Here is a 72089-nt window from a genome sequence, read left to right as displayed (position 1 = left end):
TTCAATAATGTTGTTAGAGGTGCTGCTGATCTCCCATAATTCTTAAAAACTTGCGATAATACCCTGTCAACCAAAGAAATCCTCGCAGATGCTTTATGGATGTGGGGATTTTCCATTCCTTAATGGCTTTAATTTTGCTAGGGTCTACCTTAACTCCTTCATGAGATACAATATGACCCAAATATTCCACCTCCTGGAGTCCAAAGAAACATTTGAATCTTTTTGCATATAATTGTTTCTCCTCCAATAGTTGTAGCACCCTGTCAACATGTTCAACATGATCCTTCCAAGACTTGCTGTAGATTAGTATATCATCAAAAAATACTAACACAAATTTTCTAAGGAATGGTTTGAAAATTGAATTCATCAAACCTTGAAATGTTGGAGGTGCATTAGTAAGGCCAAAAGGCATGACCAAAAATTCATAATGACCCTCATGAGTTCTAAATGCCGTTTTCAGAATGTCTTCAATCTTCATTCTAATTTGATGATATCCCGAACGAAGATCCAACTTGGTGAAGTAAATTGATCCATGCAATTCATCTAGTAATTCATCAATGATAGGAATGGGGAACTTATCTTTAATAGTGAGCTTGTTTAGCTCCCTATAGTCCGGACACATGCGCCATGATCCATCCTTCTTGTGCACCAATACTACTGGAGTAGAGAAAGAACTTTGACTTGGTTGAATTATACTAGCCTCTAGCATTTCTGCAGCCATACGTCCAAGTTCACTTTTTTGGACATAGGGATATCTGTACGGTCTGATGTTTGGAGGAACACTTCCTGGAATCAGATGAATAGCATGATCATGATCACGCATAGGTGGGAGACCTTTGGGAGTCTCAAATACCTTGGAATGATTGTCCAGGACTTTTTTAAGATCTGGAGAAATAGATGATTCCGATGTGGAAAGATCTAGCGAACATAATTGTGCAATTACACCTCTTTGCTCCTTTTTTAGAAGCTTTGTCATACCATTGGAGCTGATTATCTTTCCTGGTTTCCCTGCAATACCCCTTAATTCAACTTCCTTTCCTTCCGTAGAAAATTTGATGAAAAGTTCTTGAAAATTAAAAGCTATTTTACCCAATGATTGTAGCCATTGGACTCCTAGTACAACATCAGCACCTCCCATTGGAATGGAAAGCATTGGGCTAGTCATTACATATTCTCCCATCGATAGCTCGATATTATGGCACTTTCTAGAGCAATTTATTGTTCCTCCATTTGCAATCATCGCTTGACACTCTGGTGCCGGATATAGGAAGAAATTCAATTCTTTTGCTACCCTACAATGAATAAAATTGTGGGTGCTTCCTTAATCAATCAACACTACTACCTTTTTCTTCTTGATTTGTCCTTCTATCTTTATGGTTTGAGGAGTGGTAATTCTCGCCAATGCATTGCATGATATGGTAGGATTTATTTGTTCTTCATCTAGGCTTTGTTCCTGGAGTATATCTTCTTCTTTTGACCTTTCTTGCTCATTTTCTTCTTCCTCTTCACAATTTATGTAGAATAATTTCTTCTCAGCACACTTATGACCTTTAGTGTATTTGCTATCACAACTATAAAAAAGCCCTTTTTCTCTTTTTTCTTCCAATTGTTGTGGTTTCAACCTTATAGGTTGTGGAAGACTAGGGGCAACAACACTTCCGTCTTTATAGTTGTGAGTGGTATGCTTCCTGGTTGCCATAATTTTGCTTTCCATTTTTCTTGCTAACCTGAATGCCTTCTATAATGAATCAGGTTCCCAAAGGCGAACATCATGTTGGATATTATCCTTTAAAGACCCTATGAACACATCAATCATATGCTCCTCTGGAATATCTTTTACCCTTATGTTCAATTTTTGGAACTCCTCAATGTGCACCATTACTGAACCCTTTTGTTTGAGACTTATCAATTGGCTAGAAAAAGTGTTGCTTTTTGTATCTTCCTAATGTGCTATCAATTCTTCCGTAAAAATTGCCCAAGTGATAAATTATTTACGAGAGCAAAGCCATTGATACCATACAAACTGATTTGGTTCCAAATATACAGTTGCCATACGTACCTTTTGTGTCTTTTGCACATTATTGAGATCGAAGAACTGCTCCATCTGTAATATCCATGTGGTGGGATCCTTGCCATCAAACTTCCTCATATCGATTTTTGAAATATGGTGGGTCTTCGATCCAGCATTAGAGTCTATGGAATCATGATTAACATTACTTTTGTTCACATCATGAGTTTCATTTACAACCTTTTCACCATTAGTAAGTATTTCTTGTAGAAAATTTGTCAAATCTGTCTTCAAATCTGCCATGTCTCTCTTCAAATCTGTCTTCAAATCTGCCATGTCTCTCTTCAAATATGTCTTCGAATCATCCATCTTAGCTTCCATGCCCTTTCTCTTAGATTCCACACCATTTATCTTAGATTCCATGCCATTTATCTTAGCTTCTGTTAGCTTTTGTGAGCGTGACATTTGTTGCACTTGTTCTTGTAATTTGTTATATCATGTAGCATTTCTTCCTCTTCTTTATGAGTCATGCTAGAGCTTTCACGTTCCTTAGTAGGTGTTTTCATTTTCTTTCCTCGGGGCATCAGTTACCGATAATAATGCTTTACAATGCCCTTTGAATTCCATTAAACCAAGCTTACACAAAAATTTAAAAAAACCACACATCCTTTTTCACTTTATAGAAGCCTGATATTGAATCTGATGTATCTCTGTAATTTCAGATCATCCAGTTCTAAAATTGCGAGCTATAGTAGCCTTCTGCGTCCTCTTTCCAATGCCACAATTCTGACCCAAATTGGATTCTCCAAGGAAGAGTTATGTGAAATGTCCCATAGTGACTTGCTTTTAGACTAGTTCAGTAGAGCGAACTTGTACGACGTGCCACGAGTCAATATTTCAACCTTTGGATCTAAAACACACATAAAAGAAACTATAGTCTATCCTCTTTTTGTACCTTCTTATGAAATTTCAATCCAATCCCCAGAGAGAAAGTTATGACGATTTTCCCCAGGTCACCTGTTTTGAATGTAATTCAGGAGTCTGCAAAAAGACCAACTTCCTCAGATCATATCTCCGCAAATATCGTGCGAAAAGCTCTGAAATTTGGACCCAAGGTTTAGCGCGATTTCTTCTGAAATGGGTTTTTGCTGCGACTTCTGAAACGTCACAGAAAAGAAATTATATCTAAAATGTCATGATGACCTATTTGGAGCAGCGAAACCCTAGAATCCAAAGCTCTGATACCAAATGTTATGAAACGAGCTCAAGAAAAGATAGAAAAGATAGATCAATGCCTTAGAATTCGGCCTCTTCATAGGGGAAACCTCCTTTACATTACACAAATGAACAATTCTTGGATGATACAAATGAAAAAACCTCCTTTCTATATATAGGAGTCTAAGGAATCACAATATAATCCAGCCGACCTAACAATAATAATATAAAGCCACAAAAATAACAATAGAGGGATTCTATGGGGCACAGAAATAACAACATGGGGGTAATAGGGGCACCATAATATAAATAACGGGTATAACTACAATAGTAATGGGGTAATCACTAGTATTATAGGGACCCAACAAGGAGCCTCTAGGGTATAAAGCTAGAAAAATATCAAAGAAGTAGAGGAATTAGGCTTCAATGCACAAGTCATGGTAGGACTAAAGAGGACTCTTGAGCCTAAGAAAAAAAATTCAGCATGGGTGCCAAGTGACAATGAGGTACTAACTAGGGTGCCCATGATATGGTAGGCTCTACCACACAAGTCATGATACTTCTAAGCAATGAGAAGGTTCTGCACCATAACTTGGTGGGGTCAATCCTAAGGCCAAAATGGGAAAGGAAACTGATAAGTGCATAATGCATGTGAAAAACCTAACCTGTATGCCAGTTTCGAGAACCAATACCTGTCAGAATGGATCAACCATAAAAATGTCCAAAGGAGAAATCTTCCAAGTTCTGTAGACATAAATAGGAACACTAGACAAGAAGTTAATACATCCCACATATAAAATTCATATAAAATATTGTGTTATAGAATACAAAACTTGAAAATGCATACATTATATGTACAATATGGCATAGGGAACCACATAGCCTTGCGGCTTATGCATAATAGTTCTTTGGAGCAAGCCCCTTATGAGGCTTAGGCCAAGGACTCTTTTTGTAGTACAAACTCATGGCTTCAGAGAGTTCCTCCTGTGAAGGCAAATCAAATTCCAAAAAATCATGAGAACTATGAGGATCAAAAGAGGGAATTAAGGGGTCCCATGTCCATATAGGAAGAATCTCTCAGTCAACTACTGGGACCAAGTCCCAAGAAGGAGAATAATAGGTCAAAGGATCATTCTCAAAAGAAAATGAACATTGAAGATTCAATGCCACATAAGTCACCCGTGGTGGGGTACAATCTACTTGAACACTTGGATCAAACCAAGGGGTATTCTGCAGTAAATTCAAATTAGGGTGGTGATTATCAAATGCAAGCTGATCGATAGTGACAATATTCCCTTTATGAGGAAAACACATCACTCAGAAGAGTGAAGACACCACAAAGTTCATCACATAGACATAATCACACCAAAGTAGCATATTAAACTCTAAAGGGTGATAAACCACCATCATATCGATTAAGATAATATTCCCACCTAAAGTAATAGGCAAGTGAGTAAGAACACCCATAGATTCACCAGGTCTTCTATCATAGGCTAACAATTGACTATCAGTTGATAACAACATTGGAGAACCCAAAGATTTCCAAGTTAAGGAGGATATAATACTTTCGTAGGATCCTTCACCCACTGTAGATCGATAGACGTTTATGGAATTAACTCTAAAATTTATTTGGAAAGGTGCAACACAAGGAATATGAGGCTCAAAAAGGCTATCCAAATCAAAGGAGACACTCCTAGAACTTGGAGGGGGAACATTTGAAGAAACCGGAATGCCTATATACCAGAAGACTGTGTACTAGAAATCAAATAGGCTATATTGTTAAGCACTTCACCCCCTAAAAGAGGAATGTAATGATCCAGAGATTGCATTGGCTTAATAACATTATCAACTGACACTTGATGGGATTGTTGAGAAACCGTATCAGATCCACGAGTAGAAGAACCTTCAGACTCGGGCCATATCCTTTGTACCTCTGGAATACTTGGGCATAAATGAGTAAGATGGTCTCCCCTATATATCTTACAAGGAGACTTAGGTTTAAAACTTCCACACCCATGTTTCTTATCAACATTCATTCCACCAACATCACTAGCAGTGGCTTGTGGAGACTCCCCAACATTACTTGCAGACGTCAGTGACTCTTTCCCAAGAGAGACGGGACTTTTACCCCCAGCCCTACTCATAGAAGCAAGTGAGTCAACAGGAATATGACTCATAGAGGTAGATGATGATTCATTGCTAGTATGACTTGTAGTGACTAGACTTGTGCCCCTAGCATGAATTGCAACGGCTAAAGGCTCATCTACAACATGACTAGAAGAGGTTGATGATGAATGGATAGAACTATTCTTCTTCTTTGTCTTCTTGTTTCTCCTCTTTTTAGATCTCTTACTACTAGAGGGAGGAGAAAAAGGAATACTAGATTTCTCTTTTAAAGAAGGTGAACAATTAACCCACATTTAATGCCCTTGAAATAAAGAATTTGTTTGAGAATCTTCAAGAACATCTGGAATATTCGGAGTGGACCACAACCAAACTAGCAGTCCAACATTCAATCCAAGAACATTAAAAGTGGCCATCAAGGGGGTACCAACATTTCAAAAGAAAGGAAAAGAAAAAGGATCCCCTTTGAGAAGGGTACCTTGGCTGGTTTCCAAAAGAATATGGGCCATATCTAAATTATTTTCAGTTCCTTCCCTTACAGGAATGTACATATGCCTTTCCAAGCAAGATAGATGCACAATCAAAACATTTTCCCTTGAGGAGGAAACTCCACAACTTTCAAAAGAAATATCAGAAGCCTTTCAAGATCGGTGGAGTGGTAGGTATGTCACTCAGAATCTAAAGTCCAAAAATGACAAGAAAAAATTAGCTAAAGCCAACTATATACAAAGAGAAAAGAGCACTCGACTATAAAATCCATAAAGATACAACCAATCAAGAAACTTCCAAGTATTTCCACTCCGAGTGATGAAGATCAGACACCAAAATACAAGAAAGTGAAGTAAGGGACCTTCCAAAGATAGTCTGGGATAATGACGGCCCAATCCTACTAGTAAAGGTATTAGAAGTAGGTACGTTGACCTCCAAAAAACAACCTTTGCAAGTGAAAGCGCCCAAGCTTTGCAAGGGTACCCTCCAGAATTATTGTTGAACATGATACAACGTTAGCCTTAGGTGCCATGAGATTCCCCTCTGCAACCACCTATGCGATCCGTAGGAAAAGCCACTATGGATACCAAATCGTATCAAAAGTCAGGCGAAAAAATCGTGAGGTGGGATCTAACAAGTAGAAGAGGGGTTATCTCTCTTCCTTTTCTTCACTCTTCCTTGTGCTTCACTCCTAGTCACGGATCTTTCCTGATCTTTCTAACGATATTGGGTTTCACTCTTTATTCAACTTCTATGTTTTGTAATTTGAGCGGCCTGGGAGAGTTAACTCTCCACTCACCTAATCCAAGGCCCTAATGAACCTAAACTTGTTTGTGTTTGTTTAATTACAACAATAAAAGTTCTAGTTCATTTTATTAATCGCTTGATTTTACATAGTTGTTCTTTAATTGAGGGGGAATTATGAAAGTGAAACTGATGATGTTTTGATGCAACAGAAATCAATATAAACTTAGCTACATGCAAATGCAGTTATTTTATTCAATGAAAAGGGATTTCTATAGAGTTCTATGAATAAACTTGTACAAGAAACTTTTTCCTTTTCCAGAAAACACACTCCACACACCCAAAAGCTAACAAAAACACTAAAATGTTTGTAATGTAAACTATCTTAATCCAAACTATAATGACAGTTCATGGATGCTCATACAAGAAGCAAAATGTGTTTTATAGAGACAATAAGCCAACTTGAAAATGAAGAGGGAAAAGATTTGAACACAAATCTCTCTTCAAAGTAAGCAGAACAAAGTGAAAAATATCTCAATTCACTTCTCAACAACAAAACAAAAGAAACCATAAACCAAAAGCTTGGAAAAATGAAAACTACAACTTGTACAAACTAACCCAAATAGAAACAAAATATTTCAACAAACTGACCAGAAGGCCAAGAAAGAAATACTTTCAAACTTGTCAAAAAGTCTCTCAAAAAGGAAGAAAAGCGATAAGGCCACCAAACAAGGGAAAGCAAAGCAAGAGGACTTGAAATCTAGGTTGATAAGGAAATTGAAAATAATTTCTTGTTCTGGAATACTAGAACAACCAAGAACTTCAAAATGAAGCCTTGAGTACATAGATGCAAACTAAAAACTTACTTAAGAAGTAAACCTAGGCCAAATCGTTTTAGTGAGAAGGAGATTTTGAGAAAGAAAGTTTGCAGGAAAAATAGATTCTCTAGACAATAGATGGCCATACAAGAACAAAAATCACCAGGCTACAAACCTAACTCAGCAAAAATATTTGAAAAAAATCATCCAAAAAATTGCATATGTGACTGTGTAAAAACACAAAAGTGTGCATACACATTTCTAATACAGGGAACTCGCCTACATGCGAGTCTGATTTATAGAAATCTCCATGTATACGCTACTATAAAAAAAGTAAAAATCATATACAAATATTTATAAGGAAAAACAAAAATCAAGGTCTGATCAAGAAGACCAAACTTGATGCCTGGAACACTAATGGACCAACAATACTATAAAAGAAAGAAATCAAGAAAGTGAATGCTTATTGAGAACAAACAATCCAAACGAGGAATAACAAGATTGTTATCCCTAGTGGAGTCACCAATTCTATTATGGGTGAAACCACCCTAGGGATTTCAGTTGAGAACCTTGACAGATTAGAGGGCAAACCTCAACAAGAAATTCTCAAACAATCATAAAAAATCCTTATTCTACTAAATCATGTAGGAGTGTCCTTACTTGGATGTCCTTCATTTGGGTAGATCCCGTAGGGTGCAAACCCTCAGCTTCTCTCGATGTTCTTAAAACCTAAAAATTATTCAATTGGAACATACACAATAGTAGAAACATAAAGGATATACATGATATTAACTTTAAATCGTATAAATGAGTGACTAATTATACATGAATATAAGATTCGTAAATGAATTATAACATGACTTTGATGCATAAACACATTTCATATCGAAAACAAAACAAAATTCCTTTTTATTGAAGTAAGCTATAAATAAGATGGACAAATATGACCTGAGTCCTTCTCTGGCTCCAGGTGGAATCGTACTCTGGATCCATACTTTCCCAGCCTTTAGAAATCTTCCTCCATCACCAACATAAGCATATCTCAAGAAAGATGAGGGATATCTATAATTAAGGAAACAAGGGTTTCCTGAAGCTTTGTGGAGTGCAGGAGGCACGGGGATTCTTCATACTTGATTAGGGATAATCTCACTTTATTATAAACATCTCATCCTTTCTCCCTCAAGGCCTTCCCATGGAGGTTTACTTATACCTCTCCAAATTAGTTTTTTTTTTCAGTTGGGAAATAGTTGGGCCATAGGCAATAGGAGGTGAGTAACATGTAAAACCTGTGGACTCTGCCTGGAATTAAGGAAATTTAATTTTTTTTAAGTGTTTTAACCTGTGTACGTGGGTTGGATAAATGCTGACCCACATGTACACGCTTTTATCACAGGGAAAAGTAGTGTATAGCGAATAAAACACAGTTTTTTAGATTTTGGACCAAGTCTGGAAGGAAAGGTTCCCCTAGGCCATAATTAGAGCATCAGATCTACCAAGAGTGGTAAATGATGCTATAACATTTTACCTTTACAAATTTCACCCAATTAAATATGCATAAAAAACCAATGTGCATAACAAAATAAAGTACTCCAAGCACTCAAATATATTTATGGAAGTTCAGAAATTTACATATTTATATAGTTAGTATATCACAAAGAAATAAACTAGAGGATCTTCTTTCACATTAACCAAATAAATACACATATACATAAGAAAATCAAGGAACCTATGACCTCTATCACATGGTGTGATTCCAGCGTGGTAGTTGAAGAAGGGATGTGACTAACAATACATCATAAACTTCAACAAGGAAATATTATATGTGTTCTTACCTCATGATACTACGATTTCAGTGGTCCATAGTTAAAATATTTGTAATACAGTAGATGAGAAGATCATGGCCCTTCCTTTGAGGCTAATATGACATATAAATTTCCCCCACAAAGGGTTGAGGTACACCCAGAATTCTTAACACTACTTCAATACTCTCTCTCCAACTCCAAATGACCCAAAATTTATAAATCCATGACAATAGTGCCTATATAATTCTCGAAATTGTGGGTGTCCCTAAACATAGTTACAATAGAGAGGAATGCTACCTTTATGCCCAAAATGTGTCCATTTGCAAGAGAAAATTACCAAAACCTTGGTATTTCCAAGACATTTAGCTCGATCACCCTCATAAATCATCCAATAAGTAATAATAACCCATGGCTTGTATCAAAGCAGGGAATGGGCCTCCTTCATTCATAATCTTTGCCTCTAGAACTCAGAGAAGTCGGCCCACAAATTTGAATGACTTCTATATTGGGAAATAGTTAAATGCATGCTTCTTTGAGGAAGGAATATTAGACCCACAAAATCAGATTATGATGCCAAAATTCTCATTAGATCTTCAGAAATAAGAAAAAAAATAAAATCCCACTAGGATGGCAAGAATTTCCACCGAGGAAGGGAAAAATAGCTACAGTAGGAACTAAATGTACCAAAGTTGGGTTAAGGATCTCCCTTGAGACATTCTAGTTGAACTCTCTTGATCTCATCTTTAGCTTAAAGTAGAATGGTAAGTTAGAATGATCCCCAAATGAGCTCCTTCCCCTCTTTATAATTTCTTTTTGAGAAACCTCTAGAATTTAGTTGAAATATTATTTATTAGTGAGGGCCACTTTCCACTAAATATTTTTTTCCACCTTTTTCATAAAATATTCATTTTCTACCATTCTCCAATCAAAATAATCATTTTACACCAATCTCCAAAAAACCAATGTTTCCCCCTTTGTGAAAATAACCAAAAATGCAAAAAATGTACAAAATATACTTGTTGTTCAAATGATGGGGGCATTGCAGTCCTCCCTGGCTAAGATTTCTTTCCCCAAGAAATCAGCTTGTATATCTAGGACCCATACTTTAATAAAAGTCTTGGATACAAGAGCCATAATGCTTTCATCACCGTGACTATTAAAAATAATGATGTTTATGCCATTGTTAAGACCAAAAGTTATTTTGATCATCTTGCATATACATGTAACATTTCCCAGTTGTTTTGAACCTGCAACTTTATATTGTTCTAGTACCATGGAGTTCATAGTAGAATGGTTTTCCAAATCCCAATGAGCACAAAGCCATTTCACCAAGGCTTCATAAGTAGCTATTGCATTAACACCATTAGGCCCAAAATCCCCTAGCATGGCATCTATATTCAAGGTTTCACAAGTTTCCTCTAGTAGGTATGCAACAAATATTCCATGTATAGTTGCAAACTTAAACTAAATTCCCATTAAGGCAGAACAATATGTGTCCATCAATAATGAATTGCAAATGTTAACATTGCAATCTGGCTAGATTCCTAAATACCCTCCAAACTAAGACAACCATATTCAATGAAATATGACACAAATTAACATGATTTCCTTCACCAATTAAATTTTTATGTTCCGTGTGTTTTATTTTTGCTCCTAGCTTCCTTCCTTCGAAGAATCATCACTAGAAGAAGAATTTTCACCTTCTAGAATGTGCGGCCAAGAATTGGGTACAATAGTGAACTTGAAATATTCCTAAAGTGTAGGTATCTCTAAGGGTTTCTTGCAGTCTTCCCATTCCTCTAAAATAACATTTGGAATAGGATGACAACACGAATCATTGACTTCTTTCGTAATATCATCACGATCATTCTCATAAGAAACATTAAAATTATGAACATTAAATTTTGTCTCATTGTATGGAAGTATTTTTTGAAAGGACCAAGTTGCATGATATGTTGTTTTTGTACACAAAGCTCTCGAGCAGAGAAGCTTTATCATTGTATCAAAACTCTGGCACATTGGAATGCTCTCGTTAGATCCTAGTGCCTTACTAGGGTCACCTTGGGAGTGCTTATGTTGCACTCCTTGAGGAATAATACCCAGTACATCCAACAATGAATTATCCAGCTCTTCACTCTGAAATTGGAAAACCAACAAACTTGGATATGGCAACACAAATTTGTTGTTCCCACAAAAAAAAAGGATAGCAATCCACTTGAACTTATCTTTTCATTTGTATCCAAAAGTGTAATGTTCATAAATTGTGTTTCCAAAAGTCCAACAACATTTCCCTAACTTTGCTACTCTTCAGTTTGAATACTAGTGTTCACCATAGAAATTACACATCTTGCAACTACCTTTGTGCTCTCATTTAGCTAGTCTCCAACAAATAAATGACCATTGCACTCAAGGTTAAAGGACGTAGTGGCCATTGTTTGTGGGCATAGAAAAGTAGTAGAAATACTATTCACCAACTCTTTGTTACTGACCATTTGTAAAAGATAAGGTGTGATATACAATAACGTAAGTGTGCTCATCTTGGGAAGGGATAAATTAAGAGATGGTAGAAAATCTTGCAAAACTGATAAATGAAGAAAATAATGTGGCATCACACTACTCAAATTAAAAATATTGGCACAAATTATGGAACTGTAGTAATAAAGGTCATCTATGATTTATTCAACTATAGATAATAACGTTGATGTAATCTCATAAAAATCATCAAATTATATTGCACGAACAACAAGAAAATATAATTTTAAGCTTTTCTCCTTGAAGAATCTCAACAAATATGAGTATGATAAAATTGTGTGGCTTGTGAAAAACTTGTGGACACTTTGATCAGCTCTATATAGATCAAGTCTCAAACCATGTACAACTATGTGGATCATGGTGTCTCTATGATAAGTGAATTCAACAACATCACTATAAAATGGGAACATAAATAAAGCATTCTGAGATTCCATATTGAAATAGAAATGCCTTTTCATTATAAGTTCCAATTGATTGAGTATTGTATTAGCCTTACTTATATTTTTCACCCTTGAGGCTTCCACCAACAAATGCAAATTTGGAGGTCCTTCAATATCATTCCATAGCCTTTTGATAACATTGTAAATTTGATCAAATTTCTTGTTCCTCATCACAGGTACTAGACGATTATTTGATGAGCCTCAAAATCCTTTAACATCAATTTCCGAACAAGCCAACAATTCTTCTATAGAATTAATTTCTCCAGTACTTCTCAAAGGGTGGAAAGCCTAATGCCTAAAGGGGCATTCTACAAATATGGCCTTGTAGATTTTGTAGGGAGAAATAACTCTATAGTAAGAAATATCATCATCTAGATTCATTGTATGAAAAATTGGAACTAAATGTCCAAGGGTATAGATTGTAAGTTCTTCTTGAATAACTCCATCAAGTGGGGAAGATCTTAAAGAGATTAAATTCCACCTATCCGCAAAGGTTGATACATATCGATTATGTAACAAGAATTTAGCTTTGCTAGAATTTTATTCTTTGACCTTTCTAACAGCACCAATAATCTCCTTCAATGTAAATTTCCTATGAAATATTAGTGCACATTTGGGAAGGAAATATAAAATAAATGCACCTGGTTGTAATACTGAAGTTATCACACATAATTCCCTAAGGGTCTTTTGAGGTCATTTCAAAATCTACAAAGCTTGAGAAGGAGATGGACTACTAGTTGACTCTTAATCATATTCATTTAAGAAGGGACAAAAGGTACTAGGCACACCTTCCTTTAACGATGTTTCCATATTTAAAGTCTTAATACCCTCTGGCCCATAAATTTCCTTAACAAAGAGTTGAGGATATGGTTCTGTATCTTCCTCATTGAAAGTATGTGAGTGGCCCATTTTGTCAATTAGGCCATTCCTGAAGGAAGTGCACCATTTCTGGTGTATTCTGCCCTTACCTCGATAAAAAACTATAATTATGTTGTTGGGAAACTGAGTGGAGGTCTTTTTGTTACTATCTCGATGATGATACATATCCCCTAATTCAATAACTTCCATTTTACAAGAGTTGAAAAGAGTCTCCTTCAAAATTTTATCCTTGCTTGAACTTTGGGAAAATTTGATGTTTCTTCCTTGTAAAGTAATCAAACATGGAAATAAAACCAAGGTCCTTCTACTCTACATTGGATCAGTAATATTTTCTTTAAGACTACTAAGGATAGGTGGATTATCCATCTCAAATATCTTCCTTTGAGTTCCAATGTGTTCTAACAAGACTCCAAGTCATCTGATGGACAACTAAACTTGCTTTTCCTTGATAGTGGTAGAATAATTCTTATTGATACTGCCACCAAAATTATTTATAAAATGTCTAGTGTCACCATAATCTTCCTGGCTATGTTTGGACTTCTATGGTTCTCCATTACCTATCAAATAAGCATTTTCATTGATGCCCTGAGGATGCTTTCTAAAAAAGTGATCTACATATCCTTCTCCATATCCTTTGCTTGATTCATCACATTTCCTCTACCTCCCTTCAAATGTAATTCCCAAAGCTCCTTGATCTTTGTTAGTCTTCAAGTCTTCATCTATGTCTGCCTTGGTATACACCGCTAAGTATTTCGTTATGCTTATATCATAATCATCAAACCTATATTTAATATCAATTTTACCTTGCCATCTTGATGATACCCATCCCTCCATGATCTCTGTCACCCTGAAGAAATCTGCAGATAATTTCTCAAAAAATTCATGTGTTGTCATTTGTTGCCTTGGTATTACTTTAGAAAAAAATACCAACCCCTACTTCTCTCCCACGGTACCTTTAATTATAACTCTAGTTCACTTGTCTTTAGGCCCATAGCTACCTAAGACCAAGGCTCTGATACCATAGTAATGTTCCTTTCTAGAAAAGCCTTAAATTTTCAATAGGTTTCTGAGTGTGTGTGAGGTTTAGTGATGTGTTATAGCAACAAATTAACCATGTGTAGCTATAGGCTCATGTTTAAAAATTTCACCCAATTAAATATGCATAAAGAACCAACGTGCATACCAAAATAAAGTACTCCAAGTGCTCAAATCAATTTATGAAATTTCAGCAATTTACATATGTATATCGCTGGTACATCACAAAGAAAAAAAGCTAGAGAAACTTCTTTCACATTAACTAAGTAAATACACAAAGACATAAGAAAATAAAAGAACATGTGACCTCTATCTCAAAGTGTGCTTCCAAAGTGGTAGTTGAAGAAGGGATGTGACCAAAAATATATCATAAACATTAGCAAGGAATTATTTGATGTGTTCTTCCCTCAGGGTAGTATGATTTCAGTGGTCCACAATCAACATATTTAGTCCAGCAAATGGGAAACTCGTGGCCCTTCCTTTGAGGCTGATATGACATATAAATTTCACCCACAATTTGTCTAGGTGCACACAGAATATCCAAAATTCTTAACACTTCTTTAGTACATAGTAACATATAAGAGGTTGGTGTCCTGCATTTGGACCCATCTTTCATCTCTCCATGCATGCATTTGACACCTCGAAGTTGGTTGGATCCACATCATTGTTCTTTTTTGTAATTAATATTTATCCCAGAGCCAAATTAGTAACTAGAGCAATGTCATCCTTAGAGCTAGTTGACATTTTTCTTGATGTCTAGGAAGCCCACCTGGGATTTCAATTTCATTTCATCTTTGTTACTACCACAGAAATCCCAAGGACAATGCAGAGATAAATGTATTATGTGCAATAGTGTATGGATGAATTCTGTACATAGTAGGAATATATTTATTGATTGGAAGAGAAAGTGTTATTTTATTTTCGATCTCCAGCTTGTTTTCTTTTCTATTGAGAAATGACTGATGCCCACAACCTGTGTGAGCAGAGCTTGATTGGACATATAGACTTGTGGAACAGAATTATGTACACTAGATTATTACCCAATGGTGGATCCCATCCAAACCTTTAAAAAGAACCACCATTAGAGTATATTAGTGAAAATGTTGTGAGAGGGGGTGAGGGACTTGGTGGTGCTCATGAACTTGATGCATGAATTTTGAAACACTACATACATATGGGTGAGTTGGATACCAATTATTTATGAGGTCCTCAAACATGGACATTGTGTTCAACTGGGAGGATTTAATTACAAGCATCCTTGCTGGAAATATACGGAAAGACAAGGTGCCTGGGAAGGGTGAAACAACCTGTTTCTATAGGACATCATATATCATGTTTTGCATGTGTGTTGAGATGGGTGCCACGGGGTCAATTTTTGTTAGCTAAGTCAATTTTTGTAATAGTTTATGTTAAATAATGTAAAGTCTCCATGAAATGTGGAAGCGAAGCATGAAGCTAAGTAAGAGTCAAAGAGAAATTAGTCCCTTGTATGGGTAGGTGATAGGATGGTTTTGAGACTCGCCCATGGTCCACGGGACATGGTATTATAATGAAAAGTCTATATATAGTTGACTCATAGCAAGTCTAAGAAAATAAATTTAAGTGAAGAATAATTGTAAGGGAAAGTTGCTAAGGTGGGAAGATTTTGTTTCATGTATTTAGGTGAAAGGGGAAAGCTCCTACAGTTGAGTGCTCAAAGACCTTGGTAAGTCTACAGTTGAGTGCTTAGGCCCCTACAGCTAGGTGCGTAGGGATAAAAAGTCTGTATCTGAATGAATATACTTAATAAAGGCTGTTTTGAGTTGAATCTGTGCATCCATGCGTTATTTATTGTTTCAGTTAAGTTTTTATATCTCCTTGATCTATTATTCCTCCTGAGAATATCAACATAACCAGAATCTGTGAGTTCTTTTTCAAGAAAAACACCGAAGAAGATGAATACAAAACTAAAAGAATCATAACCATAACCGAAGTTGTGAAGTTCAAAAGCCTGTGAAAAACATGAGCATGAAACGAGAAGAGTGGTAAACTTGAATAATAGAAAATTCGATACCTGATCCGGTGATGGAAGGCAGAGACATCCTGCTGTGTACCAGACCGCTCGGAGGTAAGGAGTTCTAAGTAAGGCAGAGCGCCATGAACCTGTGAGCAATAGGAGGTCGCTCGACAATGAAAAAAACAAGCTAAAGGAGTTAACCACACATTAAAATCTTTAAAGCACCCACCGCCTCATGGCTCGACGACAGCGCTTGATTTGGGCGGGCTCGTCTCCATCGTTGGATCACCCGTAGTTGAACCGGGAAACGTCTGTTAAATGGTAAGTTCGAGAAATGTCAGACCATATGGTTCCTGGAGCACCGAGCACATGGAGGGCACATGGTATTTGGTGGCCGGCCGTTCATCGAGCCAAATGGACGATGTAGAGCAGGCCAGCTGGGTGAGTATCAGTGCCGGACAGGACTCGCGGCTTCAGCTAATCTCGATGACATAAACCAGCACGTATATATATAGAAATTTCCATAAAACCATTTATGATTGAAGTACCGCTCATATCACTTTTTGTACATACCTTTGAATGTCAACCGCTTGATTAACCTGAAACATATCATGAGCCATCTATTGTATATTCGTTAATGAATCATGGGCATGGATAATTGTTGGTATAGTAAATCATTTATCGACTTTTGTATGAGTGGATAAGAGTATAAGACATATGAATGTTTTAATATTAAGTGTTCCTTGTTATATTGTTCGGGAATAATAATGTATATAACTTGTTTGCGATGCGAAGATCCAATGAACATGTATGCATGTTTATACTGTGGTAAAAAAATAAAATTAGATCTGTAATGGTGTGTGACAAGTGGTATCAGAGCCCAGGTTACAACTCTGTGACCTCGGGTTAATTTTAATAGAGACAGCAATGCATAAGTAGCATCCTAACAAGCAAGCAAGGAGTATATTGAAATATAAAAATTACATCTGTTGAAATGAGCTAATTTTGTTCAGGTGACAGCAGAATGAGGAGAACAAGTAGCGCTCCTCATGGAAATTTGAATCGACCAGATAACGTTGCTCACCCTCAGGGGAATCCTGAGATATGGGTACAACTGGGAGAGGAAGGCCGCAACACTGATTTGACTATATTGAGGACAGTCCAGGAGCTGAAGGACGAAATGGCCCGTTTGCGTGAGGACAACGCAAGACTAAACATGGAACAAGAGAGGATTCTGAAAAGTTTATCTGATAAACAACATCAACAGCAGTCTCATCCTAGGCCTGAGCAGACACGGGTATCAGATGAACAAAGCTATCACACTGAACAGGAGGAAGCAGAGGAAAGGGCGGAGGCGCGAGGAGAGAAGTCTGTTAACGCTTCTGAATATCAAACTCCAAAGAGACCGCGGATAGAACTGCAAGGGGAGTTTCGGAAGATTAAACCACCCCATTTCGATGGGGAATCAGAAGAAGCTGCAGAGGCTTGGCTAATCAACATGAACAAGTATTTCCAAGTGTACGAGTATGATCACCATCTTAAGGCACGGCTGGCCATCTTCCAGCTGCAGGCCAAGGCTACATTATGGTGGGAAGAAGTCAAGATGGTGTGGGGGGTGAGTGAGCAAGATGTGACTTAGGAGACTTTTCAAAGATATTTCAAGGAAAAGTACTTGACAGAACGCTTCTATGATGAAAAAGCACGAGAATTTCATGATCTGCGGCTTGGACAGCAGACCATAGATGAGTTCATAACTAAATTTACATCTTTGCTTCGCTATGTACTGTACATTTGGGAGGAAAAGGCTAAGGTGCAGCGGTTTGTTAGCAGCCTACCCCAGGCAATGCGGGAAAGAATCGAATTTGATAATCCGAAAACGATGGACGAAGCAATTCAGAAGGCTAGAATATGTTATCAGCAGAACAAACAAAAAGGAGAAAATTCTGGAAAGCGCTGGGCGGATAAAAAGGGCAGCAGAATGACTGTAGGAGTTAAGGGAACTCGCAGCAATTTTCACAAGGGATTCTCGAAAGGGGCCAGCAATAGAAACCCATCAAGGAATCAGATCAGATTTAAGCCACCTGCTGAATCTAAATACAGTGAACAGTCGGTTAGAGTTGATAATGAGGGCTCAGTTAGGCCATCGGTTCAGTGCTGGGGTTGTGGCGGACCCCATTATATTAAAAATTGCCCTCACCGGAAGGAAAGCGATCAGGTGTCCCAGATTTACGAAGCCTCCACAGTGGGAGACGTGGCTCGGTCCATACCCAGAATAAATGCCGCACTCGAGGATCGACAAGCTGATTACCAGCCAACAATGATAGAATTTGAAGGTAAGATCCTTGATCGAACTGTTTCCATTTTAGTAGACCCAGGAGCTACTTTAAGCTACGTAAGTCCCAAAGTTGTGGAAAACTGTAGTTTGCAAACTATTAAGTTTAAGAATCCCTGGTTAGTACAGCTTGCCACCGGGGCCAAAAGACGAGTGCTGGCTAAGGTCAGCAACTGTCCACTAAGGTTAGCCGGTCAGACAGTAATAACAGAATTGAATGTACTCCCTCTTGGTTCATATGATGTGCTGATAGGGATGGATTGGTTGGAAAAGCGGTGGTCTGTAATAAACTGCAAGACAAAAACAATCTCTTATCGAGATGAGTTGGGAAAAGAAAAGGAAATTCAAGGTATCCAAAAACCGGTACAGATTCGGCCAATTACAGCCTCACAGCTAGCTAAAAGTGTCTGGAAGAAATGTCAAATATATGTAGTACAAGTAGGGTATGCTAGATCTGAAGATAAAATTGCGACTGTGGAGAGTCTACCTGTAGTGCGAGATTTTATAGATGTATTTCCTGAAGAAATACAAGGGTTGTCGCCCAAAAGAGATTTGGATTTCACCATAGTATTGTTACCTGGTGCAGCCCCAGTATCCCGAGCACCGTACTGGATGAGTGTGCTAGAATTAACTGAGTTAAAGATGCAGCTGCAAGAGTTGTTGGACAAGAAGTATATTCGTCCCAGCGTATCCCCTTGGGGAGCCCCTGTGTTGTTTGTTAGGAAAAAGGATGGAACTCTCCGTATGTGCATAGATTATAGACAGCTGAATAAATTGACAGTTAAAAACAAATATCCACTACCCCGCATTGATGAACTGTTTGATCAGGTGAAGGGGGCGACAATCTTTTCAAAGATCGACTTGAGGTCGGGCTATCATCAAATTAGAATTAAGGATGAGGACATAGCCAAAACAGCTTTTCGAACTCGTTATGGGCACTACGAGTTTGTGGTATAACCTTTTGGGTTGACCAATGCACCTGCGACATTTATGTGCTTGATGAACAATGTATTTCATCAGTACCTAGACAAATTCGTGTTAATCTTTATTGATGATATACTTATATACTCCCGGAATATTAAAGAGCATGAGGAGCATCTCAGAGTAGTGTTACAGACACTACGGGAGCATCAGCTATATGGTAAATTTAGCAAATGTGATTTTTATAAAGAACAGATCCAGTATTTGGGACATATCATTACAAAAGAAGGTATAGCTGTGGACCCCGAAAAGATCAAAACTATAATGGAATGGCCAATACCCAAGGACGTGGCAGATATCAGATCTTTCATGGGGCTGGCTGGATATTACCGGCGGTTTGTGGAAGGCTTCTCCAGGGTTGCATATCCTATCACCTCTTTGCAAAAGAAGGGAAAGATATTCAAGTGGACAGCAGATTGTCAACGGAGCTTTGAACAGCTCAAAAACCTGCTCACCACTGCACCTGTGCTGAGTGTTGCAGACCCAGAAAAGGAGTATGTAGTTTGCACAGATGCAAGCAAAGAGGGTGTAGGAGGGGTGCTAATGCAGGAAGGGAAAGTGATCACGTACGAATCCAGAAAATTGAAGGAGCATGAGCAGAAGTATTCTGCCTATGATCTGGAATTAACTGCGGTAGTTCATGCACTGAAAATGTGGCGCCATTATTTGGTGGGAAGAAAATTCTTGCTAATGACCGATCACCATAGTTTAACTAGCTACTTTAGTCAACCAACTTTAAACGCTAGGCAAGCTAGGTGGGTGGACTTTTTGGGGAATTTGGGTTTTGAAATTAAGCACCTGAAAGGAAAAGAGAACAGTGTGGCTGATGCACTAAGTCGAAAGGTGCATTGCATTTATGAAATTGGTATTAGTGAAGGAAAATCCACCCTTGGCAAAGAAATTGAAGAGGCCGCTGCACAAGATCGAATTTACCTACAAAAGAAGCAGCTGGTGCAGAATTTAAATACCCACATAATACAACAAGGGTACGATTTGAATGCAGCCGGAATTCTGTGTTACCAGAAAAGAATTTATGTACCCAATCAGAGCGGTATTAAATAAAAGATTCCGGATGAATATCATAAAAGCCCTTATGCGGGACATCCGGGCTATAAAAAATTAATCACCTCGCTTCGGAAGGAGTATCATTGGCCAGGCATGAAAAGGGATGTTGTAGAATATCTGGCGCGATGCTTAGAATGTTAACAGGTTAAGGCTGAACACCAACACCCTGCGGGCCTAGTACAGCCATTACCCATACCAGAATGGAAGTGGAAGACTATCACCATGGACTTTATTACGGGGTTGCCAAAGTCCAAAAAGAACAATGACTCTATAATGGTTGTAGTAGATAAGCTCAGTAAGTCAGCTCACTTCATACCGGTTCAATCTACATATCGTGCGGCTCAAATCGCAAATGTTTTCATGCAGAACATATTTAAACTCCATGGGCTGCCAAAAACTATAATATCCGATTGCGATGTCAAATTCACATTAGCCTTTTGGAAGACCTTGTTTGAAGGTCTGGGGACTCAATTGAATTTTAGCACCGCTTATCATCCGCAAACTGACGGGTAGAATGAGCGGGTGAATCAGGTGGTGGAGGACATGCTGAGGTCATATGTGGTGCAACAACCTACTCGATGGGAGGAGTACTTACACCTTGTAGAGTTTGCTTATAACAATGGATATCATGCATCCTTGCGGATGAGTCCATTCGAAGTACTTTACGGCCGAAAATGCCGTACGCCATCCAGTTGGGGTGGACCGAAAGACAAACTCATGCTGGGTCCTGAAATGTTGGAAGAGATGGAAGCCATGGTCAAGAGAGTCCAGGATAATTTAAAAATAGCTCAGGACAGACAAAAAAAATTTGCAGATTGGAAAAGGACCTTTAAAGAATATCAGGTGGGTGAACATGTATATGTCAGAATCCGAGCAAGGAGAAGTACTCTACAATGGAATTCTTGTGCCAAATTGGCACCTCGCTTTTGTGGGCCCTTCCAGATTTTAGCACGAGTGGGACCAGTAGCTTATCAGCTAGCCCTACCTAGCCATATCTGGGTCCATAATGTTTTCCATGTATCCGTTTAAATAAATATGTTTATGACCCTAGACACATAATAAGTTGGCAGGACATTCACGTAAGAAGATGATGTAAGATAAACATAAATCAAAATGAAATGTTAGAAAACAGCTAATCTGAATATTATGTGTTGCAGGTGGAACCGGAAGGAGAGTTCCTGGTCGAGCAAGTGAACATACTAGATCGTAGAACATTCGAGCTGCGGAAAAGGGTCATCAACCAGGTTAAAGTGCAATGGCAGCACTTTGGGCCAGATGAGGCCACCTGGGAGGATGAGCAGAGTATGAAAGAAGCTTATCCCGGATTGTTTCTGGGTGAACAGCAACATCGGGACGATGTTGAACTTCAGGAGGGGGAGATGTAATGCTCCTAGTAAAGCGATAATGTTAAGTAAGACAGTAAATTTAACTGTGAACTAAAACTCTGTTTGGTAAATTATAATAACTCTGTTGCTACTGCTGTTAATTATTATGATAATTAATTGTGCTACCACTGTTTAATTAAGTATGTGATTAATTGTTGTTAGTAGCTGTTGAGGTAGTTGAAACAAGAGAAAAACCTAACTACCTTCATGTGACGGTTGAGACCCCAGGGGAAAAGGGGGAATGCCAAGTCTGGTAAGGATCAGATGGCAGAAGAGTGGTGATATGCTATGTCTGGTAGTGACCAGATGGCATGTGCTTGGAAGTGAGAGGCTTCCTGAACCGCTACGTCTGGTTAGGATCAGATAGCGTGACTCTGGCATAACCAGAGGGTTTGCAGACAGTGAAGATCTGCAGAAGTGCTTGGGGGTGGAAGATCGAGGAGGATCTTCCTACGGTCGGGAGGTTGACAAGCGCTACGAAAAGGTTTGCTACTGCTCAGGTACGGCTTGCTAAAGCATTTAAGAATTCGTTTAAACCTGTGGAATTCATTTAAGGTCTGCCTAAAGGTCTTTGATGGGCAGGTAATAGTATTGGGAAAAAGAGATTTAACCATTTTTAGGATCTAGCCTCTGCGCAACTGGCAGAGATGGAACTAGATGTTTCAATCAAAGAACAATAGCGAAACCATGTCGAATTAAAATCCCTGTAGCATAAGCGATAGAAAGAATGTAAAACAGGAAAAGACTATTGTGTAAGCCATCCTCTGTAACCCAGATGGGAACTGAACAAGAGAATTCAACACTGTGCATAAACATTGGGTTTACATTTCGAACCGAGAACAACAGTAAATACCCGGAATTACCCAGACCTTCTACCAAAGAAAATGCAAGCCATTCGAATCGTCTGCGGAACAAAGCATATGTTTTTTGAAATAACAATCCATTATCAAATATACAGCTTCAACATTTAACAGAATATTTAAGCATGCAGAAAGAAAACAAACTGACGGAAATACCCCTGTTTCCGAGGAACGGAGGAAGGGCCGTGACCACCATGCATGCGTAATAAACATTAACAGATGCCCCGGCTCTGAAGAGAATCGCCGAAGCTATGCTTAAATATATATAGCCAGCAGGGGCTTCTATTGCCAGATCCGTTGATACAAAAAGAATTAACCATAGAAGCGAATATACACTGGAAAAACGAACAGGGATAAATGTTCAAAACTTATATTCACAGTAAAAGCTACAGAGAAGGCAAGTACGCCCAGTATACACCGAATAACAGTACTAGAGCCAAATAAAGGTTTCCTTGTAAACCAGTAATAATTCTTTAACCAAAAATTAAAATCGAAACAGTATCATATAAACAAAACAGTAATCAACCGGAAGCATTCGTCCGCCTTCAAGACCAACAGTCCATTGTAAGGAAACAAATTATACAACACAAGTTGGGCATACAACGCCTCTTAACGGAGGTTCCCGCCTGAATGCTGGCGGAGAAACCAGATAATTTACAAACAACAAAATATGAGAGAGAAACGTAAATTTCCCCATGGAAGGAAAACCCCTGTACATGGCGGAGGGATTCCGAAGCATGAGCAAAACCCCGACATCCTGTCAAAATGGACAGCGGCTCAGCCCGTTACCACGGAAAAGCCATACGAGCCTACGAGTAGATACATAAATTCTTACCCGGACATGGGATGGCGGAGAAGCGGAGAAGGCTTTCCAACGCCGTTGGTTTAACAACCGAACCTTCCTCCTGAGAATATCAACATAACCAGAAACTGTGAGTTCTTTTCAAAAACGCCGAAGAAGATGAATACAAAACTAAAAGAATCGTAACCATAACCGGAGCTGTGAAGTTCAAAAGCCTGTGAAGAACATGAGCATGAAACGAGAAGAGCGGTAAACTTGAATAATAGGAAATTCGATACCTGATCCGGTGATGGAAGGCAGAGACATCCTGCTGTGTACCAGACCGCCTGGAGGTAAGGAGTTCTGAGTAAGGCGGAGCGCCATGAAGCTGTGAGCGACAGGAGGTCGCTCAACAATGAAAATCAAGCTAAAGGAGTTAACCACACATTAAAACCTTTAAAGCACCCACCGCCTCATGGCTCGACGACAACCCTTGATTTGGGCGGGCTCGTCTCCATCGTTGGATCACCCGTAGTTGAACCGGGAAACGACTGTTAAATGGTAAGTTCGAGAAATGTCAGACCGTATGGTTCCTGGAGCATCGAGCACGCGGAGGGCACATGGTATCTGGTGGCCGGCCGTTCATCGTGCCAAATGGACGATGCAGAGCAGGCCAGCTGGGTGAGTATCAGAGCCGGACAGGACTCGCGGCTTCAGCTAATCTCGGTGAAATAAACCAGCACGTATATATAGAAATTGCCATAAAACCATTTATGATTGAAGTACCGCTCATATAACTTTTGTACATACCTTTGAATGTCAACCGCTTGATTAACCCGAGACATATCATGAGCCAACTATTGTATATTCGTTAATGAATCATGGGCATGGATAATTGTTGGTACAGTAAATCATTTATCGACTTTAGTATGAGTGGGTAAGAGTATAAGACATTTGAATGTTTTAATATTAAGTGTTCCTTATTATATTGTTCGGCAATAATAATGTATATAACTTGTTTGCGATGCGAAGATCCAATGAACATGTATGCATGTTTATACTGTGGTAAAAAAAAAAATTTAGATCTGTAATGGTGTGTGACACTCTGTGTCTCTGACAAATGTTTCTTCCTTTCCATGCCATAGGTACCACCTGGACGGGACTCTAATCTTCCTACGCTCTCCATTAAAGAAATCCCCATTGTCATCCCATCTTACCTCATTCCTTCTCTTCCCGTCTACCCAGAGATAGACTATAAATTTACCGTACCCCCTCACTCCCTTAACATTCCAGGCATAACCTCTCCAATCGCCCGAGTTAGAATCCGAGGCGCCCTAGTTCTCAACTTGTTCCGAGTCTTGGATTCCCTCAGCCCCCTCCCTGAAATCTGCTAAATTAATCATTTCTTCAATTCTATCAAATAAGGAAACCGGAGTCCCACGGGGCTTTGGATTGACGGTGAATGGGTGTGTTGTTAAGGCACTCCTTGCGATAGGTCACTGGTTCAATTCCCCTTGGGTACTTAGTTTAGTCTTAACCTAGAAAAAAAAAATAAAAAATAAGGAAACCGGAGTAACATACCATTAATTCGCGTCGATGCCTTTTATCCTCCCCACGTCCTCCCGCTTGTGTCCACCACCTTCCACTTCTCGTTCTTTTTCTTTCTCCCTTTTCATGCAGCTGCCTCCTCTCTCGTCTACCTATGCCTCTCGTTGTTTTGTTGAGCTGCCCCATGTTACTTCCGTCTAGCCCCCCATGTGCCCTCTTCCTCCTCTCGTTGCCCATTCTTTCATTCAATTTCCTCAAAATGATGTTCCTCCAACTCTTCCATTACTGTCTCCCATTACTTCCCTTGTGCCTTCGATTGCTCCTGTCGTGGGTTTCTTTCTGCCATCGTGCCACTTGCCATCTCTATTCTGCTCGCCCTCTCACTTGCCCCCAAACCTTCATTGTTCTCTTCCATCCTCGGCCACACCTGTCCTTTCTCAGTGTCGTCCTCTGCCCTGCCCTGTCCTGCTTTCTACCCCTCCTGCTCATCCTCCCACATCTCAATGTTCCATCTATCCTTAGGCCCAAGTTGATTTCCTTTAATATTACAAAAATTAAAAAATTGAAATTAAAATACAATAAATTACATTGAAAATAATAACAATAAAACTTAAGATCTATAAGGAAAAAATTAGGAATGGTTTCATTTGGTTTTCCCATTTGGAATTTCTAAATAATAGTGTATAAAAAATAAATATAATATGTATTTAATATTAATATAATTTTTATTTTTATTTTTATTTTATATAATTATTTATATTAATTTATTTTAAAAAAATTTTAATTTTATTTTAGTTTCAGAATAAATTTCTAGAGGATGGAATAATATTTTTTTATTCTAATTACTAGAGAATAAATACTATATTACTTGTATACTTAGTTATAATGAGTTATAATATTAATATAATTTTTCTAAATTCTAAATAATTTGTTTTATAACCTTCATGGCAAATGTTTTATTTTTAATGTTTTTATTTAGAGAGATGCTGATAAAGTGGCTTGTTAAACTACTCTTTTATTTTAAAACACTAATTCAATTCCCCACCTTAATTATGTAAAAATTTACCTAGCCTCCCTACAAAAAAATTCTGAAATACATTAAAAACTCTTCTAACTAATTGTATTCGTTATTTAGGTAAATTCAATCGTTTTTTATATTTTAATCTTAAAATCCAGATGATAAAACCACATTCCGCTGTGAAAAGATTATTTCGGAACGAAATTTTGATGATAATACATCAAAATATGTACAGAGAGAAAGGTAAAGTGATTTGATTTGTGTCTTTTCTGGTTACATACCTTTAAAAATATCTAAGCGACCTTTATTTCCTGAAACATAACTACATTAACAATGCAGATTCGTACAGTGATATGGGGTTTAGCGGTGAGTTTCGCTGCGTGATACCCACGAGATGAGGGTTCAAATCCCATTGAGTATATGTTGACCTGTTGTGTCTTGGCTAGAAGAGTAGGCGACCCCATAGAGGACGTGAGGCATAAGTTACCTGCTAGTGGCAGCCAGTAAGTTACCGATTATCCTAGATTCAAAAAAAAAAAAAAAAAATGCAGATTCGTACAGTGATGTGTGGAGGTCTGAAGTTCAAATCTCATTGAGTACAGTGACCTGCTGTGGTGGCGGCAATGAGGTTTGATCCTGGATCTCCTGTGGATTAAACTTGATAATTACAGATTCACCATGTGTTAAAAAAAAAAAAAAAAAACAAACAATGCAGATTCGATTTATTACACCATGCTCTTCAAAATAATGCCTACAAATCTCCCCTAGGATGCATAGGTTCACCTCAGTTCCACCACTGGTCTTTCTGGTGTTCAAGAATATTAAAAAAATAATTTATGGGAAAATGCAACCAATTTTAACATTCATACTCGCAGCTGCAAACTTATTATATTGCACAGAACTCTGTAACGTTCTATTAGGTGAGGATACGCAGCGATCTAACAGCACACACACTGCAGCATCGACGAGGCATGGCATATTTGGCTTTAATTCTTTCCGTTCCAATGTCTTTACCAGAATGCTGCATACGTCAGCAACCAGACTTTACAGATATACATTAAATAATCCAGGAAACTAAATATTCTAAGGTCATGAGCAACAGAATAGAATTACCACCCTACATATGCTGCATTGACATGAACATCAATGGATTGAGACCCTGGTAACATAAAAACGTTTTGACTATAAATGAGGCTGAATCTTATAAGCAGTAGAGCACTAAGTTGCCCCTCCAAAATTGCCCCTACTTGGGACAATGGACGCTCTAGCTCTGCATACGTTGCTAAGAGACCAGATCGTTCCCTGATCCATGAGCAATTGCTGGACCACTTGGGCGATTTCCGGGTTAACACCACCAGTGACTTTATATCGGATCATAGGGCCATCACTCTACAATGGAGGAAAAGGGAACTCTGCTCAGGTTTCCCTTTCAGATTCAATAGAACAATCTTGGAGGATCTTGACTTTAATAAGCTGGTGCTCAAAACATGGGGCAGTAACAGATACTCTGCCATGCCCAATATCTTGGAGAAACTATACCCCTCCGGGGAACTGTTAAACACGGGCAGAAAAAGAAAATTAGGGACAATAGAAAGGAGCTTGTTAAAATCCAGAAATTAAGGAGCTTGTTAAAATCCAGAAATTCCTGGACTCACTCTAGGCCTCCATGTCCACCCATTTCTTTACTGATCACATCCAATCAAACATTCAAACATTGGAACACATGAAGAAGCAAATTCTAATGATGGAAGAATCTGCATGGAGACTAAAGAGTAGGGCACTCTGGTTAAAAGAAGGTGACCGAAACAAAAAATAATTCCACAGATATGCTAACTACCACCGAAATATAAATTCCATATGGGAAATCACAGACTCAGATGGACGCATATTCCAGACACAAGAAGAAATAAGTGATGCTACTGTAAACTTTTTTCAAAATGCTTATGGAAGCAATGAAAATTCTTCTGTGGAAGATATGATTTGGGGAATTGATCCATACACTATCATGTTTGATTTGGAGAAAAATGAGGATTTTTTAAAGGAAGTTTCTGAAGATGAGCTATTGGGAGTCCTCAAGTCTTTTAAGAGTGACAAAAGTCCCAGTCCTGATGGCTGGACTATCGAACTTTTCTCTCACTTCTTTGAAATTATCAATATGGACCCACTGGGTATGATTGAAGAATCTAGGAATATTGGCTTCATTCATCATAAGATTATTTCCACATACATCGCTCTCATCCCTAAAAACGAATCTGTTGAAAATTTCATGGACTTCAGGCCTATTTCATAGTGCAATGTTATCTATAAAATCATATCGAAGACTATTGCGGGGCGGTTGCCCAGGACTCTCTCTCACTTCATATCCACTGAACAACATGGATTTCTTCCAGGCAGAATCATCCACGATGCTGTGGCAAATGCACAGGAAAGCATGCACTCCATCCACACAAAAAACATGGATGTGACTATTCTTCAGGCTGATCTTCGTAAAGCATATGACTGTCTAGATTGGGGTTTTCTTAGACTAATTCTTAGCAAGATTGGTTTACAACCTAGGTGTATTAACTGGATCATGGCCTATGTGGACAATGTAAACTATGTTATCATTATCAATGGATTCCCAACAATATTCTTCCGGGCTGGCAGAGGTCTTCATCAGGGATGTTTGTTATCTCCTTTATTATTCATTTTGGTCATGGACTGTCTGAGTTTTCATATCAAAAAAGCAGTTCTGGAGGACCAATTCAAACCACTGAAGTTGGGGAACAACATCAATATTTCTCATAACCTCTTTGTTGATGACATCCTTATAATGGGTATGCTTTGTCGTTTTTCCTGGTATTATCTTTTTCATATTTTCAGTAGATTTGCAAATGCTTCAGGACTATACATGAATTCCAATAAATCTGTTCTTTATCATAGTCAATCTGATATTAAAGACCTATTTGGAATTGAGGCTATACCTATGCAAAATGGATTGAAATATCTTGGTTACCGACTTAAACCCTCCTGCTATAGAATTTCTAATTGGAAATGGCTTACTGAAAGATTCTATAATAGAATCTCTGGGTGGGAATTTAGATGCCTGTCCTTAGGGGGTAGGGCCATCCTTACTCAAGCTGTTCTATCACAATTGGGTGTCTATTGGGCACACATTTTTCATATTCCTGCCTCCATCATTAGTGACATAAACTGACTAATGACAAATTTCATTTAAGCGGGCAATCGGAGTAAAAGAAAATTCCATCTCACCAATCTATCAAATATTACTCTTCCAAAAGACATGGGTGGTTGGGGAATTTTGGACCTTCGTCATTTTGGTGAGGCATTGCTTATCAAATCTCTCTGGAGGGGTTTATTTGGAGCAGGCACATGGACCAAGATTATCCATCATAAGTATTTAAAGAATAAATACTTCATTTTCTCGTACCGATTTGATACAATTGGTATAAAGCAAGGTTTAGCAATCTGGTTAAGTTTCTTAAAAATCGAGAAATTTTTCATTCAGCATCTGGCATGGAAATTCTAGTCAGGAAATAGTATTCTTATTGGCATTGACCCAATATTGGGTGCTGAATCGAACTTCTCCATTTCTGACATTATCATCCAGCACCTGAACAAGCATGGCTTCTTTTTCTAGGGCCAAGTCATAAAAGGCTGGTAGGATACACTCCCCATATGGAAAAGTGCCCACGAGCTGGGATTAACCAGCCACTTGGAAGGGGAATGGTTTCAGACCACCTCAACAATGAAGCAACTTGGCATCTACCGATCAGGACTCAGGACAGAATTATATGGTTGGGCAAAATGATTTCTAATAACATTATTGTGGCGAACAATTATCATACATTATCAAATATGGTTGCCAGGAAAGGGGAGCATCATACTCTTTATGCTTTCTGGAAACTAAATCTCCAATAAAAATTATACTTTTCATATGGCTTATTTATCATAATATGAATCTTGTATGGGGTAACCTGCAAAAAAAGAATTGGTATGGCCCTGGTATATACTACTTATGAAAAAAGTATTCAGAATATAATTATCACATCTTTCTTCACTACCATTTCACCACTCAGGTTTGGAAAAAGACTCATTCCCTATTTGGCTTCCCATATATTTAACACTCTTGCGTTAGAGATCCATTGAAAGTCTGTATGGCGAATTATTCCTCTCTTCCTCTTTTGGCAATCCGGAATTGTAGAAACAAGAGTATTTTCCAGCACTGTAGGGAGGATTTCTCTATCATAATTGAAAAACTTCCCTCCAAACTTCTTCTTCTTCTTCTTCCTTCTTTTCCTTTTTATTTTTTTATTTTTTTTGCACAACCTTTACGCTCTAAAGGAGACGCTAAAATGAAGGATGATATTCAATTCACATACCCTATGGTTTTTTTGATGGGGCCACACAAGGGAACAACTGTGCTTGTGGATTTTGGATTGTCATAAATGCCGATTTGTCATACAAAATGTACCGGAACTGTGGTGGTGGTACAAACACAAAAGCTGAAGCAGAGGCTCTCTAGGGTCTCCTATGGTTCAACAACTTCCTTGGAAACCCCACTCTGCACATATATGGTGATTCGATGATTATAATTGATCAAGTATTGGGGAGGGCATCCATCAACAATCCCAGACTTCAAGGATGGATGGAAAGAATCAAACTTCTATGGCAATGTCAAGATAGCTATACAATCCAACACATTGGAAGAAGCCTTAACAAGGAAGCAGACAGATTATCTAAAAAAGGTTTGCAGGGTTGCATTGGCAAATGGTATCTAGAGATCTCATGGGAGCAGAACACTTTTGATATGGGGGATTTTCCAAATCCGGGTTAAATTTCCTCTCTGCATGTTTTTCACAGTCTTTTGTAAATTTTGTTATATAGGCTTATAATCTCCATAATGTAGTTCAATATGTCCAAAATCTTCATATGGCAGCACATTGTGCGAAGCTGGCATACAGATAGGTCCTTTTAAGGTTGATCAACTGTGTTTAAATTTTTGTTACATTATTGGATGACTACCTATTTCTCCATTTTTCTTTTTGAACTTGTTTTCCTAGCCACTGAGCATAAACAGTGTCCTCTACGAGGGACTTTTACTAGTTTCCTCATTAGATGGTGTAATTTTAAGTACCTATATCTCTGTTTTGACTGGGGTGCATTGTACTAACAGAAATGGTCCCGTTGTAACTACCTCCAAATGCTACAGGACTCTCATGTGGGAGTAACAATTCTACAACTGATTCATGCGGCATCAGCACTGTGTGGTTTATATCTCTGCTTTTCATCACCTCAACTCAATATTGATGCAAGACAACAATACAGTTCTGAATTGATGCATATCTATATTACTGAGTAATAGTTGTTGAAATATGAATCTATTGTCATCCATCATTTCCAATTACAGGAATTCATCTTGTATTAAATTATTTTTCTATCTGGTTTTTCATGATGTAAAAGGACTATGGACTGCTTATTTCCTAGTCACAACAAACTTTTAAAGCTCAAGGGATCTGTATTTTGATTGCCCGAAGAGTTCCATTTTCTAATATTATATAAATCAAGCTTTTATCATATTGAAAAAACTAGAGAAAAAATACCTCATCAGTTCCTAGCCTGACCTGCAAAAAAGTTTGGTGATGGAAAAAATAGTTAGTTTTGATTATGAAATTGCAGGAAGAACCCCAGAAATCTTGAAGTTGCACCATTTATGAAACTTAAGTGAATAAATTTTAGATTTCCCTAAAAACAGGTGATACATTATCACAATTATTAAAAAAAAAGAGGTGATAATCATATCAAGATACTTTTCTCCATTTTTTTTAACAAACTAGTGTGGTTTATCTTCAGCTTTATGACAAGATCTTGTCCGACAATGGACTGCACTAATTGGCTGGTCCACAAATGTATCTTGATGTGATTATCACAAAAGCATAAACTCAATTATCAACTCAATTTCCAAAATATCTAATTTATATCATACATCAAAAGTGACTAAAATTTTAAAAATCACAATAATTAACTAAATAATAATTTTATTTAAAATAATAATAATAAAAACAATTTACATATATATATTTGTAAAAATGTAATAAGATTTTAAAAATAAATATTGGTAACCATTTTATTATAAATGTTTTTAATTTGTAATAATTTTTGTTACAATATTATGGATCAATATTATGATGATGCCCAAAAAACAATAACTAATATTTTTTAATTAATACATTTAATTAAAAAAACACAACTATTTTAAAAAACTTTTTTTCATTAATTTATATATATTATTAAAAAGATTATATAAAAAAATATATATTCAATAATTAAATTAAAATTATAAAATCCCTATTACAAAAATCTATATACATAACTATTTATATATAATAACACACAGAACCACAACCTCGGACATTTAAGAATGGGTTTTGAGATATTACATTTTTCAAGATTTGTGGAAGCCGTCCTCCCATATAGATCGCAGCCATGACCCATCCCAGGCATGTTCCCACTACGCTGGTGGACTCTTCACCTATCATGGTGTCCCTGAACGTAATTGCGCTCGCTTCCTGAACATGCAGAGCCTCAGTAAACTATTACATAACATACAAAATCAGGCTATCGGCTTCCGGTATTATTCTAAATTCTACAGCGTGAACTCTTATGGACAATAAGATCCTGAACAATACAGTTACCTGTACATATACGATAAAATAGTTGTTAAGCTCCATTAATTTTGCACAAAAGCTGCCTTGATTTATGGAATTGCAGCTTTTCTTAACTTATGGAAACCAACTGCAGTAGTTTACTTAAGTTAAGAAAATCAACTGCAATTACTAAATTTATAATTGGGAGCTACTAAAGTGGTCCATCACTTTGATCTGATCTCTACCTTGATTTGTGGTTTTTCTAACACATAGCTTTTAGAAGCTTGATGGAAGCTTAGCTATATGTTCATCTGTTTGGTCCCCAAGCTCCTATCTCAATCCCCTTCAGTTCTACACCATCTAGCTGAGATAGCAGAGCTTGGAAGTGCCTTCAGATTAGTTGTCTTCTTTCCTTTTTGCATGCGCAGCTGGAGCGTGGTGTTTCAGAAAGAAATTGCATCAACATTTTCACCAATGGCTGGAGGTAATTCGTATCCCTGGGCACTAAGTTTCAGTGATTCTTTTCAGTTCTTTCTGAATGCAGAATTGCTGTTTAAGTTTATTAGTTTTCTAACAGTTGGTATCAGAGCATCTATTTACCTCTGTCTTGGTGTGAGATTTACTTATAAATATTGGCACAATATTGGTTTTGCAAACCAGAGCCTCGAATTGACTATGGATTTAAAATCTGTTAAGACTTTGCTATAATGATATTGTCGTTCCAACGCCTTCCCTACATGACTGGGAGCGGCATTGCTTGCCTCTCTGCTGGCTGAGGATGGCATGGCAGTACACATATAAATATTCAAACGATTTGTCCTGCCTGTGGCTGTGCTATTGTTTTCTTCTATTCGTTACCAGAATTGAAAACTATGTTGATGAATTGCATTTCGTTTGTGGAAATCTTTATTTTCTTATAAATATTGTGTGGATGGGCTTAGAGACTCGTCTTCTTAACAGTCTAGTAAAACCTCTCTAAAAACCCCGGCAGTTTGTTCTGCACTTTCAAACCCTGGCCAGTATCGCAACCAGTAGCACCATCCATGGGTTGGAAGGCCGCTGAAAAGCTTATTAAGACCTGGAAAATTCTTAGAGGGGATAAGGTCATGATAAATGCAGGGAAGAATAAAAGTCAGACGGGCGTGATCAAACGAGTAGTTAGATCCCAAAACTGAGTTATTGTCGAGGGAAAGAACTTGGTAACGCTGCAATTCCTGTGTATAATGATTTATGTTATGCTTTTTCCCACTCGTCTTACTAGGGTTTCATTCATTATTGCCATTTGTCTGTATTGTGTTTTTACTTAACGCAACCCTCGTATTCTACAATGAGTAACACATTGAAATCTATAGATTTGCTGTTTGGTTTCAATATACAGTCAACAAACCACGACATAAACGTGTATTACCATAACTACATTCCTTTTTCCATTTAAAATTCTCTTTTTATTTTTATATGTTTTAAGGTTGAAGACATATTAAAGGGAGAGTTTTTGGAAAATAAATGAGAAAATATAAATCATTCTTTAAAAGTTTGGGGATCGAATTTATATTTATAAGTTTTTTTTTGAAGTTTATAAAATTAAATTATTTGGCTCGGCACGATATGTGTTAGTCTTGTTCTTGTGACTTTAGTTAACGGACTTTGATGGCATACGTAGCATCATTTGGACTTGAATATTGGGCCGTCGCATCACTTGGACTTGAAGTTTATAAAAATATTTTTGAGGTTTAGCACAGCCTGACGTCAATGCGTATTGGATTATTTTGCACGAGATTAAGGATCTTTAAAAAAAATAAAAATAAAAATAAATAAGAGATAGCCTCAAACAGTTTTTTCTCTATTTATGTTTATTCGGCACATCATAAATGATCTGGCGCACTGTTCTTGAAATTTAACACTGCCTGATTTTAATTATGATCATTTTATTCGGCACAAATTACTAGATATAAATCTTTTGATATAATTCTATCAAATTTGGCAAAGCGTTTGCTTAAGGGTTTAGTTTCAAACATAATAATTTCTGCATGTAAAATGTTTGTTACAGTAATATAATCCATGGGGATTTTATTAGTCATAAAGAAAAAAAAATATCCATGTTGGTTCATGCGTCTATATGGACATGCATCCGATGGATATTTATAATTTTGGCTTGAATGGCATAAGCACTTGGGCATGTATGAGCCGTCTAGAGGCTAAAAGGCCCACAAGGTGTGTTCTTGATAGGTCTCCAAGCTACAAATAGTGCCACAATGATGTATATGCTATAAACAACTTTGAATATTACTCATCCTTTTGGGCCTAGATGATATGATCCATGTGGGTTTGCATGACATTATCGTGGTGGTCATGTAGATCTTATGCCATAGAAATGGGTCCTATATGCCCATGAGATAAGGGTTAACACGATAATGGACAAACAAACTTACACAAGTGATATGCAATATTGATTATTTGGCAAGAGTCCATATTAGTGTGTGTATATGTGTGGGTTTGTGTATACAATGCAATATAAATGTAGCTATATATTTTACTCTTTTTGAATCTAAATGCAATCATTAAATTCCACATTTTGAATTACTTGTTCTCATTTTAATTTTATATGTCTTTATATAGCAAGGCTTCTCGCTGACACATTTAGTGGTGCAGTTAGCAGCCTTAAAGACTTGCACAATTTGTGTGTTAGCATGTGCCATGCTATTCAATATATGTTTATATGATGGTTCTTGAATTCGTTAGCTGCGTCTCCTGATCCCATCATTATCGAATAATGGCACTCTGTAAATTTTATAATTGATTACATATTCATTGTAAAATTTACGTTGAACTTAAGGACGAAGCCTAAAGTCAAGCCAGCTAGCCTTCGAACTGCATTTGCTATGCAAGTGCAAAGAAGAACAACGCTGCTTCAGTCAATCTCCGGGTTAAGTTTTGTTTATGCAACAAAATAATGTCTAGTGATCCATATGATTTTAATTAATTAGAGAATAGCCACAGCATCTTTAATTAAATAAAATTATATATTTTGATTGGTTAGATCACATGAAGATTATTTAGACATTAAATTGTAATTAATTACACTGAATATAATAAATCTTATCGCACAGGAATTTTTATTATATTTATGTAATTAATTAGGATAAAATTTCATAACCTACCCACAGGAGTTATGAATTAATAAGTTTTATCATAAAGTTTTATTGAATCTGTTTGAATTGATAATTTAGCCCACAGGCAATTTTCATGTCATTTGATTCAATTCTTTTTAGCATGTTTTACATTGGTAAAACATAAAAGTTCATAAAGTCTTATTGAATCTGTTTGAATTGAAAATTTAGCCCACAGGCAATTTTCATGTCATTTGATTCAATTCTTTTTAGCATATTTTACATTGGTAAAACATGAAAGTTCATAAAGTCTTATTGAATCTGTTTGAATTGAAAATTTAGCCCACAGGCAATTTTCATGTCATTTGATTCAATTCTTTTTTAGCATGTTTTACATTGGTAAAACATGAAAGTTCATAAAGTTTTATTGAATCTATTTGAATTGAAAATTTAGCCCACAGGCAATTTTCATTTCATTTGATTCAATTCTTTTTAGCATGTTTTACATTGGTAAAACATGAAAGTTTATTAAGCCTCAACATAAGCATGTGATTCTTTATTTTGATGCAGTAGTACAACCTGCAAATTTCTCTGAAATTCGTTCTGACATTCCCGAACTTGAGGAAGTAATCTCGTTTGTTTGTTATGAATCTGATATGGTTAATGTTAATATTAACACATGGTGGATTGATTCTGGATCAACAATTCACATTTCGAATTCCTTGCAAGGTTTGCAAAACCTAAGGAAGCCAGTGGGAAGTGAGCAAAGCATCTTATCAGGAAACAAGATGGGCTCGCATGTGGAAGCTATAAGAACATGTTATTTAACTTTAAGTAGTGGCTTTGTTTTGGAGTTAGAAAAGACCTTTTATGTTCCAAGTTTTTCTAGAAACTTGATTTGAGTTTCAAGGCTTGTACCTTTTGGATATTCCTTAAACTTTTCAGAAAAATCTTTCAGTCTATTCTATAAATCTGATTATGTTGGGAATGGTATTTTGTCTAATGGTCTTTACTGCATTAATTTACAAAACAAAGTCACATATGATTCAACGCATGTTCACACTGGCACTAAAAGATGTGTTATTAATGAAGATTCCTCTAAATTATGGCACCGGAGACTAGGTCATATCTCCATAGATAGAATTAAAAGATTGGTAAATGAAGGAATACTTAATACTCTAGATTTTACTGATCTTGAGACTTGTGTGGACTGCATAAAGGGAAAGCAGACCAACAAGTCAAAGAAAGGTGCCAATAGGAGTTCAGACATATTAGAAATCATACATACTTACAGATTTTATTGTCCATCTCACAGCACTAGGATTGTGGAATCAAGAAATGCAGAGTTTCTTGAAAATGACTTGATCAGTGGGAGCGATCAAACCAGAAACATAGTTTCTGAGAAAGATCATTCAGAATCTCAACCTTCAACTTCAAGTGAAAGATTGGTCATTATTCATAGCACCCCTCAAGTACAAACTGGTGTTGAACAACCAATTGTTGAAGTTCCACAAGCTGCTGACGATATTCCAGTAGATCAAGGAGTTCAAGAGTTGCCAAGAACTTTTGAACAACAAGTTGAACCACATACTTCTCAGGAAGATGATGGTACAACATTAAGAAGATCTACTAGACCTAAGAGATCAGCAATTCCTAATGTATGCTCAAGTATGCACAATACCTGACATTGCATTTGTTGTGGGAATGTTGGGACGATATCAGAGTGATCCAGGTTTAGACCACTGGAGAGCTGCAAAGAAAGTAATGAGGTACCTTCAAGGGACCAAAGACTACATGCTTATGTATAGACGGACGGACAACTTGGAAGTAACTGGCTACTCGGATTCTGACTTTGCTGAATGTGTTGATTCACGCAAATCAACATCAGGATACATTTGCCAAGCAGACCTTGATTGCCACTTCCACTATGGAAGCCGAGTTCGTCTCCTGTTTTCAGGCTACTTTACATGGTGTATGGCTTAAGAATTTCATTTCTGGGCTTAGAATTATGGATTCTATATCTAAGCCATTGAGAATATATTGTGATAATTCAGCTGCTGGTTTTATGGCTAAAAAAGTGGGAGTCGAAATAAACACATCGACATTAAGTATTTAGCTATAAGGGAACGTGTTAAAGAAAATAAAGTGGTCATTGAGCACGTCAGCACTGAGTTAATGATCGCTGATCCTTTGACTAAGGGCATGCCACCGTTTAAATTCAAGGATCATGTATTGAATATGGGACTTGGTTCCATTATGCAGTTTTTCATTGTATGAACAATGTTAATGAAATTCTTAATTATTGTGATGTTTTTTTCTCATATTTATATGCACCTTAAGTTGATTTGAGAAAATTCATTTAAGAAGGACCAAGAATAAACATAAGGTTTATTCATTAAGAAATTGTTGCCACATAAATTAGAATAAGAATAAATGCATAGTAATACATGGAAGATAATACTCGTCATTAGAGGACTTATCGCCATGATTCATGTATCTATTACTTAATAAAGATTGTCAATGGTTTTTGAGACATTAAGTTTGGAAGTATGGACCAAGTGGGAGAATGTTAAGCTCCATTAATTTTGCACAAAAACTGCCGTGATTTATGGAATTGCAGCTTTTCTTAACTTATGGAAACCAACTGCAGTAGTTTCCTTAAGTTAAGAAAATCAACTGCAATTACTAAATTTATAATTGGGAGCTACTAAAGTGGTCCATCACTTTGATCTGATCTCTACCTTGATTTGTGGTTTTTCTAACACATATTTTTTAGAAGCTTGATGGAAGCTTAGCTATATGTTCATCTGTTTGGTCCCCAAGCTCCTATCTCAATCCCCTTCAGTTCTACACCATCTAGCTGAGATAGCAGAGCTTGGAAGTGCCTTCAGATTAGTTGTCTTCTTTCCTTTTTGCATGTGCAGCTGGAGCGTGGTGTTTCAGAAAGAAATTGCATCAACATTTTCACCAATGGCTGGAGGTAATTCGTATCCCTGGGCACTAAGTTTCAGTGATTCTTTTCAGTTCTTTCCGAATGCAGAATCGCTGTTTAAGTTTATTAGTTTTCTAACAATAGTAACTGTACACATATGCACAAACCAGAGACAAAGACTATGGGAATACAAAACGACATCGAAAATAATTTTTTAATTATCAGTGCCGTATAGAACTGCGTTGGGAGCTGCAAAAACAATAACCAGAATGGAATTGTTAGCAGCATAATATAGAGGCGTTACCACTTTCTTACCAGCTTCATAACTTAGAGAAATTTGATGGAGAGTTGAAAAACTAGCATAGAAGTTCAGAGCACATAGAAATAGCTAATTATTTAAATTTTTATTATTTAATAAAATACTAAATATTAAATATCATTTAATATATTAATGATTCATTTTTATAGGTGAGAAAATTGATCATAACTTATAGTTCAGTTGTTAAACTAGTAGTGAGGATAGTCATCTTTAGGCACTAACTTGGAATAATTTGTTGGTGGTCTTTAAGGGGCAGGCTTTCACTCCAACCATATACCTATAGGTCTAAGGTGAGCCAAACAGTTCCTTAGAGCCCTTAACTAAGCAAAAACAGTTTGAGAACATACTCCAAACTAATAATTCATTTATTATATGTAATTTTTTTTAAATATTATATTATTTTAAATACTCCAAACTAATAATTCATTTATTATATGTAAATTTTTTTAAATATTATATTATTTTAATTTAATAAAAAAAGTAATAAAATTAAAAAATATTATATTTAAGTATGGGGGTTTACCCAATCCATTATATTAGATATCATTATGGGATTCAACTGCGTTAAGTAAGTTATTCAGGTATGACTATTCGATAAGAAGTAATCATAATTAATTAATTTCTCATAATTTTTAAATAGTTCACTTAACACTTATTTATTAAAATAAAAAAAAAAAAAATTAAAGAAATTAATTATTAACTTATTACACAATGCTTAAACAAAACACTACTATAATCCGCCATTTTAAATATGCTTTAATACTTCTAAATTAACTTGTCTGTCACTTGCCCGGTGACAGAATGTGTGTGAGTACACATGTTATCGAGGTTTTGTGCAACAGCTCTTTCACGTATAACTTCAAGGCGATTGGATGCACTACAGTTGTAAGCAGACATTACAATTTTAAATATTTGTTGGGACATGTTGTTAAAAGTTGAACTAATTTCTAAAAAAAACTTTTGGATTAGGTGTATAAGAATAAAGTGAATTGTTTGGAAGAAAAGTTCTGGAATCAGATAAACAACAACCATAAAAAAATTCATTTGTCTTCCTCTTATTTATCAAATTCTAAAATTTTATATACTTATAATTATGCAAATTCACAATGCTGGATCAATTATACACCATGAAAATTTTATATTGAAAATAAAAATACTTATAATCATGCAAATCCATAATGTTGGATCAATTATACCCAATGCTGCATTTCACTTCAAGGAGACATGCACTTGTATCTAGGGTAGACTTGCAATTAGCACCTCAGTTATATAAATAGTCTTTTATTTGAAATTTTTGAAGTGGAAATGCACTTGTATATAGGGTAGACTTGCAATTAGCACCTCAGTTATATAAATAGTCTTTTATTTGAAAATTTTGTAACAGATTAAAGTTGATTTAAATGTTTTAAGATTTAGTTTTCGTTTTTGAGTTTTATTAAACTTACAATTTAAAATGTGCAAGCTAAATTTAAAAACTATAAGTTAAATGTGCTTTAAAAATGATAATGTTGAAATGAGTAGAAGCTTGTTTAAATTTAGTGATGTTTTTTTATTAGATGCCGGTAGTGTTGGAATATTTTTTAATAATGGAAATAGATTCATTACTATCAAAAAAAAATTTAGAGATACTGAGAAATTTCTAAATATTTGGGTTAACTTTTATTAAGATTATATAAAATTATACTAATTTTTTTATCCCAAAGCTCGATTTCATTAAACTACGGTTTAACAAATTATATTAATAAAAATAAATACCAAATACAAAATAAAAATGATAAATAATATATATATCTATATCTATATCTATCTATATTAATAAAAATAAATACCAAATACAAAATAAAAATGATAAATAATATATATATCTATATCTATATCTATCTATCTATCTATATATATATATAGATAGAAATAATTATAATAATAATTTAATTTATTAAAATTATATTTCAACAAAAAAATAACTAGCCACTTTTAAAATATTTTTATACTGTTTATTTCAATATTTTAAAATATATTATATTTTTCATTTTCATAAGAAATCATAGATGCACTGCAAGCTCCCCAAAAACAAAGGTAAAAATGTGCAACAAAAAGACAAGCTATCTGCTTGGGTGACAGAAAATAAAAAAAAAGGTTGCTGTTTAAGAAGACCACAATTTTAGGAAGGAAGAATAGCCTTTCAGCAGATGTTATGATACAGCAAAAGGAGCTGTGGTATGTATATGTAACTTTTTATTGTGAAAAAAAAGTTAGTTTTTTTTCTTTGGAAAAAAAAAAAAACCACAAATTATTTCAAAAAATATTCACCACCATCAAAAACTATTAAACACCCAAATTACTGTGCCTAGAAAAAAGTACCTACTAAAAACTGGAAACCAGCTAAAAAAACAAGAAAGAGTGTGCTCTTTTAGAAGCTTTTCTAAAAAAACAAGAAAGAGTGTGCTCTTTTAGAAGCTTTTCTAGTAAGATTTTCCTATCTAATTTCTTGAAAATCCAGCAATTATTTATTGAAAGCATCAAATAAATAAGCTATACGGAATAGAAATTCCCAAAAAAAAAAAAAAAAAAAACATTCAGGCTGCTGAATACATATAGTCAAATTTTTCCATGAAATTCGAAACACCCGAACATCCAAATAATCAAACTAAAAACAACTGTCCGTATAAAAATTAGAGATCATAACTTCATACATAACTTTTCTGCGTCCAAAAATTATATTTTCTATCACTGATGACATAATCATACGCCTGTATACCATTGTAACGTACGGATATGTTAAAAAATGATTCACGCGTCACCCACATTTATTGGCTTTTTTCATTAATATGATTTAAAAATTAAAAAGTTGAGACTTACTTTTTGAAATAAAATTTCATACTTAGTTCATTAGTGTCCTTTGAAGCGGAATGTCGGATTTCTCGAGACTCAGAGAATAGCTTTTGATTTTTAATGAGAGGAAGGTTAAATTTTAATAAAAGGTATCTGAAGTTATTGGAAGTAGTTTAATTAATAGTTACATGAATATATTTTTTAGGTCTATTTTGTGATTAGATATTAAGCAATGCGTAACAGTATTATATTTTTTAGGTTCATATTGTGATTAGAGGTTAACCAAGATGTAACCGTATTCTTACATTATTTTTTTTAATGGAATGAAGTAGCTTAACAACTCCAAAACCTATTTAATTTAGTTTATTAGCAGTTGTCTATTATCGACCAATTTACCATTTACAGTTAAACAACAATTTATTAATAACTGAATTATAATTTATTAGCAACGGATAAGTCAGACATTTTACTAACTTTTATTATCAATAAATTAATTGACACCTTATAACTGAATTATAATCTATTGATTATTAATTAAATTATAAGAGATTTTACTAAATTATAGAATATCAGATTTTGGCCGATAAATTATGAATTCATAACTATATTATAAGAAAATTTACTGCTTTCCATCGACAAGATTTTGAAAACTAGATTAGGAGAGACTTTACGACATGAAATACGAAATTTTGCCTCCGCCTTTTAACAAACGAGGAGGTTAAGATTTTCACGCACAAACAAAATTTCACTTCAAGTGGTTTTAAAATCGATTGCGAAATAGAAAAACAAAAAAAACCAAATTCGTGATTTCAATAAATAAATTTGTGTCGAATTTTAGAAAAATTAAACTAGAATAACTAAAAAAAAGTTTTCAAAAAATCACACTAAAAACAATTCAAATAAAAAAAATTACTATTTATTAAATAAAATATTTATAATTTCATAAAAAATATATATATTTGTTGAGAATTTCCTAAATAACATATACTAACAATTGCTGGCTCCCGCAAATATCCAACCAGATTGAACACATCCGTGCAACATTTACAACATCTCCTACATCATAAAGTGAACAAGTACTAGATGAAACAAATTCACACTGCAGAAAAGAGCCTTCTACAAAATCCATCTTTTGTTTTAACCAAATAACTGGTGCTGATTCTATTCCATAAACCCAAGTGCTTATTCCAATGCAAAGACTTATATTGATTATATTCGGAAAAGGCAAGTGCAATAGCATGGTTAGAAGGCTATATAAATATGAGCACCATGTAAGCTGGTTATTGGCTTATTGATTTTTCATTTTTTTTGGTTTAGAATAAAGTGATATTTAATAATCAGATTGGAAAAATAAGATTGAATTTTTATTTTGTTTAGTGGATGAGAAAAAATGATATTCAATAAATAGAATAGAAACACACTAAATCAATGATTAGCTTTTTATATGATACTTAATATTTGAAAAATAAAGTGATATTTAATAAATAGAATGGAAAAAGGAGCAACTATTTTTTCACCTTATTCATTAGATGAATGAAAATAAATAATTAAAATGAAAAAGAAGTAAACTAATGATTCACTTCCTGTATAATGCTTAACATTCAAAAGACCTACTATTTATTATAACAAAGAAAACATCAATAGTAAAAAATGAAAAGAGCCTGCGTAGACAACCCATGTCATAAGAAATGGAAAGAAAACTCCCTATGTAGATCCAGACTTGAAGTTGGTAAAATTCTGTGAAATCTCAGCAACAGCCCAGCTGATGATGCCGATGAACCCAAAAGCCATAGAAATATATTCTCTCACTCCGTTCAGAAAGCCCTTGACATACGTCTCCACCAACCAGATGCAGCTTTGTCCTAAAGCACAGTACGCCATTAGCGGAGATTATGAAAACTTGACCAGTTAGAAATAACCAAGAGCTGAAAAACATCTGCACAAACCCCTTAGCAGCCCTCATATATATATATTTATCACCTAACTTCATTAGAATGAAAGACTATCCCTCATAAAACATGGTTGCAATAAAAACACATGGGAGGCATATTCCTCGCATCACATGATGGATCTCCCTGCATGCGACCGAACATTCTTCTGGGATCCCCTGGATGCCATGCCATGTGACCTCCTGCAGAGCTCCAGCAAAACAAATCAATACGATAGTGGACAAGGTTTAGTGCTGCCTAAGTTGGTTGGTGGGCCAGTTTACTACACTGAGTTGTCCAGACGTCCGTGTCACCGATACGGGTTGCGCCAAGAGCCCCTACTTTCGAGGCGCCTCGCCACGACTGTGCCACTTCTCTGTCCAATCAAGTCGTGGGGTACTTAGTTTTCGACTCGTCAGCAGTGATCAAATTTGAAGGGCAAGTCTTAATTTTATTTAGAAGGGTGCACATTCAGGTCGCCCTTCCTTAATGAAAAACATAAAAAAAAGAAGCAATTCAATTGACAACAATAAATTATTTTCAAATTTCTTTTTTTAACACATGGTGAATTGGTAATAGTTTGGAACTAATATTGAGTTCAAAGACAACATACTATTGGTTTCCGATGCCTTGACAATGTTGCAAGCTACAAGATATTCCTCGGTTTATCAAGAACAATAACCCCTTCCAACACATCTGCGAGTCTAATATTCATCATACAATTCATACTCATTGTAACTAACAAGTGATAGGGCAACTGTGTTCATAACATTTATGTTCACCAAATGTTATGTTTTCTGTCTTTGAATTACTGTTATATTACGCAGAGATTGGTGTAAGAACATCCAAAAAGGAATTAGTTTGAGATGAAAGAAAAACTTTACATCTCAACATGCAGTTGAAGAAAACATGGGGCAGAAGAGCCTCAATAAGATGATTTCACAGTACAAATTCCACTACTAAGAGTCATTTGATGTGGTATGGGAAATTGCCATATTAAATTGATGTGAGTAGTGAAGAAAATATGTGTAAGAAATACAATGTTATCCAAATAGTAAAAGGAAATTCTTTCTATGCATGATCAAACTATGGTTAATGGGATTTGTAATTACAAACATGCTACATTGGACTGAAAGAGTGCTTTTGGTAGTTTCGAGCGATGAGTAAAATAGATGTGGCATTTGAATAAAGTATCTAAGGAGATGGAACTCCTTGTTGCTCTAAGGAATAGTTATATTTTACATCAATTCAACTTCCCCAATAAGACATGTTTGCCATCTGTGGGCCATTTTGTTGAGATAGCCAGATTTCTTCAAGTTTCTAAGAATAACAAGGCCATTTTGCTCATATAAACAGGTTTCCAATAGTTTCTGGGATTAACTGAGTATCTTTGGTGGAATAAATACGTTCACCCACACTCAACACCTTAGCTGAAGAGTTATTCCTTAAATGTTACCCAACTAAACTAAACTTTATGATAATACTCACAAAGTTAAGAAAAACATGCTTACCACATCAAAGCATTTTTTTTCTTTGATAAAAAAAACTCTTCTCCCTTGCCTTACAGCATCAGGAATGGCCCCTTTTTAACATGTTTGTTGCATTCTCTGTTGTCTGGACTTCATGCAAATGGCAGTTCTACCCTTCTTTATCTGTTTCATTTCAACAACTTACAATTCCACTCTTGGGGGCCAAGAATTCCCTTACCACAACTAATTTCTATCATTCATATTTTGTAATGTCTTGTTGCCTTTGCTTTTGTGGTTTGACATTTATCTTGTTGTATCATTACTTCCTGGTCTTTGTACTAATTCACCTAGAGAAGGAACTTGTATTAATCTATTTGGAGTAGGAATTGGTGTTTCCTCTCACTAGACTTCCCTTCCAATGAGAATAGCTTGAAGACCTATTGATCTACATTTACAATAGAATATATAATTGTTGCATATGGTAATTAATCTAAACTCAAGGCATCCTTTTTGATCTTCTATAAATATTCAATTGCCAGCGTTTGAAAGGCTTCAATTTTTTATATATTGAACTTTTCTTTTATACAACAGTTCCAAGCTCGAATGTAATAATTCTCCAATGCTTAGCATATCGTTTCTTATATGTCGTTTGAGAATTTGTGAGGTTAATGCGTATTGTTTATGGATTTGTTGTTTGAGACTTTGTGAGATTAATAGTTTTACTTAATGATAGAATCTTTCCACTGAGCACACCGTATATATATATATATATATATATATATATATATATATATAGATATATTTGTGTGTATGTATGTAGTACACTGTTCAATACAATACCTCCAATTCCAACAATGTTGTATGGAAAACTTTCATTCTGGCTTGTAAGATGTTTATAATAGATTGTTTCTCTTGTGCATACCAAAGTTTCTTTTATAACATCACTATATCAGTATTTAGTACAATGTTTAATTCAATACCTTAGTTCTTCCAATTCCATACAAGTAAAATTGTCAAAATCCAATCTGTTGTAACATCTCACACTTGCAAATATTGATTGTGAATTGCTGGTGTAACTATTCTATGTTATTAGGGTTTTTATGATATTTTCTATCAAATTTGTTTGGCAGAAATTTATTAGAATCATAGTTGATTTTTCATTGAATATATATATATATATATATATATATATAAATAATTTATTTATATATTAATAAATAAATAATATAATCTAATAAAAATGATTTTGCTAAATTCTAACTAAAAATTCCAAAACATGATATAACAATATGGATCATTGAAATAACATAATCCAACAAAGATTGTTTTACCAAATCTCAATTAAAAACTCTAAAACATAGTATAACCACACCTTGCTATTGCTGAGCACATAGACTTATAAATGAAAAGTTATTAAGCCGCGGTGATTTTTACCATTATGAAATAGAAAGCTATTAAGCCTTAATGGTTTTTATCAGTAATAGATAAAAATAATAATGACGGAATTTGAAAAAAATGCAGCTCTCTCGTGAGATAATTGCTCATTGAACAGACTACACCAACACGAGTGGAATCACAAAGAATAAGAGCAGAAGTCTAGAGAAAAGTCTAGACAAGTTGGGAAGGTACCTTAGAATGATATTGCTTGAGAGAAACAGTGTTCACCGGAACCTTTGTCCAAGAAACTCTCCACCCTACACACTTAGCAAAGTCACTGAAAACAATAAATGAACAAACAAATCACCTTACTAATTTTCAAAATAATTAGATGAATTATTGTTCACAAAGAAATCAAATCCATAAACACCACACTATATAATACCTTAAAATAGTATGACTCTGTAGTAGTATTCTTACTATTCACTAGGTGCTTTGCACCCAATGCTTTGCCCTAGACGCTCGAATCAAGAAATTACAATAGTATTGTTACTATTCACTAGGCCCTTTTCACCCAATGCTCTGCCCTCGACACTGGAATAAAGAAATTAAAAACAAATTGACAAAGAAATGTTAATCCAAAAACCCCTACAAATAACAAATGAATTACTGAAACAGAAACCAGAAAAGTTAGAGATTCCAATTGTTGTTCATATTAATATGAAGAAAGTTCAGATCTCTCGTACCTTATGCATCCATTCAACAGAGAAACGAGCTAATTCATCCATTCATTCAACATAGGAACAACCTAATGTGTTTCATTGAAATACTTTTGTTTTCGAAATGTTTTCCTCTTGGTTCTGTACTAGTTGGCTCTAATCTCGATCATCACCGGCTTTCTGTAAAAGCTAGCATGGAAAGCTTTATTCCATTTGAATCTAGCTTTATTTGATTTGAAGCTAGCATGGAAAGCTTTAGGCCCAAATTAGAAAATGCAATTTAAAAGGAAACTGTTGTTTTTGAAATGGGAGCTATTGTAAAGAAATTTACAAGTTTAAATATTGTAATTTATGATAGAGGCACATCAGTTGGAAGTTGAAATTCTCAAAGTCTGGATTTCAGAAAAAATGAAATTTAAAAAAAAATTAGACGAGTTGACAACTTCACAGCCCTTCTTAAAATTTTTTATAATATTATTCCAATTTCTTTTTAAAATGGCAAAATTCAAATTTTAAATTTTTTTTGACTAGTAAAATTTTCTGCCTACTTCTGTGACGTGCCAGAGGCCCTTTGAAGGGCTCTGATGTGTTCAAATTTGATCACTGCTCGTCAGTAGCATTGTCCAATGTCTTAACCGTTTAGTACATATGGTGATATTCCTTAGACAATTTCTTAATCTTGAAGTGCAGCCGCGGAGAGTCGTTGAATAAATTTCCTTAGAACGAGTTTTTTTTCTTTAAATAATTGTGGTATAACTCAGTTATGCAAATTGGTATTGAAAAGATTTATCCCAGAGTTATCGGATCTCTTAAAGTGTAAATCATTTCATTTTTTGAGTGAATATATTAAATAGATTCAAGTGGTATTATATAAATTTCAATATTTTCAGTAAACTCTAACGGATAGTTTAATGAGTTGACATTTTGTTACTAATTACCTCACTTATCACATGAAGTCACAGAGTAAAATTTCTGACACACTTGGGGTTTGGTGGGCTTTCTTATTCCTAATTTTAATTTCATTAAAATTTTGATTTAATTCTATGAAACATGAACAAAAATATTTTTAGTAATAATGAAGGTAGAGGGTTTAGATATATCTCAAAAGTATAATCTTTTTCATTTTTTTTTTTTATAAAACTAACAAACCACATTAATGTAGTTGATATGAATCATATACACAACTACATAAATAATATAATTGATATTACCAAATAAACATGAATCATATAAATTTAATATGTATATTAATATTGATATTTAAAAACATATAAACTCAATTAAACACATTACCTATGTTCATACATTACATTTTTAATAATACATCTCATTATTTTTAAACTTTATTAAAATAAATAAATTAAATATTTTATTTTAATTTATATAATATTAATAAATCAATTTATTTATATACCAGCATTATTTTAAAACATTAAAGTTATGTAAATCATTTCTCCTAACCATTCAAACTCTGCCATAAAACACTATAACATACTTAAAAAAAATTAACATTCACTATTATTTAAAAATAGCAAGTTAAACGTATTAAAATTATCATCCACCGTCATTTAAAAAAAAAAAATTAAGTCATTTAAGCGTAACAAAGTAATAATAGGAATATTGTGTCTCATATGGAGCCAAAGTGTACGCATATAATTATTTTCTTGCAGTAGGTAAACTGCAATTGCAAACCCAACAGGATCATACGTTAGTCCTAGGGTATAACAAGGCCCATTGCACAATTCTTGAATAAGTATAAGAAGGCTACTCAATTCAAGAACGCTGTTACAGCTTTTAAGAATTCATATTATCATTAAAATGGTTTCTGAGAAATTCACACCGGATCTTTCTCAGATTATAATTCAACTCACAATTGAGGCGATGTATATTCGAGCCAATCTTTCTCATATTATAATTCAGTTGACGATTCACTTACCACATGCAAGATTTGGATTCGATTTCAGCAGCCAAAATTATTTTTAATATTTTTTAAGTCTGTGAAATGTTCAAGGAGGTAAGTAATGTCAGTCTTAGTAATTGTACTTGAGTCAAAATGTAATTGTATTGGTTAAAAAAAATTATTATTAAAATAATTTGACTTATTAAAGGTCAAATTACTTATTCTATTTTTTAGGATTTCAAAAGTATTATATAAAAGATTTTTCTGGGTTTTTTTGTGTCAAAAAAGAAAATTTGTACGTCAAAATTATGTCTTATTCTCTTTCATCAAGTTAGTTGTATCTTTTATCAAGTCGGCCTCTCCTACCTTTCATGTCGGGTCTAATAGAGTATGAAAAACAATTGATATATAGCCAAGTAAAGTCGATTGTATCCTCTATCAAGTCGGACTCTCCTGCCATTCATGTCGGGCTTATAAACATGCAAAAACAACTAATCTATAGCAAAGTAAACTCAACCTAGTTGGTGAAGAGAAGAAGTTCGGTCTATAATTTTTTAGAGGACACTAAGTTTCCTAAAGAAGACAACCTCAATTAAAAGAGGGGAACAAAGTTATTGTTAAGGGTTAAAAGGTAATGCGCTAAATTAGTAAAGTTTCTATTGCGGGAAAAATAGCCGAAGGTATGACACTACATGGCCGAAGCTACAGTTGCGTTAGAGGGTTGAGGGTGCAGTATTAAATGACATTATTACAGTTGCAAAAAGAGCCGAGTTTGTTGTGAAGCAAGCAAAATTGCAAGGCCAAGGAAGCTAACTTGATGGTTGGAGGATGGTCTTAGTCTAGAGGATCTTAGATATGTCTGAATTTGATTGATTCTATTGAAGAAAATATTTGACTCGGTTTTCCCCTCAAACTAGGGTTTTTCCCTAGCTGAGTTCCTACATCTTGTGTCCATTTTTCTCGTGTTTGTGATCTTCATTTTTTTTGGCATTTGTCTTGATGATGGAAAGAACACTAATATAAGAGGAGGTGAATTTGAGAGTGCTTGGGTTTGTAGATGTTCGCAGATGTAGAACTCCATTGATGCATGCAAAGGAGGGAGCTCCACTCCCTCTTACAGGCAGGCGGTGGCTAGCCAAGGAAAGAAACGAATAGAGAGCGTCAGAGGACCTTCAAGGGTAGGGATAATGAATATGGAAGAGGAGAAAGATTTAAAGAAGTCAAGGGAGAATAACAGCAATAAAGAAAATGAGGAAGAAGACAAGGAACAAGGAGCAAAAAATAAAGCACAAAAGGGGCCATGTAAATCCAAAGCCGAGGTCACACCCAGAGTAGTTTTAAATGATCCTGCTCTGCAGGCGTACAAGGGTCACATGCGGACATATGCTATCATTTTTAAATTCATGGGATTATGGCCCACTAAAAAGGCTTTACAAACTTGGATTAAATACAACTGGAAACCAAAAGAAAGTATTGACCTACATCTTGGGTCAAAGGGTTTCTTCACTGTGGTCTTCACAAATATTAAGGATAAAGAGAGAGTGTTTGAAGGAGGGCCATACTTCTATGTAGCAGTAGGCCTCTACATGCGACTGTGGATGATGAATTTTGTCCCTGAGCAAGAAACCTTCACTGCGGTCCCGGTATGGGTAAGACTATACTCTCTACCTCTTGATTACTGGAAAATGGAATTGTTATCTGCCATAGGAAACATATTAGGCAACTTTGTCAAAGCTTCTGAGGCCACCAAAAGGGGAAATTGCACTTCCTTCGCACGAATATGTGTGGAGATGGATCTCTCCGGGACTCTACCGGTTGAGGTCACCTTGGAAGTTTTTGATGAAGAATGGGTGCAAACAGTAGACTATGAACATATTCCTTTCAAATGTCGAAGGTTCCATGAGCATTGGCACCTATTAAGAGATTGCACTCTCAATAAAATAGAAAACAGAACTAAAGCGAACATAATGAAAGATACTGAAGGCTTTCACAAAGTGGTACATAAGGAAAAGGGCGCAAGAGGGGGCCAAAGCAACATCAAATAGAAGGGCAACAGGCTAACTTGAATAGGTTCCAAGTACTCGAAGAAGAAGAAGAGATAACAAAAGTAGATCAGGTTATGAAAGGAAGCCCAGTAAAAAGGGAGAAAGAAGAAGACAGAGCACAAGCATAGGATTATTACAAACAGAAAAAGAGTATGTTGAGAAAAGCAGAACTGGGGATGGACCTAGAAATTACCCAGAGTGAGATGAAAATGGAGGATCATGAACAACAGGAGATTCTTGATAGGGAACACCTAGATCTAGAAGGATTCTTGAAACAGGGGACCATGAGTGGGCTAGACTCATTACCGCAAGAAGAGTTCAATAGAGTAAATAGTTGTTCCTATGGAAAACTCAAGATAAAGGGCTGGACATACAAGAAAAAAATGAAAGACAGGGCAATGAAAGTGTAAAAACTATGAAAATCACACCCAGATTAGTGCCCAGAAACCCAGGAAAGAAAAGAGGCAAGAAAAAGCAGAATGAGTTATTGATGGAATGTGGAAAGCTAATTATAGATTCAGGTAAGATGAAAGATCTAACCAGCTACTCCTTTACGAATCTTTAATAATGAAGTTTACATCTTGGAATATCAGAGGTCGAGGTAGTAAAAGAAAGGAAATAATTCTTAGTAATAGAATGAAACAAGAAGCTCCAGATATGATCTTTATCTAGGAAACTAAATGTTCCATTCAAAAAATAAAAGAAATTCATAACAAATGTCTCAATAGATTTTAGTTTCTAGAAGTCAAAGTAGATAATACAACAAGGGGCATACTTACTCTTTGGAACCCCCAAAAGATTGGCATAATAGATGCTATGGCAGCTAGAAATGATTTATTAGTGGTTATACAACTGGTGGGAGATACGGAGACCTATCTGGTCACGAATGTTTATGGCCCTCAAAGAATGGATGATAAACTCATGTTTCTATATTCTCTTATGGAGTTTAGAGACAGACATGTAGATGTACCATGGATCTTATGTGTGGACTTCAACATGATCAAATCACTTTCAGAGAAAAAAGGGGGAACCAGAACTTTAAGCAGAGACTCTTTAGTATTTCAAAATTTTATAGACAATATGAAGCTCGTTGATACTGATATGAGTAACTGTCTCTTTACTTGGAAGAATAAAAGAGGAGGAGAGTCGAAAGTAGCCTCAAAGTTAGACAGATTCATAATCTCAGAGGACCTTATGCTTACCAACAAGGAAATGACAACGAGAATTCTCCCCTTTGGAGGCTCGGACCATTGGCCGGTTCAACTTGAGGTTCAGGGCATTGGGACCCCCAAGAACAGACCTTTCAGATTTGAGAATATTTGGTTCACCCACCCAGACTTCATCAACAACATTACAAAATGGTGGACAAAAGATCTGCATATTCAGGGTACAAGAATGTTCCAGCTACACAAAAGACTAAAGCACATCAAGCTCAGACTTAAATATTGGAAGAAGAATGAATTTGGCAATATTTTTGCAGCGAAAAAAACTGTTGAAGATAAAATGAGGGAACTCAATCAAACCCTTATCACTATCATGGATGGCTTTGATAAAGATAAAAATGACCTTGTCAACAAACACAATCAATACTGTGAGAATTTATGTAAGTAAGAGGAAATATTTTGGAGACAAAAATCCAAAGTTCAATGGCTGAAAGAAGGGGAGCGTAATAATAGATTTTTCCACAGATCTACCATAGCAAATAGATCTCATAATAGGATCTCCTTGATCAAGGATGAGGGATGTCATATTCATAATTCCCATGAGGATATAGAAGATGTGTTAGTTGATCACTTTCATGGAATAGCACAGAAAACCATTTCCAATAGAGAGAATTTTGTCGGGGATTTAACAAGACATATTCCTAGACTGGTTACTAGAGAGGATAATTTCAATCTCAATAGGCCAGTGATAGAAGATGAGGTTAGTGAGGTTATCAAAGAAATGCAGAATGGTAAAGCACCAGACCTTGATGGTTTCAATGTGGATTCCTTCAAAGCTTGTTGGAATATTGTTAAACAAGTCATTTTGAATGTAGTGGAAGATTCCAGGTTGAATAGAACTATTTTGAAGGTGCTTAACACTTCCTTCATCTCCCTGATCCCCAAACAGGACAATGCTCAGACTCCAGACAGGTTTAGACCCATAGCTCTGTGCAATGTGGTATATAAGATAATATCCAAGGTTATTGCTAACAGACTTAAACCACTTCTTCCTACTCTAGATTCTATAGAGCAATATGGTTATGTGGAGGGCAGACAAATTATTAATAACATCATTCAAGCACATGAGGTGGTGCACTCTTTGACAAGCAATAGGAAGGCTGGTATGATTATGCAATTGGGCCTAGACAAAGTTTATGATAAGTTGAATTGGACATATATAAGAAGGGTCCTTATTGCTTTTGGTTTTGATCATAACTGGGTTAGATGGGTAATGGCCCTAGTAACATCTTCCAACTTTTCAATTCTGGTTAATGGTTCTCCTTCCAGGACTTTTACTCCTTCCAGAGGCCTCAGGCAGGGTGATCTGCTCTCTCCCTTTCTCTTCATCCTCATGATGGAAGGACTAGGTCGGTCTATCAAGCATGCGAATGAAGTTGGTAATATCAAAGGCCTCCAACTTTCAAAGAATGGTCAGGCTTTGACCCATCAAAAATTGGTTGATGATACTATGCTACAGAGAATCCCCACAGTCAAAGAATCTCTAGAATATAAACATCTCCTATTTGACTTTGCCATGGATACAGGTATGGAAGCTAATATCTCCAAATCTAATATTTTTTTCTTTAATACCAATATTGCTATTCAGAAAAATATCTCCAGGATTCTAGGTTTTTAAAGGGATGTTCTTCCCTCCAAATATTTGGGGGTTCCTCTTACTGATAAACCTTTGCACAAGGGCATTTGGGAGCTGGTGATTAATAAGATGCAGGATAAAATCAAGAAATGGACCTTTATATCTTTAAACTTGGTTGGTTGGTTAGTGCTCGCAAAAGTTGTTCTCCAATCAATCCCTGTTTTCATGCTATCATCCCTTCCAGGTCCAAAAGGAGTTTCGCAACATTTTAGAACCATCCAAAGATACTTTCTTTGTGGGAAGGGGGAGGAAAGAAATAAATGGGCATTGGGAGCCTGGGAGAAGATTTGCAAACCTAAAAAATATGGGGGTCTTGGAATAGATGATCCAAAAGCACTAAGTCAAGTTTTAGGGGTGAAATTATGGTGGCGTTGGGTAAAAGACCCAAAGGCATAGTAGGCTAAAATCCGGAAAGAAAAATATGCCAGCACTTGGCAAGATAATGATCTCATAAGGACGTCTAGCATCATAAAGGGCTCACACATCTGGAATAAGGCATGGGGGAATAGAGGATTACTACAAAAAAACAACTTCTGGGAAATTAGAGATGGTGATCTTGCTTTGGTTTGGGACGATAAATGGCAACAAGAACCTACATTGTTAAGAGAGGACCTGCTGAACCTTAAGAAAGATACAGATACCCAAAGGTTATTTAAGGTAAAATATTCTTTGGGATCAAACCAACAACAAAGGAAAATGGAGAACCTGGAAGAATTTGCATAACAGGGAAGACAACCCACTGAAAGCCAAAGAAGGGTGTTTTGGGCCCTTCCAGATGCTAGCTCTGTGAAGCCTAAGAGGAAACAATGGAGCACCTTCTCAATAACTGCATTTTCACCTCTTGGTTGTGGGATAATTTTGCCACTATCTTCCAGCAGATAGACAGGGACAAAAGAAGCATCATCAACGCCCTAAGCAATTGGAGATGAAACTTCTCTGATTTTGAACTTCTAAGCTCAGTCTGGGCTTTAACACCAAGCTTCATTATTTGGACTGTTTGGAAGAAAAGGAACAAGAGAATCTCTAAGAATGTAAAATGTTCTTCCCAACGCCTTTTTGAGCAAATCTTAAGACAACTTAAGGAGACGGTAAGTTCCATAGTGTGAAATTACCCTAAGAATCCACCGTCTGAAGCTGATACACAAATTCTTCTTAAGTTGGGTATGTAGGGGCTTATTCCTTAGGGCCTGGAAAGGAAGGGTTTGAAACTTGATACTAAGCAGGATTATTGGCATCCTCCCCCTCAGGGTTTTTTGAATTACATCACTGATGGGGCTTCCAAATATAACTCGGGTATTGCTGGCTTTGGAGGGGTACTAAGGGATGAAAACGACAGTCTCCTTTTCATTTTCCATTGCCATTTGGGTAGAGCCACTAACAATATGGCATAATTAATGGCTCTTGAGCAATGTTTAGAATTACTGAAGTAGGAAAATCTCCAAAATGTTATCGTCGAAGCTGATTCAGAGTTAATCATAAATTTGGTCAAAAGAATTAGCTGTGGAATGGAGATGGAAAAAGTCTCAAAGTAATGGAGGCTGCTCTAGGTCTTTCACAGGATTCAGCTTCATCTCTGAGGCTTATGTACCACGAGTTTTAACCATGTGCGAAGGATAGCAAATAAATTGGCGACACCTTGGCCAATCAAGGAGTGCTTTGTACCAAAAGTAGGGTCGCGCTGAGCTGGCCTGAGATAGCTCTGAATAGTTTAAAGGTGCAATGTCACGACTAGGCATATGAGGACATACTGGTGTTTTGAAACAAAGGCATAGAGGCGGGGTCTACCTAAGGTGGATTCTTTATGCAGAGTTTTTTCTGTAGTAAGAACATTCTAGGGATGCAGGTTACTGCTAGCCTCCCCAACCCTCAACAGTACGAACACAAAAGTTTCAGTTGGAAGCTGCTAGGCAGGCTCAGATCTAAGGATGGTAAGCCAAAATGATGGATTCTCATTGTGCACAGGTTCATGAGGCCACAGAGATGGGATGATGAGTGGGGCCGGAATTCTGGCTTTCTCAGTAGCCTTAAACCCCCCGTGTTTCTTTTTGTAGCTGCAATACCACTCGCGAGGTGGTTTATTGTCCACTGCACGCCCTTCACGTGGGAAGTAGTTTTGTGGAGTTGGGAGTGATTTCATTCACCTTGCTCCACGTGGCATAGTACGAGGAAGGAATACCGCCCTCATCGCGTGGTAATTTTCGGTAAGATAGGCTTGTGCAATATGCTCCTTGGCCGTCAGATCTTGCAAGATGGATCTACGATCAGGAACAAGTGAGCAAGTTGGTGGGTCTACGATGGCTATCACGTGGTTAATCATCGGGATACTAGGTACAGCGATATTATCCTCTGCCATTGGATCTGGCATGGAGGATATACGGTTAGGAGCAAGCACATAGGTTGGTGGGTCCAGGATGGTTATCGCGTGGTTAATCGTCGTGCTACTTGGTATAGCGATATTATCCTGTACCATTGGATCTGGCATGGAGGATCGAAAGTCAAGGAAAATGGTGCTGATATGGGGAAGAATATCTTCCGAGCGGGTTTCATGTCTTAGTGGAAATCGATGGCTTTCGTGTGATCTTCATGCTTGAGGGTTATCCCCCACTCAGAACCAAAACCCTTCTAGTTGGGTCCCTAATTCCTCATTGGGTCTGACTCTAAATTTTTCTTGTTTGACTATTTGAGGGACCGAGACTCAATGCTTAAGCCTTTAGATCGGGGCCCAAGGTTGTATGCGAATGGTTTTTCTTTGGCCCATAGTCCCTTGGGGACTGTTGTACTCTATGTAATTTGTTTTTACATTTAATGAAATAGAAGGTATGACTCTTGCTTCAGCAAAAAAGAGGAAAGAACACTAATATATTGATATCACAAGAACTGGTCCAGTTAAGAGAAATCATTTAATGAACTGTAATGTAATTATTGCCCTAGATTTTTCAACATGTGTTCAGAGCTTTATTAATTGGCATAGGGGAGGTTAGAATATCACTACAATGGTAAGAAAAGGAAGAAAGGTTAGTTTCCTAGGACCAAGCTCCTAGAGGAAAGAAGAACAAAATATTGTGCGTGTTTATAAGTCTATTCCTGCGTACTTAGGGTTGTTGTATAGAACTAAAAAATCATAATAGTGAGAGGAGTTCAGTAGAATCACTTAAATATCTGAATAGCTAGATCTATAGCTTATTCAAGGTTGAATTACTTGCGGGATAGAGAAAAGTTATGTACATACATACTCATCTCTGAAATCTTCCTTATGAGATTTTGGGAAATAACTTAAGGTGACCGAGTCATATGGTTTTAGGACTAAAGATAGTCCTTGAAGTCAACCCAGAAAGAAAATTGTGTCAAATTGTTTACATGCTTTGTTGGCCTATTTGAAAGTCTTCTTAGAAAGCTAAAATCACCAAAACAATTGAAAGTATCCTCACCATCAATCTTCCAAATCATGGAAAGTCAAAAATGTTTAAGGACTACATTTTATATGGAATAAGTGAAAGATAAACTTTATACAAATGTATTATCTCTATCTCAAAAAGGAAGCAATTTATACAAATGTATTATCTCTGTCTCTAAACCAGCTTAAAGACCTCATCTAACTCAAGATACATTAAGCCTACATTCTTCACATAAAAGGTTAAGATACTTGAAATAGAAGTAACCAACATGTGGATTATGTGTATAATAGAAGTCTAAAACTCAACAATAATAGAGAAAGTTGGCCTTGGAAGCTGAGTATATACCTGGACAGTGTGATGAGAAACTAACCTCAACGATTTTCAAAGGCATAACAATTGCTCTTGAAGATCTCTTCTCCTCTAAGAACTGTCATATATATATATATATATATATATATATATATATATATATATATATATATATATATATATATATATATATATATATATATATATATATATATATATAGATACAAAGTCAAAACTCAAATAAAGAGGAAAATTTTGTTAACTGAAAAGAACAGTCATCATGACACATCCAAAATCTAGATAGATCTGATCTTGAAGCTTCCTCAATGTTTGAAAACCTCCTTACCTAAAAAATTGAGGAAGAAGGTATCCAACATTTGAGGAACCAACTTGAAGAAATCAAGTACGTATTGTGATTGTTCTATATCTAAAAAATATGAATTCCTTTGTAGCAACAAGTCCAATGGATCATCAAATCAAAGGTATGTAACCCTGAGGTATGTATATCTATTTTTACTTATGTGGTTCTAGGACTTGAAATATTTCAATGTATCAAGGATTGTAAAACCCTAAATGATTCATATAGAAACCCATGTTCATTCTTAAGAAACCATATCCTATTCTATATACAGATCCTAGCTTTTGGGTTTATAGTTGGTCTAGGAAAAAAATTGGAAACCTTAGTAAAAATTGAATTTAAACTTAAACCTGAAATCCTAAACTTGTAATTATACTCTTGAAAATGATTGTCAATTATTAATAAATAAGGATGGTACTATTTCACAAAACTAAGTTTGCAGGGATAAATAAGGAATCCTTAAATAAAGGCTTACAAGGAGCTTTGCTACTAGAGGAATCCTTCAAACTAAATCCTATAAGGTTTGTAAAATCACAAGGTATGTATAACTATTTGTAGCAATAACTTTCCATATCAAAAGGTATGGTTATTTTGAAATTTATATCCCTAACCTTTTCATGTTTAGGTATTTTGAATCATAAGGATTCTTGTTTGGGTGAATAATCTTTAGATTGAATCTACCCTTATCACTTTATCTCATGTTGTTTTCTCATTTTGGTTAAACCCTAATCTTGAGGGTTTACTGTAAAATCATTGTTTTTTGGTGCTTAGGGAATGTTAATGATGAAATCCTAATATTCTTAGGATTTTTCACGTGACGAAAAACCCACTCTCTCAATGTTAATGGTTTTGGTTATGTTATGGTAAAAACCCTAGCCTTTTACAGTTCTTTTTTTTGTATAGAAACCCTAGTATTCTTAGGGTTTGGTAAATTAGGGTTGATGACTAAACCCTTGTACTAGTCAATATAAAATCCTAGAAATGCATCTCTCAATATCTGTGCTTCCATATAATTGAAACTCTTGATTTATTAAACGTTGTTGTACATCTAATTTTGGAGTTTGATGTTTGTATCTAGGGGTTATGATAAAACCCTAGTATCAGAATGATGAAAGTCTCTAGGAAATAACAATGGAACCCTAGAGATGAAATGTTGGTACACTAACTTTATTATTTTTTGAAATCTAGGGTTTGTAGCAAAACCCTAGTAGAGATTGATATTCTAGGGCATGATATTGAAACCCTAGAAGTACATTTTTATTTTATTATTAGTATGACTTAGTTTTGATGATAAAATCTAGGGTTTGTAATGAAACTGTAGTAAATGTTGTTGCAAGAAGTCTAATGGATGAAACTCTTGATTGATTATAAAAACTAGCTAGACTTAGGTCTTGAATTTCTAAAAAATAATTTATTATATTGACATATTGTTAGATTTGACTTCATGATTTTGTACATATATATTTTTTGTACTTATTGTTAAAGGTTTATAGGTACTTAGTCTTCTAGATAATGAAGACACTTACCTTATAGGTGATGATAATTTGATGATGATGTTCAACATGGTGAAAATAGGGAGTTCAGATAACCTTGATGACATTAAATTCTGATAGATTATCTTGCTAAGGAATGATGAAGTTTTTAGTAAGATCTAAATTCTCCGATGAGTTGTTGTTGTAAAAGGAAGAGGCTTTATGATACACAGAATAAGATAGTTGACGAAATTGTCCTCTAATTACTGGGATAAATGAAAGTGTAGGTCTTGCTAGTTGAGAGGGAGGTTGAAGAGAAGTGAGTGACCTAATGAAAAGGCCATAAGGATGTTTGAAATTCAAGAATAATTGAAGTAATAATGATGGATGTTTTTGAAATAAGTGTTGAGGCTGAGTTTGGTGATGCTGGAAAAGTTGAAGAAGATAGCTTCCAACAAAGATGTCTTTGAATAATGTGACGATGATCTAAGAAACATCAGAACGATTAAGAACCTAGAAGCTTTGTGTTAAATATGTATAGTGAAATTTTATTACTAATTGGGGTTGTGTTTGTGAAGATATCTCCATAAAAAGGTTGAATGTTTGAAGCATTCTTCGTTTAATTGATAAGGAGAGATGAAGCATCATGGTGCTACAAGATGCTCGTGAGGACATCTAGGTAGCCTGTGATGGTGTTAGGATCCTGAAGTAGGGAAGGTGGAATTGGTATTAGAGCTCACCTTATATACGCACCTAGATGCCGGGGTTAGTGATAGAGAATAAGCCTAATGATACCTATAGAGGCTAAAGCTTATAACACACTGTAGTCCCACCCAATTAGTGTACCCTACTTAGGTATCTAATTTGCAACATTGTGTGTGTTGTGATTCTTCATAGAACATATCATTTTGAGATCTTCCATGTACCTTTGTTTATATGTAATTATGAATACCTCCTTAGTTAAGAGAGAGCGTTGAAGAATGTAACTTGTGTAATTCTTCATAATTGTATTTGAGTCATAATGTAATTATATCGGTGAAAAGAAAGAAAAATATTTTATTATTATTAAAATAAATTGACTTATTAAAACATGGGTTTCCTGCTTGGGTCAATAGTCAAATAGATCAAAGCATCCATTGTGTGCTCGAGGATTTTCATATCAAGTCAAAGTCAAAAGTATTATATAAAATACCCTTCTTGGGTTCTTTGTATCAGAGAAAGAAAATTTCTATGAAAAAATTATTCCTTATCCTCCTCCAATATCCTCTATCAAGTCAACCTCTCCTTCCATTCATGGCTTCCCCAATATAAAAAGTGAAAGCAATTATATATAGCAAAGTAAACTTGACATAGTTGGTGAAATGAAGAAGTTTGATCTATAATTTTTAAAGAATGCGAAGTTGCCCAAAGAAGGAAGCCTCAATTAAAAGAGGGGAATGAATTTATATTAAGGCTTAAAAGGTACTTCACTGCAACACCAAAATTTTTGTTGTAGGAGAAAGGGCGGAAGGTGCAATACTACAGGGTCAAAGCTACAGTTTCATGAGAGGGCCGAGGGTGTAGTATTAAAAGGCAAAATCATTGTTGCAGAAAGAGACGAGTTTGTTGTGAAGCAAGCGAAGTTACAGGGCTGAGCAAGTTGACTTGATTGTTGAAGGATGGTCTTAGTCTAGTGCATCTTGGATATGTCTCAACTTGATTGATTCTATTGAGGAAATGATTTGACTGGGTTTTCCCCTCAATGTGTGGTTTTGAACTTGATGAAAACCTACATCTTGTGTCCCATTTTCTAATGTTTGTGATCTTCATTTGTTTTTGGAATTTATCTTGTTGATGAAAACAACACTTATATATTTATATAAAAAAAAAACTTGTCAAGTTAAGAGAAATCATTTAATGTACCCTAATATAATCGCTACCTTAGATTTCTCAACATAAAGCTCCTAAAATGTGGGCATATTTATTTTTAAAATATTTACTAAGTCTATAACATGAAAGATGAAACCTAATTTTTTAATCACAACCACCTGAACACTGATATGACCAAGAATATTTAGAGGAAATGAAATCCTATCCATTCACTAAAAAAAAATATGCAAATGTACATCCACAAATGCATTTATGGTTTTTGAGCACGTGGTATTGGTAAGTCATTGTAATGGCCCATTGTGTTGTAAAAAAACTTATCTACAAGTTAATAATATTCATGGTAAAGTTGGGGTGAATATTCATGGTTAGGAATATTGATATATGTAAGTTTGTTGTAAGTATTCATTTTTTATGTACCTACTAATTAAATTTAAATATCATTACAAATCATTATTAGTCATTGCCAACTCAAGACTCTAGCACTAGATTTTCTTATTGACCACTATTAATTTAGCATTGATGAATGAAACCCATTATGTTTAACTTTGAGGTATACATATTTTTTTATTATTATTAAAAAAAATATTTTTGAAACATTTGATTGGTCCATAACTTAAAGTTGTTATTGTAGTATTTGAATAATATAATCACATGTTGATAACTACATCATATGATTTATTTCATAATTTATGCATATGGTTTCAATATTCATGTATGATTTTGAGATATTTATGTAGTGATTCTTTAATCCAAAAATAGAATGTTTGAAAATAGTTCATACTCATACAAATAACTTCCCACCATAATTTAAGCATGTACCTTTATAAAAATGGATAGAAATAAGTTGTATCACTTCCCACCAACAATTATGTACGAGTTGTAAATATATAGATTTACATGTAATTACTAATAAAAATAAATTTACAATACAAAAATTTGTGTTTTATTATTTACTACTTTTAATTTATTATTATTAAGTGAGCAAACATTGAAATATATACACTCATTTACGAACACTACAACATATCTCCCATACTACGTATATATTACTCCCTCTCTGTTTTTTTTAAATTGAGCTGACATATAAATGTTATTGTTTACAAACATTTACACCATTACAACATCGCCCCATACTGAGCTCACATTTCCTCTTTTTATTTTTTCTATTTTGTTTTCTATATATATTTTTCCTAACATTTAAAAAATGTTGACATAATTACTTACTTACATTACACTTGCCCATATCACCTATATTTGGTTATAGAGCCCCTCTTGATGCAACCAAGTTATTGAAAAAATAAAATAAAAAATTATAAAATAATTAAATTATAGCTTTGTTATTATTATTAATTATAAAATAATTAAATTATAACTTTGTTATTACTATTAATTATAAAAATAATTAACTCTCTAATGGGGGTATCCACAATGTACAATATGGGGTTGAGCTTGCCACCTTGCTATGTGATAGGAATTTATAAATAGGGGACATCTCTCACCCCCAACATACATTTGCATGTAGCCCACCAAATTTCCATTTATACCTATTTATATATGAAACTATCCTTTATCTTGGGTATTTTTGGTGGAGCCTTGGAGCAAAAAAGAGGTAGAGGAGTCAAACTTCGTGTTGGTGGTAGTGATTTGAATTTCCTTAGTTAACAATGGGTCGTGTATATGGGAGCATGAGCCGGATGTAGTGAGGTTTGTGGATTTTATGGTGCTAAAGAAGAAGAGGTTGGAGGGGTATGTGGTTTTGCATGTGGAGCTTTTTCTATGGTTTCGAGTCTTCATTTAGGAAGGTCAGCGAGGGGGAATCACTATCTATTATGTTGAGGTGATTCAGGTTCTTTCCCTCCTATTATTGATTCTTTCTTTTGTTGTTTTCCTTGGATAGTTAAATCTTGTACATGATTGTCAATCAACGGTTATTATTTGGCTCAGGTTGAGTGAAATTCTTATTATAATTAGTCTTAGGTCTGGCACTTCATCGTTTAAGTAAAGAGTGGGAAAATATATTATGTGGGCATCTTGTTGTGTGTTTCTTAGGATGTTTCTCATGAAAAACCTAGTTAAATAAGGTAATGTCCTCTAGTCCTCCTCGTATTACTTCATATTGTACAAAATTTGCAAGTTTAGTTTTCTAAGTGGTATGTGGTTTTGTATTTTGCTAAATTCCTCGGTGTCTATGGGTGCTATAACATGGGGAACTATCTTAGGTAGTACTCAGTTGGGGGTCCTTTTGATTAGTGCGGTATGGTCTAAGAGTTTCTGTGACAACTCTTTCTTGTGTGTTCTAGTCCCTGATAGTATTTCTCCTAGGTCATTTTCTTATTACGTTTCAGGACACAGTTGCTTTAGTAGTTGCTATAAGTGTGTCCCCCTTATGAAGACCATGCCTCTCAAGAAATGCATACATCCTAGGAGGGGGGATGGGGAAAGCAATACGCAAAGTCAATGAAGGGCAAGACTTTTCCTCATGATTCCACTACAACTAATTTCAATGTAGTCCCAAGAGATACATAAAGAGAAATTAGAAAGGTATAAACTTAAGCGAGAGTGGAAAGATAGTCCCACTTAGACTCTAAGATTATGGACAGGGTTTCTTGTTGCGTTTTCGGCCCTGGTCATACTAGGGGATGGAAAAAACAATATTTGAACTCAGTGGCTCTACATTGGAAAATGGAAACTCTGCCTGGAATGGTATTGAAGGATAAATAATTTGTATATTGGATTTTCTTACTTAGAGGACATTAAAGGTATAGTGAGGAACCAACACTTCACCTCGAATAGGATGAACATAAGGCTGACCCATGTAGAACGACACATACAATATGATAAGGACACTATTGCACCTCCCAGATTGAGTGCTAGGGACCCTATTCCAATCTCTTCCTCTGAATCCAAATGATGTCCAGGCTTCCTGGTTTTTCTTTGCATTCATGCTATGTGTTGCGATGACTACCAATATGAGGGGCACTTTTGTAATATGCGGTTAGTTGCCATGATCATTTTTGCATTTTGGGATAATAACAAAACTTATGAATTATGGGTACATTTGTATCCCATGGAGACTTCAGAGAAATCCTCACCTAACTCGATGTAACAAGTATGTACCTTTGAGTTTGCTTTAATAATATAAAGCGATTAATTAAAAAGAAATATGAAAATAATTAATATATAAATTAATCCTATATACATTTGAGAAAGACATGCAACAATATTAGTATCCATGGTGACATAGTCCCACTTTACCATGAATATTCTTAATATGCAATTTTTAAGGTCATGACCAAGCCATGCACCAAATTGGTTGATGAGACCCCCTTGTTTGTGGGACAAGGAACCCACCTTTGCGCAACGATTTTAGTATTAAGTATACGAAGGCAAGCATACTCTACCCCCCTCTGGTTTTGAATCTGTGACCTCTTAGGAGGAAACATATGCTCTTCACCATTAGGCCCAAGTAAATAGGTGTGTTACAATACCATGGACCAATACTATGACTTATCAATACCACATGCCCAAAACACCATAACATATTTCATATGACTCTTGTTCATATGATATGATTTTTAATTAATCAATTTAATTAAAAGGGAAAAATGACATAACTCAACTTTTTGATTTTTGTATATTACTAAGTGTATTCTAATATATTCCATGAAGGTTAAATGAGTACTATCCACCTAATAATTATTGATAATTAAATTAAAATTGTGGAAACCTTATTCCAAAATAGATATGTGTACCGACATAAGTATTAGTAATGATAAAAATGAATTAATATGAATTAATATATGAGTTAAACATATATACATTTTAACAAAACAGGTGACAAGATTCCTAACCATGTAGATTCTTAACCTGTAAATAAGCTTTCTTAAAATACCACATCCTTTTATCAATGCCATATGTCTAAAAAATAATAATGTTGCACATATGACACTTATCCATATGATATTTCATTTAATATATAAATTTAAATGAAAGAGAGAAAATGACATGTCTACTTTGGAAATAATTCTCAGCCTTCAATTTGTGTATATTATTAAGAATATTCTAGAATATTGTATAAGGTTAAATCACTATCATCCATATAATAATTATTGATAATTAAATTAAAATTATGGAAGTCCTATTCAAAAATAGACATGCGTATTGAAAAAATAATAATCTAGTTACTAAAATTAGGAAATTTGTATTTTTAAATAATTGATTATGTAATCAATATTTTACAATTTTTGGTAATTCATATATACGTGAGAGAGAGAGAGAGAGTGTGTGTGTGTTTGTGTGTTTTTTAAAATAAATTTGAATAAACAAAATATTATTTAAAGTGAGAAAATAAAATAATTTTTTTTGCTGTTAATATTAATATTTTTACATTTATTTCTTTTACTATATTCATTATATCCATCCTCTCTGCTCTAACTTAATAATAATAATAATAATAATAGTACTAATAATAATAATGATCATCAGGTCTAGAATAGATGGTACTGGTGTACACGTGGGAAAAAATCCACTCATGTTAAGGGTTGGTGTGTGATTTCGATGACTTGGGTCACAATTTCCCAAGAAAAAAAGTTAAGTTTGTTTTCAACTCTAGATGACACAAACAACTTAACAAACAATAATAATACATTATTACAATATTATAAATTAATATTAATTTCTTTCAATTTCTTTATGCTTTTCTTTACCTTCTTTTAAATATACTCTCATCTAATTCATTTTTATTAATAACCATTAATAATATTAGTAATATTCTAAATTATTAATAATATAATATATTAATTATTAGTAATTTTATTATTTTGATATTTTTTATAGTGTTTTTTTTTGAATTTTTTTTTCCCATTAATTTACTATTTTATTTATTGATTCTAATCTTATACTTTCAAAATTTTGAATGTCTCTTATGATTAGTGGAGTATTTACTCTAAATCTCACAAAAGTTTCTTACATTCTACAACATTCTTCATTCAACCTCATCTATAATTAACCTCATCTATTAACATTTACTTAAAATTAATACTATTAAATTTTAACCAATTTCTTTTTTTTAATCACCTTAAACTAAATAAAAAATACATTTAAAAAATCTATCATAAACATTTAAAAAAAATAAACCTTAAAAAAAAATACTTCACATGAATCATTTTTAAAAATAAATAAAATTTTGAAAAATTTTCAGTTTGTGTCCATCTGTCAAGTTATTTTGGCTTTAAATTTTCAATCCATGAGATTGCCACCACTATCAAGTTCTTTGGAATTAAAGTGCTTATAAAATTTAGAAATTTTAATTTATATTGATATTTCAATCAATTTCACTGGAATTCATTAAAATATGGCAATACAATTTCACATATTTTAATATTCGAAATATAGTTTTGAATGCATAAATGTATTCAACACCTTGAAAAACCCCGTGAGCAGTGGAATTATGTAAATTAAACAATTTAAACTCAAGTTTTTAAAAATACATATTTTAATATTTAAAATATAGTTTTGAATGCATAAATGTATTCAACACCTTGAAAAACCCCTTGAGCAGTGGAATTATGTAAACTAAACAATTTAAATTCAAGTTTTTAAAAATTTCTATTAGATTTTAATTAAAATTAACCAAAAAAAAATTTTTCACTACACCTAAAAAAAATTACAATTTTAAAAAAATTAAAAGTTATAATTTCATCAAAATTACAATTTCACTATTAAATTTTATATTGGTTTTTGGATAAATAAAATTAGTATGATATAAACCTTTAAAATATTTAAATTTTACTAATTATATCACACAAATTTGTTATTCTAAAAAATATCTCACAAATTTCAAACAAAATGAACCTAAAATAAAAAAAAAACACATATAAACTATTTAAAAACTTCCATTGATATAAACATTCAATTTTAATAATTTAAAATTTTAGATATTTATCATGTAGAAAACATGATATTTTACCTCGTTTTATTAGTGAGAAAGAGTAATTTTCAGGAATCTTTGTGTTGGTCTTTCCCAATGAATGTGGTCATAATTTATGTAAGGGATGTTTATCTAATGTAATGCCTCGGGAAAAATGTAAATATTTGATTTTACTATGCCAAAGGACAAACTGAATATGATATTATTATCTGTTTGAAATTTAATAATATTTTTTTATTAAAATATAAGAAATGTTTTTTCTTTTAAGAGCTGGCTTCTCAAGGAGGAAGTTAGGGAAAAGGCAATTGTTGTGATTGCAACCCTAACTACCTCCCCTAACTGGAAGAGTTTCCAGAGAAAAGAAAGACAGGGGAGGAAAAAAATCTGAGTTGTAAGGACAACAGAGGAAAAAGGAGGCTAAGTCTGGTGGTGATCAGATAGCCATACACAATGTGCAAGTAACTTGCGGAGGATTGTGGTCTAGCAAGTAAGCTAGGGGGAGAGATTCTAGTCTTGAAAGACAAATCTCATGGTTGGGCGGTCGAGAACCAACAGATAACCTAGGTGAACCTTCCAAGGAGCTCTTTACCAACTGGAAAGACAAGGTATGTAAAGAAAAACCTCTGAGGAAATCTGTTGTATGAAATCTCATGTGTTTCATATTAATGATGAAAAGAAGAACGGGATGTTTACCACAGTGGATAGCAGTAGACTGCATGTTGAAAGATAGATCTCTTTTCTTTGTTTTCTTTAAAAAAAATATAACTGTGGAGTAGTTCTGTGTAAAATTATTCTCTAAATTAAAATCAGAAATATCTTTTGTGGAGTCTGTTTGTATCCATCAATTAATTATATCTGAGAACTTGGAAACACAATAGACTAGAAATAGCATGAAAGTTGATCATGAAAGAGAAGAAAAATAACAGATTAGGAAAACAGGAGAACTTTATTTAAAAAAATATATATATACAAGAATACTAGATAGTCTTGGAGAGTACTCTTAAACCCTCAGAATACAAATTTAGCTGGAAGGGGAAACTGTAGTAATTCTAAGGAGGAATTGAAAGAAGCATGCAAACTTGAACTTGACTCGTATCTAATATCAAGCTAGATTTTACATACATATAAACTACAATCAGATTCAGTAGCAAACCATTTCATGATAAAAGCTTAACCCCCATAACCAGATACTGAGGAACAATTCATAACCATAAGAGGCGGTCACTCTACGATAAGTAAAACAATGTATGCAAAAGTGGAGAGACATTAACCATGAGGAATTTACATAATAAATGCCATAAGTTATGGAGTTCTGATAAATCTCAATTATAAACTCCCGAGAAAATAAGCCTGTGTTCCTAGAAGTTCATAAAAACAAAAATTATAATGCGAAAGCAGTGCTCTAGAGTCGAAACAGTGAATTTAAATTACACAATAAACTTTAGAGAGTTATATTTTCATTTTCCAGAAGAACCGGTTCACAAATAAACACAAATAGAAGCCTTAAGAATCCGCCTTTAGCTCGGCATGTATAGTTAAAGTTTAGCATTTACAAACGGACCCGAGGTCCTCTTCAAAGAACTGGAGTTATCGAGAATGACAACAGCAAAAGAAAACTGGAGAAACCTACAGTGGGCTTAGCCCAGATAAATCTTTTAACAGTTTTTATAATGGACTAAAGTAGCTTGTAAACATACAAAAAAAAACAAGCCCATAGGCATTAAAACCCTGGAAGTGTGCCAGTGTGACCAAGTCCCTGGTCAAGTATTAACCAGGACTCAAACCCCATTAAAATTAGAGAAGGGCCGTAGAGAAACCATGTTCTAGGTACTCTAGGAGCTGCGACCGGATCTAATACATAAAAATAAATAAAAATTATAAACCCTTGAGTCAGGTGGCTCTGTATATGATGCACCCTTCCTCGAAAAAATGACCCAGAACTTTAAAACTTTCAATGGAACCAGAACTTTGATTCTCCAAGCGGAAATTATTGATGCTTACCGGTGGCCAACGCTGGAGGGTGGTAGCCGGAGAAGCTTCGCCCATTCCATACTACAAGCGGCATCTCTTGGCCATAAACATTGCTCGTTCGACCGAAAGACAAACAAACATAGAGCTGTTACAGTCATGAACAAAATGAAGCCACAAAAAAAGAGAGGAAGGAGACGAATACTAAAGCATTACATAAAACACTTACTTGAGCACATATAGTTACTTGAACATTGGACAGGTCAGCTCCAGAGTTCGAACCTGGGAGGATGAACATAGTCTTACTGATAGAGTTACCGTGAAGGAAGATGGAGCAGAGCTGCAACGAGTGTCAAGGAAAAATGGGTAGAGTGCCTCCTACCGTTGGTGTAAACGAATGCATAATCCACCGAACCAAGCACAACCCTCAAAAAGACATCTGATAACCTTTACCATCGATGACTGGAGTAGCCCAAGGAGCACGGTGACCGAGAGTACGCCTGCCCATGCCTCCGCACATGACAAAGCAGGAGAAGAATAAATGTTATGCCAGGTGTTAGAAGTTTGCAAAGCCGGCTGTTGGAAGGAGAAAGGGTGACTGTGACGGGTGGTACCATGCTTTAAATGCGATTGACAACCATTCTACCAGAGAGTTTTTTCGTTGTCTGAAGTCATTTAACTATGTAATATCGTAAACAAAAAGAGTTAACAATTATATAAATGCACAAAGATATGTTGAGGCTTAAGTTAAACAAGGTTTTTCCAAATATATATATATATATATATATAATAGTATTATGTTTAGTAGGTAGGTACATGACAAGTGGTATCGGAGTCAAGTTTACAAAAATGAGGCCTCTGGAGAATTTGTGGAAAGAAAATATATATATATATATATATATATATATATATATAAAGTATACTCAATTTACTTCTAGTTTATTTTTATTTGCATAAATAGTTAATGTGTTAATCCTTCTTTTGTTTCTTTTCTTATGCTAAGAACATGAAAATAGAAGACATCCAATATGAGAAGAGCAAACAATGTTCCACATAGGTTTGTGGTGGGTCAGGGACCTGCAACAGGCCCTGAAAGTAACCCAAAATTATGGGTACAGCTTGGAGAGGAGGCTCGCAATACGAACCTTGCAATATTTTAGATAGTATAGGAATTGAGAAATGAAATGGCCTGATTGCAGGAGGATAACGCAAGGTTAACCATGGAACAGGAAAGGATTATGAAGAACCCATCTGACAAGCAGAATCAACAACTGTTGAATCCCAACACTGAGCAAAAAAGGGTGTCGGAGGAGCAGAATCACCACACAGAACTAGAAGAGTCAGAAGGAAGGGAGGAAGAACGTGAAGAATGACTTGATAATGCTTTCGAGCAATATATATCAAAAAGGCAATGGATAGAATTGCAAGGGGAGTTTCATAAGATAAAACCGCCACACTTTGATGGAGAATTGGAGGAAGTAGCCGAGGCTTAGTTGATTAATATGAACAAATACTTCCAGCTATATAAATATGATCACAACCTCAAGGCACGGTTGGCCATTTTCCAATTACAGGGGAAAGCCATTCTGTGGTGGGAAGAAGTTAATATTGTAAGAGGAGTAAGTGAACAAAATATAACTTGGGAAAAATTTCAAAAATACTTTAAGGATATATACCTGACCGAACGCTTTTATGATGAGAAAGCAAGAGAATTCCATGACCTGCAACTGGGACAGCAAACAATGGATGAGTTTGTCGATCGTTTTACTTCATTGTTCCTTTATGTGCCTTATATTCAAGAGGAAAAGACTAAAGTACAGAGGTTTTTCAGTAGTTTACCTTTGACCATGAGGGAAAGAATTGAGATTGATAACCCAAAACAATGGATGAGGTAATACGTAAAGCCAGGATTTGTTACCAACAAAGTAAATAGAAGGGAGAAGTCCTAGGTAAAAGGTGGGTTGATAAGAGAAGCAACAAGTTGGCTAGAAATACTAAAGGAAATAGAGGTGGTGGTAACAAAGGATTTTCCAAAGCGAAAAAAAATAGAAATATAAAGAAGAATCCGCTTAGATTAAAGCCAACCAATGAGTCTAGAATCAACGAACAACCTGAAAAAATAGGCAATGAAGGGACAACAAGGCCTCTAGTGCAATTTTGGGGATGTGGTGGGTCTCATTATGTCAAAAACTGTCATCAACGAAAGGGAACCAAATAAGTTTCCCAGATCTATGAAGCATCTACAGTTGGCGATGTAGGACATAGTTTACCAAGGATTAATGCTACCGTGGAAGATCATTAGGCAGAGTACCAGCTGACCATGGTGGAGTTTGAAGGTAAGATCTTAGACCTTACTATAGCTGTTTTAATTGATCCTGGAGCTACGTTAAGTTATATTAGTCCTAAGGTGGTGGAGCATTGTAAATTACAACCTTTTAAATTTAAAGACCCTTGGCTAGTACAACTGGCAATAGGGGAAAAGAGATGAGTGCTCGCTAAGGTCAATAATTGCCCATTAGAGATAGCAGGACATCCCATGGTGGCAGATTTAAACATGCTGCCCCTTGGTTCGTATGATGTATTGATTGGTATGGACTAGTTAG

This window comes from Pinus tabuliformis, chromosome 1_1 (assembly GCF_031772625.1).
Source record: "Pinus tabuliformis cultivar Carrire ecotype Pingquan chromosome 1_1, CPIR1, whole genome shotgun sequence".
NCBI lineage: Eukaryota > Viridiplantae > Streptophyta > Pinopsida > Pinales > Pinaceae > Pinus > Pinus tabuliformis.
Note: the sequence above shows the minus strand (reverse complement) of the source record.